General features: G+C 34.7%; 1 protein-coding gene across 1 annotated transcript; it reads right to left on the reverse strand.

The window, feature by feature from the left end:
• Positions 1 to 220: 220 nt before the first annotated feature.
• LOC121316449 (protein lin-28 homolog B-like) lies at positions 221 to 45,463 on the reverse strand. The gene is made up of 4 exons (XM_041251516.1): positions 45,355 to 45,463; positions 44,556 to 44,746; positions 12,715 to 12,899; positions 221 to 670 (listed from the first exon to the last, which is right to left on the reverse strand). Exons 1-4 carry the CDS (start codon positions 45,461 to 45,463, stop codon positions 316 to 318), a joined length of 840 nt encoding a protein of 279 aa, XP_041107450.1. The 3' UTR covers positions 221 to 315.
• Between the last annotated feature and the right edge of the window lie 26,626 nt (positions 45,464 to 72,089).

Genomic DNA, 72,089 nt, shown 5'->3' on the forward strand with positions numbered 1-72,089 from the left:
ATGGAAAGCACATAAGGATGGTGTGCTACATTGCAATTCCAATGACTTTTTCTTTTTAATGCCGGTAAAATTTAAACTCCCATTGAAATATGCACGTTGGACCACAATCTGTGTAGGACTGGTTAAGATTAAATAATAATAATAATAATAATAATAATAATAATAATAATAATAATAATAATAATAATATTCACAGTTTTTAAGACAGTAGTTTAAAAAGCAGAGCTGCTTCGAGTGAAATCACTTCCCGTCCTTTTACAAGTATGAGGTAGCTGCTGTATCCAAAAGCTTGAAAAAACTTTAACAACCGTTCATTCAAGTCTTTTTCCTTTTCTGGACAGAAGGCCCTTTCCTATTGGGGTCTTCCGGGGATGTTGAAGACTTGCTTGAGGAAACTTCTTGGGGGGAACGGCCTGACCACTCCACCGTCTCAGCCCTGCCCCCCTGAGCTTGCTGTGGGACCGAGCAGGTCCCTTCTCTCAGGGTGGAAGAGGTAGAAGGCTGCAGTTCTGCTTCCAGTGTTTCCCGAGAACCAGTGGGCAGCTGTAGTGTTCTGTGAGGGCAGTTTGCCACCATGTGCATGATGCTTTGACAGTAATGACACTTCTTTGGCTGAGGTGGTAGGTTACATTCCTTAGCATGGTGATCCAGACCACCACAGTTGTAGCATCTATTAGAAGAACAAGAAAATATGTATCAGGATATATATCTATATAATCAAAATTATGGCAGTTTCATACAGACACTAATTTGATGGCAAAAATATATGACCGATTATATAAGAAAATCTCAGGATTTTTGGAATCAACAGATGTTTATGTATAACACTGTGTTTTAAATATGATTTATTTAATACCACAAAATTTCACTAGATGGTGACAGAGCCCCAGAAATGTTACAGTACCACATGCATGTCCATTCAAAATGATGATCACACTGCCCTACATATTTCGATTTTCTCAATGTTTTTTGTCCATATATGAAACTTTGTCATAGCATGTTCATCTGCACAGTGTGTTCTACACATGTTTCCAATTTTGTTGCTAAAAACCTGTAAAGTCCAAGTCCAAATATCTCATATATTGGGAAGACCTAGGCACTTATTACAAGACATGTTATGCAGTTTGCTGCAGGAGCTGGTAATTAATTTAAACTTCAGAACTGAAATCTAGTTCTAAATAAAACAATAGATTTTAAAGCATCTTAACCAACATCAGGAAACACAAACTCAAATTCATCCACAAGCAAATGGAATGTTCCAAATAATAATAATAATATCACCACCAAACAGAAATTTGACAAATAAAATAATTACCCAATAAATGTACCTCGCTGGCTATAACACTAAAAGGAAAGAATAAAATGCTCAACTGTAAATGTAACATGCCCAAAACTGCTTCAGATTTTGTGAATTTTCCGCAACAATATTTTAGGAAAACAAGTGTGCTACAAAAATACAAGGAACAAGACAAAAACCCAGGTCAAAGATCTCAAACAACCAACTGAGGAACAGTACAATACAAAATACTGAATATCTTAAAATGTGTGTGTAGCATCTGGGTTCACACCAGGTTGCACCAAGAAATACAATTATTTGGTTACATTTTCATACAGAAAACTGGAGCCTCAATGTGATGTTATATTTTAAAAAAGTGAATTCTCTAACAAGTGGCCAATAGGTTTCACCAAATCTTTTATGCTGCATGCTGGATTTATGGACAAATACATTTAAAAATCAGTCACAATGCTATGCACTTCTATTCGATTTAGTGAACCACTACAATGTTTAGTTGGGTGACATTTTCAGAGCCATCAGATAATGTAATCAACCTGTATTTTTTTTAAACTAAATTAAAAACTGGAGAAAAAAATGTTAAGCAATAAAATACATAAACAAATGTCATCTTTTAGGAGGGACAGAATTGTGTTTCTTAAAGCAGCTGCCTGGGACAGCATGTTATTGATAGTATCACAATTCTAATGGCTTATTAACTTTCCATATATATCTCAAAACCAGAGACATGCAAAAATAATTGGGCATTTAAAATTATGGATAATCTGAAAAATAAACTGGCTAAAAACACAAAACACGCTGAGGGGCTGCGGCCTCTGAACTGTGGTCGCATATGTGGCTCTGAGGATGGCTCTAACAGGGTGGCTTTTAAATGCGAGTGTGGGTGTGTTTTAGCTCAGGGGAGGGGGGGGGGTATTTATTATGTTCTTCTAACTATTTTTTTCATTTCATGTCAATCACTCCCACCAGCAGCAAAGAGGATACCACCCCCCCTTCCAAAATGCTTTTATTCTCAGGGGATTTAAAGTGCAATGGAAATGGTCAACAACCAGCACATGGAGTCGCTCGTTTCAAGCCTTCAGTCTGGATGCGTACTGCCCTGTCCTCTTCTGAACTCAAATATGCTGCATTGGACTGCGGCAAACATATTCTTTGTTTTAAAAACCTTTTGACAAGAACACATTTTTGTTAAATACATTTAACAAAAATAAATAAATAAATAAAAATCTCTCAGCAGTTTACAAATAACCTTGATATGCAGGACATTATCTACATACCATATATTTAAATTAATAATCTAGCCAAGTAAATAGTTAGCTTTTTTTTTTTTTTTTTTAATAATATTTTGACTCAATATAAAAACTGCATAAAATGTTTTTTTCTGGAAATCAAAAAAAAAAAAATTTGTACATTTTGAATGGCTAATTAATGGTGTTCATCCGTTCCTCCTAATTTACCAACGAAATTTGTAACGAAAGCCAACACAAAGGAAATGAGGCCTTCATTCTAGTGGGGCCTCACATGTTTTCAAGGTATTGTAGCATGCAATGGCTCAAGAGATGACAAAATAACTACTGTGCACAGAAATACTGAAAACAAATTAGGAAACTACTGCATGAATTGGAAAAGGTTGTTATTCCTATTCGGCTATGCACCCAGATGTTGCAATAGGGTGTGTTTTTAGGAAATATGCAGCCAGTGACAGTTCATTTATCAAATTTAATGTAACCAAATATGTTTTAGAATATGTCTGAGTAAGTTCAAATGTGCATATGTTTAGCCAGAAAATATTGTTGATTATCATATTTGCACCTACAATAAATAATAATAATAATAATAATAATAATATAATAATAATAATAATAATAATAATAATAATAATAATAAATTATCAAATTAAATCTTCTGTTTAATAACATCCAGTTTAATTTTCCTTTCATAAAAAAATGGTGCTAAATTTGATGTAAAAAGCTTAAACCCAGGCCTATGCATTTTATTGTTAAAACTGTCTTAAACAAGCAACACATTTAATGCTAAGTATCATTTGGTGTAAACACACCAGTAAACACATATTAAAAATAAAAGCTTTGGACTCTCCATTTAAATATGGTGAACAAAACACACTGTTCTTTAAAATGGGATGACGGTCAAGATTTGTATGACAAAAACATGATTTCATTTATAATGGAAAGGTCCCATTTCAAGTGCCTGAATCTACAGTAGCTCACTTAAGTTTGGGGCCTTTTTCAAATTCTTTCAAATTGTATTTTCTATCATTATATCTGGTAAACAAAAAAAGGGCCCAATTTATATGTGAAACCAATTCTTTAAAATCAGAAGCATGTAGAAAACTTAAATCAATTTAAATGGAAGGATAAACTTCAAAAACAATGGAGTCACATAAGGAAAATGTTAAATGTGTACCATCTGCATTTAAAAGCAAACAAAAAGAGAAGTTCTACATGAGTAATCAAGAACCCTGCATGGGGTCAAGCATGGTGGCTTCTTAAAAATTTCAGCAAGGAGGGGGAAGGGCAGAGGAATTTAGGTTAAATCCCTGCTCCTGGAGGCTGGCTACCTATCCTTGCCAGCCCCCACCTCCTGTGCATTCACGCCAAAACTGGAAACATCTTTTAAAAAAAAAAAAATCACTGAAGTTGAGTGTCGAGTTTAGCACTGATAAATGTACACACACTTTCCTGGTAAACCATCATGAACAAAAAAAAAAAAAAACATGAACAAAAGGAAACAAAAAAGGCAGGTCGCACAGACAAAACTAAATATGGATGGAATCAAGCAGCTTAAAAATATGTGAATAAAACTCAAATTTCCAGGAGGTGGTTACCATAAGCTTAATTTTAAATACGTAGGTATTACTGTTGCAGCGCTATGTACGCATTTAAAACAATATTGAAAAATGAAAGTAGGGAATGAACAAAGCAACACAACAAAATAGCAACAAATAATGACGTGGCACTGTTACATTATAAAAGAAGATTAATTAAAAGCATTTAAAAACTATTACATTAAGCTACTAAAATGCAATAAGGAATTTCCAACTGAATCTGCTGCAAAACCCACTTCAATACAAATTCAGATTTTGCAAATATATTAAAACAATGTTTTTTTTTTTGATAATTTACAATCTTTAAAAACACAGAAAATATGCAACCCAATTCCAAACGGTATAAAGATGCATTGTTTAAATACAAATCTTTAAAATTGCAATGAACAGCTCATTTGTGATTTAATAGTTTCAATTCATATTTTTTCTAAACTACCTTTAAAACCATTTATTTTCAACAATTATTACTACTTAGATATTGCTCACGAAACCTATAAAAAAATTCTAAAAAAATACTAAAAATAAACTTTGTAAATTCAACTCAACTAAATCTTTATTTACATTTACAATTTACATTCTATGGTCTTCACTGCAATAACAAATACCACTATTCAAATCCAAAAATGTACAACCAGATTTACTAAAAACTTTTAATCCAGGAGAAAAGTTTGCACTGATTTTGAACTTAGTAAGACAACATACAATTCTCAACTCTGAAATGAACTCTCTGGAAAATCCATTTACTCCAAAATACACATTAACAGGTTTTCTTTAGAATATTAAAAACAAACCCAATAAACATTACAAAACCCTAATAATAATAATAATAATAATAATAATAATAATAATAAATAATAATTATTATTATTATTTTGGGGGTAAGTAGTCTCTAGTTTTGTACTGGTTTATGAAACTGAAGTGTTAATAAGCCTGGAGTTTATTTGTAAAATCATTAGTTTGGCTTGTGAAGACTTTAAAGAAAAAGTTTAGTTAAACTGTGTTATTTTATTTAGTGTAGAAGTAGACAGTCTACGTTATAACACAACATTATACTAACCCTAACCCTAATAAGGTCATAAAAAACAAACCTACAGCTGCAGCCAAAAGTATTTTAGGACAGACATAACATATAAAAAGTTTTTTTTAATTTTTTTTATTTATTTTTTTTTAAACCATGTAAAATCAAAGAAATTACAAAATGATACAAAAAAAAAAAAAGTGTCTACTGGAAGGCATAAAAGCACTAAAGTATTTCATGTTGGATTTTGAAATGTCACTTTTTAAAAATTGTCAGTTTTTCTTTTCAGTTTTTTTTTTTTTTTTTTACTGTATTTACAGTATAATCGTAAATCTCGAAAAACTACTCACTTCTAAATCTTTTGTAGTCATTTTTGTATTACTTTAGTATAAATACATGATAATTTGGATTCATATGTTGTTTTTTTCTGACTATTTGAACGAAAAGACACACATTTGCCTGTTTTCCCATGGGAAGTAGTGATATTTTGAAATATCACTGTCCTGGTCACAAAAGCAAAGTTTGTGGGGAATAATAGCCATTTTTTATACTTTTGAGGCATAAGCAATTAGGAAATAACACTTACTACCCAGGAACAAAAATTGTGTTACATAGTGTAATTGATGTAACATTATTCATCAGGTTTCAGTGGACTTTATGAAGCAACATTAGTTTATTCTATAGAGTGATGCAAAGCCTTTGGGAGGAGCTTTACTGACAATGATTTTCTGAGAACAGAATTGTGCCAAAATGAATAGAACTGACATTCCAAAATCACATTTTAAAAAGTTCATGCAGTTTTTTTTGCATGACATTTCAAAATAGTATATAAATAAAATGTTACTCAAAATATGGTTTTCAACAAAATGGCTTTACTTTTGCCCCTGATTGCTTTAGTTAATGAAACTTGTGAATATTGAACTTGTGAATATTGCATGGAAAGTTTAAAAGAGAATTTAAGGTCATACCTCGAAGTCATTACAGTCATTTTATGAACTGTAATTGCTATTTTCACTATGTAAACTTTATAAAACTACATAATAAAGATTAGCAGGCCAGCTTCAAGTCCAGGTCCTTTTTATTTTTTAAAAAGCTGATAAATGAAAAAATAAATAAATAAATGAATCATGAATCTCTCTCTCTGCGAGAATTATGTTATTTACATTGATAAGTCATCTCTCTCTCTCTAACAATGACAGTTTTAGCTAATGCATTCATAACCTACAAACTATTAAAACATGAGTAATAAATAAATATGTTGCATTACTTTTTGTAGGACTTTAACAAAAACAAAAAAATCTAACACTATGAACATAATTTGAATCTTATTTAACAATATAAATCAAAGAAACTTCAAAATGATATTGCAAGAGTCTACCGGAAACCCTACTACTAGTACACTATTTCATGTTAAATTTCGAAATGTCACATTTTACATTAAGTATCTGAAAAACTACAAAGCGGTATGTATGTTACAAAGCGGTACATGTAATTCAATATGTGTTAACGTTAACATTATTTACGTTTTCATTCGTCTGATAAGCAAAATGTGTTATACACGATATATATATATATATATATATATATTATATATATATATATATATATATATATATATTTTAAAGTTCAGTTTTCAAAAGACTTTGACGATTAAATGAACTTAACTACTGCATTAGTGCATCGTACAGACATTTTCTTATTTTCTGTGGTTTATAAATAAAATCCTTACTGGTCACACAATTAGCTAGTTCCGCTCCTTAATTGGAAAATAAGCAAAATTATTTGACAACTTTGATGTTTTGCTTCTGAAATGTGCAAGCTAATTTTTCCATTCCAGTTAGCATTTCAAGCTTTAAAAACTGCCTTAATCTCCTGGCCTCAGATGTTGACCTTGTAAAGAACAGGGGTCAGAAAAGACAGACCTCAAAAAGACTTGGACTTAATTCATGCCTGAAAGAATTCAGCTCCACAAAATAAAATACAATCTAATTCTAGACTGTGCCTACATGTGCAGCTTTTATGTAGCCAATTCTTTTTTCTTAACAGATCAAAAATGGATTGGACACCACTGAGCATATATACAATTCATTATCAGATGATAACCAACTTACTGAATGAGTTAGTTTAATATAATGCTTTTGTGCTCATAGAATCCTCTTTTCATTTTAAAAAGCTGAACTCTTGTTAAAAGACATTTTTTTTCTTCGTAAACTCATAACTCATTTTACTTCATTTGTTTAGAAAAATAATTCCCTAATAGACATCCTTGGAGAATTTAACCATTACCTCTAAACAGCAGTGCACAAAACAAGACAATCCTGTTTTGGGAACAGTCTTATTTTTCAGAATAAAAAAGCACAGAGATAGTGTCTAAGCCCAAATAATGCAGGGTTTGTTGAGGTTTATAAGTGTGCAATCAGTCAACCCACCAACATCTCCACTAATACATGTAGTCTACATCCTTCTATCCTGCCCTACCCCAACACAATGGAACAAAGCCTCCAGCCCCACCTGTGTGTGCTCCCAAGTCGCAAGGAAAGACAACCCAATGAAGGAACTCAGCCAAAATAATTCATCCATCTTAAAATCTGTCTAAGGGTACCTACCATGCTGCACATAAAAGTACATAACTGTTACAAAATGCTGTTGGTATTTGGAATAATAATTTCTCAATGTAAAATTTAAAAATCAAGATAAAACGTTTAACCCTCAAGAAACGAGACCTATCCTAAAGTTTCATTTTCTCCTCCTACATAAATGGTATATATTTTAAATCCAGTTGTCAAAGATCAGATTACGAGCTGATGTAAAGATAGGTGCAGTCCAAACAATTTTGGCAATTATTTTGCACTGCAGCCTTGTAATGCTGAAATTTGCATCTCGATTACCCACAATTCCATTACACTGATGAGCCCCAGTATGCAGTTGCTGTACTCTGATTTTATATATATACATACACACACACACCCATCCATCCATCCATCCATCCATATATATATATAATATATATATATATATATATATATATATATATATATACGTGACTCAGTTGTAGGTGGTTCGAATGATCGTCCAGCCCTGACATTTAGCCGAAAGTCAAATTCTCACCATTTTCATGATCATGTGCAAATAATGCCTAAGGGGAAATATTGTGGCTCATGTGAATAGAGAAAAAAAAAAAAAAAAAAAAAAAAAAACAGCCTAGAAGTTGCTCTGTGCATTGACTGATTCAGGGTTTGGGTTACCTTCAGTTCAGATAACCAAGATAAGGGCTTTGGTGGTTTTGGATCAGATGATAGACTCCGCAGTCTGACTGTTACTCTACAATCCATGTTTTTTCTTTATTTTTAGACAAGGCAAGAGCTTGCAACTCAGGCACGTGTTTTTACACACACACACACACACACACACACACACCACACACACACAGACAGACACACAAACCCCCCCCCCCCCCTCTCGTGCCTATAGAAAGTCTACACCCCCTTGAACTTTTTTTCACATTTTGTTGTGTCAGTGCCTCAGAGTTTCATGCATTTAAATAAGGACTTTTTCACTTATTTACACACCGTACTCCACACTGTTAAGGGGAAAAAAGGTTATATTGAGAAAAAGTTATTATTAAATACAAAGCTGAAAGATCAGAATTGGAGAAGTCTCCACCCCCTGAGTTAATAGTTTTTGGAAGCACCTTTGGCAGCAATTCAAGGCCTTTGATATTTTTTTTATACCCATCCCCTGATCTGTGCCTTTCAACAACTTTGTCCTGGAGTTATTTTGAAAGCGCCTTGGTGGTCATGGTTGAGTCTTTGCTTTGAAATGCAGTACCCAGAGCAGAGGGAACCTACAGGAACTGCTGAATTTATCCTGAAATCATGTGAATCACTACAATTTAACACAGGTGGAGGCCACTTGGTGTGTGATTTTGAAGGTGATTGGTTACAATTAGGTAATTACAATGGGGGGTGGACGGGACACACTTATCCAACCAAGCAATTTCAGTTTTTACTTTTAATTTCCTACAAATTTTGATAATATTTTTTTCACTTGGAAGTTGTGGGATAGGATGTGTAGATTTAAAAACAAAAACAAAAAAAAAACACTATTTTAATGCATCTTAATTCCAGGCTATAAGGCAACAAGATGTGAATTTTGAAAGCTGGTGTAGACTGTTGTATGTATGTGTATGTATGTGTATGTATATGTATGTATGTATATATATGTGTATATATATATATATATATGTATATTATATATATATGGAATATATATATATATATATATATATATATATATATATATATAATAGAGTATATATAGGTATAGAACTTAATACACACACAATACAACATATTAATATATATATATATATATATATATATATATATATATATATATATATATATATATATATATAGATATAGATAGATAGATAGATAGATAGATAGATAGATAGATAGATAGATAGATAGATAGATAGATACACACACAGTGCCATTCAAAAGCTTAAGTACACCTGCTTGAAACCAGGTTTTTCATGATTACACTAGGTAACACAATTTTTGTTCCTGGGTAGTAAGTGTTATTTCCTAATTGCTCATGCCTCAAAAGTATAGAAAATGGCTATTATTCCCCACAAACTTTGCTTTTGTGACCAGGACAGTGATATTTCAAAATATCACTACTTCCCATGGGAAAACAGGCAAATGTGTGTCTTTTCGTTCAAATAGTCAGAAAAAAACAACATATGAAACCAAATTATCATGTATTTATACTAAAGTAATACAAAAATGACTACAAAAGATTTAGAAGTGAGTAGTTTTTCGAGATTTACGATTATACTGTATTTACAAATGTGGTTTTTCATGATTTGATTTTGTACTGGACACTGCAGCTTTAAAGATTAAATGTTTGTTTTGTAAAAATATATAAAATGACAAAAAACAGTGGACAAAATGCAGCAGCTTTGAATTGTATTTCACCAGTCATTTAACATGTTAACGACTGGTGACTATGTGCTTTGCTCTACCTTTGAATTTTAAGCCTGTCTAAATTGTAAACTTAATCTAAATGTTAAAAACACTCTGCAATAATGCCTGTAACTTCGCCCCTGCCTGAACCAACGCCCCCTCCACATTTACTTTAATGATAACTTTACGCCCCCTGTGCGTTGACTCAGCAGAATCCGATATAGATAGGAAATTAGAGAGAGAATACATGTCTCCAGTCATCTGACCTAATGCGTTGAAGTAATTGGTTGCTGACTGAGACCTGTGAGTGGGTATAACACACTAGCCAATGCAAGAGAATTGCAGCGCAAAATATTAAATTGAAAATGAAAATTGTTCAGTCGATCCTGTAAAATCCCATCCAAAAAGCATAACACACTGCCTAGTGCGACTGAAAAATCAGGCAGTGTGTCTAGTGAGGGGAGTTAAGAGTACAGAAAGCGATAGGTGCTGTATGAGATTTGTGGAATACATCCACATCACAGCTGACACTGCTGGAGAGGCAAACTGAGAGCACAATCCATCATGAAGAAAGTGATGGGTTTGAATATTTAGGGTCTTCTCTGCCTTAACCTTCTCCCCAAAGGTTTTCCTGCCTGTCCTCAACAAGAGCCAAGTGTCACACCATCAGGAAGTGTACCACAGCAGCCATCCTGATGCCACTGACAGGTCTCAGCAGCTGTGTGGTTTTGTACAGCTCTTAATTACTTGCTTGTACAATGGTCTGCACCTTGTCAGAGGAGGTGCAACATTTTTGTAGTGTCAGCAATTGCCCAAGTGCAAGGGAAAATCCTTACATCTCATTATGTTTTTGCGCCTGCTTAGTATTCCAGATCCCTGCCCAACTCCATGCTCTTTTCTTTATTTGAATACATTTTGACAGAATTTAAAAAAAAACGGATTAATGATGGCAAAGTGCCAATTTGATAGCTTGTGCAGAACGCCAGGTGAAAAACTCTTTACATATGCCACATTTTTAGTGACCGCTAAAGTCCCACTTTACACTAGCTAAACACACTCTTTGGCAGCAATACAGGTGTTTTGCAGCTGCAAATCACTTTGCATGAACCTTTACATCAGCCCATAAGTGTAAATTTATTCCTGGTATGGGGTGCCTAAACTGAAAACTAATTTGCAGCAATGAAATCAAGACCAGTATTACTGTACTATTTTGAAAATGGTAGTTGAGACACATTACCAAAAAGGTGAACTAGTTCATGAAACCAAACTAGCACAGACAAAAGTTAAAGCATTAAAACACTTGGTCATCGCTAACCACCGACAGCCTCTTCAAACTCTAATATGAGAACTAAGGACGCTCAAAAAGCAGAGTGTGCTTTGTCAGGGCTTTGTAATAAACCACAAGTGTCTAGCCAAAACCTTTTAGCAAAAGCAACAGGAATGCAGATTTCTGTCTGATAAAACGGTCTGAATAACATTTTTGTAGTCCACCCCTCAAACAATAAAACCATATCTTTACAACTCTGAAAATATGAACTTCATATTCCTTCAAATTTAACACTCCCTCAAATTTAAAAAACACAGGCAGATCTAAATAATAAATAAATAAATAAATAAAAATAAAATATGCATTTACAAAGACACAACCTCAACTACGCATATGAGCCATTTATACAAGGGGATACTCAATTTTTTGCAATGAAATACTACAAACCCATCTATTAGGCATATTGGTAAAGCATATTGTATATTGGTAAATTAACATGCATGTAACAACAAAGAATCTCTCCAATCATCACCCTCTGAGTTGGAGGAGTCCAATCAATTTAAGACGACCAAACTCTTGTTCTTAGGTAGTGTAAATAAAATGTAGTGTATGTATTTTCTGACACACCTAGAATTCTAAAAACATATCTAATGTGAAAAGATTTCACATGCGATTTGAACTCACTGACATGGTACTAGTGCTATGTGAACTTAAATCTTAGAAGAGGAAGTGATATTTTTACTGTGCACCTGCAATACAGTATGCAAAATCATGAAGTGTACATACTAGCATTCATATTAAATGTACAGTTATGGCCAAAAGGTATTTCATCACCCTATAGAATTAACTAATTTTGCTTCACAAAGTAGAATGAAACCTGCTGTATAAAGCCATGTTAACATATTGAACTACATACCACTTTGTAGTTGTTTTCCATATACTTAAACAAAAAACTGACAAAAAATTGACATTTTAAAATCCATCATGAAATACAGTACTGCTATTATGGCTTCCGGCAGACGTTTGCTATATCATCATGTTTTTACTTTGATTACATGATAAATAAAATATCTCAAATATGTTCATATAGTGTTTTGCATTATTCTAAATCCTAAATTTCTAGGTGATGCAAAACATTTGGCCACAGCTGTGCATCAGAAACAAGCCTTTTCTTTCGGCATGACCCATCCTCCTACAGTACAGCCTGCTTCTCTCAGTGTTGAAGTTACGGGGGCATTGATAAGATTTAATCTGGGAGATTTTTGTTTAAATCAATATCAAAACATGAACTAGACCCCGAAGCAAAGCTGTCCTGCTTACCGATCTCCCTTTGTTTTTCTTTTTTGCACAGTCTTCCCTTTGAGTCGCCTCTCACTGCCCAGACAGGGGCTGCCTCCTGGCCCTGTAACCCATAACGATTCTAAGCCTTTGGAAGACTGTTTAAACGTGAACTCTACCGGCTCTCCTTCTACGAGGCTTCGGAATCCCTCCATGCAAAGCTTGCTCTGCAACACAAAATAAAACATTGGCATTTAGACCCAAATCGATTGCTGAACCAATGCAATGCTTTATGGCTGTGCTTGCTTTTTTAAATAAGCACTATTTCTGAATAGATTTTAGAAATATGTGGTGTTTTGATGGACTAAATAGCATTCATTATGAAGCCAATAGTTTCATAATGTTTTATTGCTGGGTTTACATCTTCAAGATGAGTTAAGCTTTTTTTTTTTTTTTTTTTTTTTTTTTTTTAATAAAAAGGCAATGATTTGCAATTACATTTTGGTAAAAAAAAGTAAAGGCCAAAAAACACCTAACTGTATTGCTCACGCACCTTTTTCGCTGAAATATCAACACTGATGTTCGATTATATCCATTAATGAAATATAATTAACCATGCGTGTTAAAAAGGATCATATCAGGTCCAAATTTATGAACGACTCCTCAATATGTTTCTGTATGTATTTATAAAAAAGAAAAAATTAAATGGGCCAGATACTAGTAAACAACCTTCCCATCACAAGTAGTCACAATTTCTAAATAACCAGCATTTTAGTCATTTACACCTGAAAACTGATCATTTATACCTTCACCTCATGTTAAACACTGAAGTGCTAATAAGAGGTAGGGTTAGACAAAATGTTTTGATGTGAGCTCCACTCAGTTCTATTCACAAAACTTGGGCTTACATAGATTTATAATGTAATAACATATTCAATACGTTTGTTGGTTTCCACAACAGAGCAAATGTCATGAATATAAACCTGTATTTAATTAAAATCAGAACAAAAAAACGACTTTGAATGAGGCATAACAAATACACAGGACATGCAGAAAGAAGACACACAGCATTTGGATACCTAGTTCAAGTAGGTATTTCATTACATTTGCAATTTATTTTCATCAAGTACAAGGACTAAAAAGCTGAAGGACAAATGCATTATGCACACGACTCAAAACGCCAATGTTATTAAAGCTGAACAGGCTACCTATGGAATAACAGCAGCAGGCTTGTGAACATGTACATTATGCACAAAGATAGCTACTTGTTATCTTGGCAACAAGCAAGCCCTTGAAATAGACAGCAGCTGTTGGAGATGCGGAGCCAAACAAGGCTAGAGGGAACCCTTCACCACCACCCATTACCATGCAGCTAGCCAGTTCGAATTCAAACCGGGTTAGTGGTGCCACCACAATCTTTCCTCTTGCAAAATCAGATTCATTTGCATTTGGTGGAGGAAAAAATAAATTAAAAAAAAAATAAATAAATTAAAAAATATGGTGAAATATGAAGATCCAGTTCAAAAGGTCAAGATTAAGGAAGCAAATCTACTTATTTAAATATTTTGTGTGTAACTGTGGCAAAGTGGTTGATTGTGTGCAGGTACAGAACAGACAGACAACAGACAGACAATTGTAATCCAGGTGAAAAGGTTTGTTTTATTGGTTTTTAAGTCCAGTGCCTGACACAAAACAAACAGTAAATAATAAATAGAGGCAAGTAATACAGCGGTGTGTACTGCTTAATTTATAATCCCTGTGTTGCCCCACAAATAATAATCCTGTTTTTATTATACACCCACACAATACAAATACACAGGTCTGTTAATGCATGAATTAGTGCTAGTGGTGAAAATACATGCGACAAGGGTGCAGTGCTGTCCGGTTTCGTGCTGGCCCCTGGCGACATCACCGGAACTGTGTTAACTGTCTGGCAACGTGCAAGACAAGACAAGATGAGACAATTACAAACAAACAAAAACATAACACTCAGTTTTCAATAACACTTTTACTGTTCTTCTGGCTTTCACTCATTACAAACCAATGCAAAGAAAGGAGGATTACGATTATCTGTCCCTCTCGCATGCTGTCACACATGACCCCTTAGTAAATGAATGCAGTTGCCTTTACAATCTGCGGCTGCTACATTGTTTACCTTCCAGGTCAATACGTTCATGCAACTGAGTCTCGCCTTACTCCAGATTGACTGACTTCCCGACCCAGGGAAAGAACTGTCAAGCCAGCACGTCCAAAAAACTTAGTACCCTCACACGTCAGGTGGGAGATTTACAACCAACGTTCTTTGTACTTCTGTCACAGTAACATTTTCAATAATAAAAATATATATATATTTTTTTTTAGAATGAAATTCAGGCAACAACTTTATTATACTTTGCTTGCAAGAAAAAAATAAACAGGTTATAAAAATCAGCAGCTTCCGTGGTAGTTTACTTTAAAACTTAGCAGCTATAATAAGTCAACTTTGCCACAACCTAAACAGGGATGGGAATCTTAAACGTTTAAAAACGTATAAACTCTAAAGAAGCGGTTAAACGTTTAATATGCTAGACATATAACCGGTCATGTGACAAACTACTACGATGCATTAACTGTAATAATTTATCATCAGTAGTCTGTCGTGTATCCGACTGCTCTAGTGCCACAGTAAAGGCGGCTATTATAGAAAGGCAGGGGTTTGGCAATTGCCTCCAAGTACCTTCTCTAATTGGTGCAATAGAAAGATTGACACTGGGGTGGGTTTTATTCTCTGTTAATCTGGCGCTTCATTGGTGCACTGTGTATGTTTATATCTGTAGTAGATGTGATAGGGTATCAATTCCACGGCTGGGTTAAATAACGTTAATGACAAGCATTTTTTCTGAGTTTGTTCTATATTTAAAAATGGCATCTCTAAAACAAAGGAAGCCATGTTTGGAAATATTTTGAGGAAATGGACGACAAAACCGTGGTATGTAATGGCAAACAAAATTTGCGTACCACAAAAACACAAGTTCAATGCTTCACCATTTGAAATGAAAACATTAAAAAATTACTGTGGATGGAGCTACTGATAGCAATAAAAAGCAAATATCCATAACATTTGCTCTAGATTTGGCCGAACAGGGAGTGATCACGTTATCCCCGATGAGGACAGTGCGCGTGAATCGTGAATGCAGCAGTTTTGAAATCAATGTAAGATTATCCCAGTACTGTGCTGACCCATGAAACAATAACAGCGAGGCTGGAAAAACTTAAAGAAAATCGTGCTGCAGCTGTTCATACAAAACTTTCAAAAGGGAGAAAACGTTGCAATTACCACAGACTCTTGGACCCCATTCCCCAGTCTTCCCATAGGGGGGAGGCTTTCTTCACTTGAAATTGATCTATAAGCTTGTGGACTGAACAGCTGATTATGTTTAGTACAGTTTGTATTTGTATGTTGGAACTACTGCACTAAAGTAAAGGACCCCTGAAACACAGTTCAAACAGGTAGGCCAAGCATCTCTTTTTACAATGCATTGTAAAGTTGTGTGGATACATGAATTTGAATACTTCAAGTTATTTATTAATACTTGGCCATATACAATTAACTGCAGAAGGCAAACATATTACTTATATTAATTAATATATTACTTGATTGTGTGTTAGTCTGACATTTAAAATAGGACTTGTGGCAATGTTTGGGAGGTTTATGTACTCTAGTACAGTATGCAGAGGAGGGTGGTGTTTGAGTCAAGTCTGTCTCGGAAATTGTAATGATCCAATACTTGTGCAATATATCTTAAACAAAAAACAAAATCATATATATATATTATATATATATATATATATATATATAGCATATATATATATATGATATATATATATATATATATATATATATATATATATATCACACCCCTACTATCATCGACTACAAACTTTTAAATCTCCGAGGCAGACTTTTTAATATCAGTCCCAGTCCTCTTTACAATTCCAAAATATTGTGCTATTTTATCCCTGGTAATTACCTTTTCTAGAAGTGAAAGTATTTCCAACTTTTTTCAATTGTAAGCACAACTCTCTTCCCTGTAGCCATTTTTCATTAGCGCTGTACAGTAGGTGATGTTTTAAATCCATACAAGTTACTTATAAAAACTAAAACAAACAAAAAAGTAGTAATAGGGTCCTTTTTTTGTTAAAATTGATCTTTAAGAAACACACTATTCTAAAAACATTAAAACTATCTGAAAATGTGTTCAATATGTACATAGAATATAGTTCTAATCTCCACTAGCAACTTTAAACATTTCAATACTTTGTGTACATGTTTTTTTTTTTTTTTATACTAAAACAGGAATGTCAGAATGTAATATAAAAGTGTGTGTGTAGGTTTAAATGCTGACACTGCGAAGCATTTAAACGTTCATAGCAATGCACCAGAAGCACATGCCCAAACCTAAATAAATATCCTTCACACATTAAGAGTAAATCATACAAAGCCACACAAAAATATAATTGTACCCATGAACTGAAAACACTAGGAAGATATCTAGTAGTACTAAAAATAAACCTTGGTAGCAACTTTGACAGAACCATTTGAGATGGGATGTTTGGATCAATTGTTACCAATGTTTCACTTTAGTATTATAAAATTATAGTAACAGTCCCTGACTTTCGTTAATTTAAATTACAATAAATAGGCCTAGAGATTGTTTTTTTAATGTTTTCAATTGGTTGAATCAGTCTCTAATCTAGCATGTACACTAGGGTGAAATCAGAACTTACTTTACCATATGCAAAACAAAAAGTATTTTAAGTATTTAATAAACAAATAATTCTGATCACGGTTTCAAAAACCACAATTCACATAAGGGGTCTACCTAAATCGCGATTTCGCGGAAATCGTTAAATTGAGGGATCATCGCAAAATTCACCTCTTTTACGGCCCTTGTACTATACGGACAAAGTACGCAGGAAAAAAAAAAAACAAACCTTGTTTAAATGAACTACTGCACAACACAAGAGATGCAAAACTACGTACTAAACGTCCACAAATAACATTTACAAAAAAATTCTCCAAAGCGGTTGACATTGTTGTTGTTTACTATTCAAATGACAACAAAGTTTGAATCAGCCTTATCAGTGCGTCTGCACTGCTTTTCTGTGCCCTGTATTGTCCAGCAGGGGGTGGGACAAAGTCAGTGCAGCATTTTCATTTAGGTTGCTAAGATCTAGTTAGAAATGTACGACAGCCACCTCGCTTCAACCTGCTGCTGACATTTTCGCAGTCTGAGTACTAGACCTGAACAGCCACGTTTTCTTTGTTTTCGCGAGGTACTAATAAAATAAACAATAATGGATGGGACAAATAACATGACAACGGACGTGCTGCATATACTGCCTTTGTTAAAGCTTGCCAGATGCCGTTGGGTAATCGAGTTCCACATCTGTATAATTTGGCACAGCTTTGTGTTAACTTCCAACCAATTGAGTGGATGCAGAACGCGCAGGCTCATGTATGGGTAAGTCAACTGCAAGGGGATGCTGCATGCTTGCTTTTAACAAATGACAGCACTCTGTTTTAGTAAGGAAGCAAGCACCACTATTTTTAGGCTTTATAGTGTTTTGAAATACTGTCTACTTAGGTTTATTTAATGTTTAAACAGGTCTGCGAAATGTCCGCGAAATCCAAATTTTATTCCGCAACCAACCCATGAAATATAGTAAATTTACCGTGATTTAAGTAGACCCCTACGTACAAGAGATATACAACAACCAAAGGGATCTGACACGCTCATAACTACATTTTGGGGTAGGAAAAAAAAATCGTGTTGATCTGTTCTAACTTTGAAATCAAAACCCATGCCTAGAGATTTCAACAATGCATTTATTTCATAGCTTCTGTCCAACCTTAGCAGCAACTACTGAACTAAACCCAAATAAAGACATCCCTACTGCAACATAAAATGTGACCGAAAACCAGACGTTAAGAATGAGAGCAACCAGTTAAGATGCATCAAATGCTTACAATAATAATAAAAAAGTAACATGCAAGTACAATGGAAAGACAATGCATATACATTAATTGTTCTTCTAAAAGACACCTGGAATCATTATGTTAGAGTTACCTGGATGGGTTATGAAGTTAAATATAAGACAGCATGTAATTATTATTTTAATCTAGATTCAAAAACTAATAAAACAAAAAACAGTGTCACAGAATTACACAAATCTCAAGCATACAAACCACAGATTTTTAAAATTTTTTGCCAAAATTTGCTGCTGGACCAACAGAAGAATAAAATGCATAATCATATAGGTTGGCTTTATGCCTCTCTAACAAGTCAATTATTGATAGCAAAATAATAATAAAAAAAAGATGCATAATTAATGAATGTACTATTTGAGAACCTGCCAAACAAATAACCACAGACATGCCAGGGATCATATACCAGTACAAAATATTGGATACATTAGCTGTATTTCTACACTGTAATACACAAAAGATGACAGAAGTGCTGAGCCCACCTATTGTGAGGGACTGCGATGGAAGGGATTTAAATGGATTTGGGAATCGATAAGGAATGTCTTGCCATTTGCGTGGTTTTCTGCTGACCCCAAACCCCAAGAGGGGAATATCATTTGCATTAAAATAACTCTGTGTGAAAATAAAGACAAACAAATTATGTGAAAGACATAACATACAACAAATACTTCATAGTTCAGTTTTCAGAAAGTTTAATACAAGTGAGAGAATTCATAGGCTTGGTTTACATGCAAATATAGAAAAAGCACACCTTTCTGTCACACAGTTTTGGTAGAGTACCTTTTGGTCAATTGGGGTTTACATACTTAGTATGGATATTGCAACAAGAATTGCATCTTATTGCCAAGGGACAGAAAGTCTAAGCCGATCAACAAACACAAAAATAACAACAAAAAAAAAAAAAGTGTAAAGGATACAATATATATTTCTATTTGGGCTGTCAATTAAATTGCAGTTAACTTCTGTCATTAACATACATTTTTTGGAAGATTAATTTTTTAAAAACACACTGAATAAGTGTAGTCCTTGTTTGAATATAAAATTAGTCACAGAACCTCATTATGTAGCAAAGCACTCAAACCAGAGGTGTCTTCAGGGATAAAAAAAAAAAGTGTGTGTGTGTCTGTGGGGGGGGGGGGGGGCACACTAGACTAATGTTGGACCAATAAACAAAATAGCTATATTAACTTGCTGATAACTCACAGAACAAAACTTTGCAAAAAAATTTATTTCTTGCCAAATAAAACAATTAAACCCTGGCATAATTCTCAACCACCTGGCTTAACAGCACTCTGCACGAACAGTACATGTTTTCTATTGCTGTTCTGCTGCTGGTCAAGCACGACAGGATCTGTAAGAAGTTGTATTTAAAATTTTACATAATGGGAATGCTCTTCATTTAAACTGTTATAATATCTGCAGGAATATATGTACTGATGTATATTCGTACCCAAACGACTTGCCTTATGGTATTTGTGCTAACTTAAAAAAAAAAATCGATTAACAGCCAGACTGACTTAATGAGCCTCTCTTTTTACTCTAGCAAATGATGTGTTGCACACTTAAAATATTTGAAGTCAAAGTTTGTGTTGAAAGAGTCATATTTCTAACACTAAAACAGTAAGGAGAAACACACACAAGTAAATACTGCGCTCCTGTTCCTGCTTCATCCAATGAGTGCTACAATGTGCACGTGTACTTCACTTTCACATGTGACCTTTTCAAATACAAAAACAGGATTATTTTAGATCTCCATTGACAACCAATTTAATTTCCAATCAATATTCTGCAAACACAGTAAACCAGATATTTTTTGGAATGTATAGCTAAAAAAAATGGTTTTTCGTTTGCCAGATATCCATGATGTAATTAAGAAATAGATGGCTTAATGTTAATTATAGTTTTAAAAAGGTAGTAGAGGACAGAAATAAACGTCGAAAAACTTTATATAGCTTACTAAAAAGTAGGTTATTTTGAAAAAAAAGTACAAAGTTTCACTTTATACAAATAAACAGATTACCACAGGCTTGTTTCTTAACGGTAAAACAAACATGGTCATCCAAACCCTTACATGCTTCTTTCTCTCACTGTTTAAATCTGAATAGACTAGTACTTGCGTCTCACAATGATATCAATTATTTTAAATTATAGAACTGCAAGGTATACAAAAGAAAACAAAACAACAATTACCTGATTAAATAAACTCTGGTGTGTATCCACTTTCTGTCCTGCAGATCAGTGCTGACAATTCAGTTTGGCCACAGCCAGCTAAGACACTTATGTTCCCTTCAGTTTTCCTTTCCTATAGCCATAGAAAATGTGTTCTAATTTAAATCAACCACCGTTTAAGAAATTAACACTATACTGAGGACATTAAGGCAGCATCATTTTTTCAGAGTAAAAAGTAAGGGGGCCAAACTATATACTGGCACCCGCCCCCCGTGTTGGAGTAGTGCAGAGGCCATGGCCCCCCCTGGTGGCAGTGCTCCTGACTCAAACTGAAGGACTTGAGTGGGACGTTTATTTATTTTTAGGACGATTCATGCTAAACATGCTTTCACTTCTCAAAATACCTCAGACATCAGCCATACAACAAATTCACGATCGTTGCATATTTTTAAAGCAACATTACTTATAAATTATGGAGGACGTAACCGTTACTCAGTGAATGTTTTGTTTTAAATGGAAAATTCCAAGTTAATATAAAACTGAATTTATTAATATACTGACTCCATTTAGCAGTTTTACCATTTACCAGAAATAGGAAAACAGGGTTTTTATGCTGGGTTTTTTGGATGACAAAAACAGTAATAAAACAAACTTAAAATGAGATATGTGATTAAAACCAAAGAAGTTTTTTTTTGTTTTTTTTTTTTAAATTGCTTGACAGTCTTAATTGCTCTACTTTAGTTATACTGTAAATTGTGCAAGGTTAGATCTCAAACTGGACCTTCAGTGCTGAAGTCCTCGCAAATATATGGTATGGCTTTTAATCTTGTTGTCAAGCAAAAACAACATTCTACCCACCTTTTTAAACCCATTTTAACTTAAACAAGGTAAAGGCAATCATCCAAATAAAGCTAACGGATAACGACATAGAACGTCTGTACAGCACTGAAACACCACATTTAAAAAAAAAAACCCAGCTGTACTGCTGAAAAATACAATAAACTCATTGAAAGCTAATCTATATATATATATATATATATATATATATATATATATATATATATATATATATATATATATATATATATAGATTGTGTTACACAATGTGTTTCGTTTTCAATCCACAATCCTTACTCAGAAGAGCTCGTAATCATCTTCACATAGCCTACCAACGTGTGGATGATGCAGCCTTTTGCACAGATTAAAAAAAAAAAAAAAAAAAAAAAAAAAAAAAAAAATTGCTGCATTAACCTACAGTACCAGGCAAAAGTTTGAGTACACTTGCTGGAAACTAGGTTTTTTTCATAACTGACAATGTTTTACGTCATATACGTTTCTGTAAATACTTGAAAATGAAAACACGTTACAATATACAAAACAAAACATAAGGAGTATCAAAGCAATGTTCAAGAATTGAAAATTACCACTCTTTGCCTTAATAACAGCCTCACAAACACAAGGCATTCGGTTAAAAAGTTTCAGCAGGAAATCGCCCGGCTTTCCAGCTGTTCTGCAGCAATTCCCAGAGATGTAGGGCACTTGTGCGTAGCTTTGCTTTGACTCTTCTGTCCAGTTCGTCCCATACAAGTTCTATGGGATTGAGGTCTGGTGACTGGGCAGGCCAGGTCATTAGATTGAGTTGTCTTTCACTTTCCTTTTTCACCAGATAGTTCTTGCACAACTTTGAGGTGCGTTTCAGGTCATTATCTTGCTGAAGAATGAAGGACTAACCAACTAGCTGTAATCCTGATGGAATGGCATGCCTCTGAAGTATGCTATGGTAGCCATGCTGGTTGAGCTTGCCATGGACTTGGTAAAGATCACCAAACTCTGTCACCAGCAAAGCAACCCCAAACCATGACACTGCCTCCTCCATGCTTGACAGTGGGAACCACACATGCAGAACTCATGCGCTCACCCTCTCTGCGTCTTGCAAATACTTGGCGGTTGGACCCAAATATTTCAAATTTTGACACATCAGTCCATAAGACCGACTTCCACTCCTCAGACGTCCAGTTTCTGTGTTTTTTGGCCCAGGCAAGTCTCTTCCTCCTATTCTGCATTCTTAACAATGGTTTCTTTGCAGCAATTCTTCCAGTTAGGCCAGCTTCACGCAATCTCCTCTGAACAGTTGATGTTGAAACATCTGTACTTCTAGTAGCATTTAGCTGAGCTTGTATTTCAGGGGAAGTTAATCGCCGGTTTCGCAGACTTGTGACTCGAATGAACCTGTTCTCCGATTCTGAGGTCACCCTTGGCCTGCCTGACCTTGTTCGGTCCTCATGAGTGCCAGTTTCTTCAAATCGTTTGATGGTCTTGGCCACAGCAGTTACAGACACTTGCAAAGTTCTTGCGATTTGTCTGAAAGATTGACCTTCATTTCTTAAAGTAATTAGTAATCGTGGACCCTCACCTCTTAATAATTGGTGACAAAAGGTTAATTAGGTAACATGCTAGTTAACTCAGAGAACGTCTAACAAAGACACTTTTATACTTAGGCCAGTGTCCTAACACCAAGTTATACACATTTCAGACTTTTAACTGACTTGGGCTTCAGACTGAAATGCCCTTGCTTTGGGTGACCATTTCATTGAAATTGACAAGACTTACATTTTCATTTTAAAATTAATTTTTTGAATGCAATTCACTTATGATTATCAGTTTATGTAAGTACATATATCATATAATGAAATATTAAGTGTTTATAAACAAGTTTATACAGTTAAAAGCATAGATAATCATGAAAATCCTTGTTTCAAACAGGTGTACTCAAACTTTTGATTGGTACTTGTCATATAAAATCAAAAGTAGACACAATGTGATAATTGAGAACTGATAATCATGCTTTGATAAAAAGCGTTACTGTAGCATTGCTTTATGTTTGCATGCTGCAGTGCAATCATGTCTTGTGATGCCAGCTGCAGTGTTTAAAATCAAAGTTATCAGTTTCTGTTCTTCAAGTGGCAGAAATGTGTTTATATGCTTTGTAGTATATTATAGTTCCACACCACGCAGCTTTACTTGTTCCCCATATAAAAAATGCATTTATGTATTTGTGTTGTTCCCCAGAACAAAATAATTTTCCAAAATAGTGTAAGCTCTGTGAAATAAAAGAAACCATGTATTTTAGAACACACAGTGTGTACTTATTAAAAGAGTAAGTAGTGGGGTCTGAAAAATATTGTTACAACTGCTTAAATAACGTACCTGTCATTTTTCTTCTTATTGTGAACATCAACAACTTTTTACACTTATAACTTTAAAAGTCTGTTTTAAAGCTGTAGTGCACTGGGGTTTGGATCTGTCCCCTAAAATCACTGCAAGAGCAATTAAAAAAAAAAAAAAAAAAACACACACACACACACGTGCTCTGGCTCTTCCATTCCATAGCACATCATGAATTGTCACTGCTGTGTGACCTGTTTGACAAGGTGGGAAATAATCCTTACACTTATCAATGCACTAGAGCAGACAGTTTGAGGAGCACTTTGAAGCTATAAGTGTAAAAAAATATGTCAGGACATTAATCAAATGACAGGTACAATACTTTATTTAAACAGTTGTTGCAACATGTGGGGACGTGGAACGCTATATTTTTTTTCGGAATCCTGCTCTTTGCTCTAGGCTATAAGTTCGTAAGATTCTACTTTGTGCTGTCTGAGTCTATACAAGAGTCTATAAAAAAAAAAGTTTCTGATACTGGTATATAACTATACAATATGCCCTGGGGGAATAATCTACTAGGTAGTCAAAACACCTCTCAGCCTGTGTTTAAGTGTAATGTCTATGGGTGTAAAAGATCCTAAAAAAGCCAAGTAAAAGCAATATTTATTCTGAACTTTCAATCCCTGTTAATATTTCCAATATTCCATCTACAATTGCTTATTTTAAATCAGTGCCTATACCTAAAGCCCTGAATGGATTAGCACCTAGCTATTTGCAGGAGCTACTTCCAAATCACACTCTTAGATCACAGGAAACAGAGCTGCTGGTTATTCCTAGGGTCAATAAAACTAACACGGGAGGGAGGGCTTTTTCTTTTAGAGCTCCTAAACTATGGAACGCTCTGCCTTCGTTCGTCAGGGAAGCTGGGTCAGTTACAATATTTAAGTCGAGACTGAAAACACACTTTTATAAAATGGCATTTTTATCTTAATGGGTTTTAATGTAACTTAACTACTTTATTATTATTTTTTTTAATCTTATTTGAATATGTTTTTATTTGTGGCAGATAATGTCTGGGAACTTATTTTAATGTATTGTGTTTTTTTTTTGTTTCGTACAGTGCTTTGTTATACTTCCTATGAAAAATGTTATATAAATGTAATAAATAAAAATAAAAAACAAAATGCCTTTTCCATTCATAAATCCTGGTTCACCTTCTACTGTGATAAATTAATCTGTTCTTGGTTTGCTTTAGCATATTATCATACTCCACCTATATATAGAAAACACAGCCTTTTGCTTGAACATCACATTTTTAAAAGCATGCAAATGCCTAGTGTATCACAAAAAGAAAATAAAGACTTGCCACACTTGAATGATTTGTTAAAACTCAGATGAATACTCTGACATAATGCAATACATACTGTATTCTTTAGGAAAAGTGACCTGTTCTCAAAGAAATGTGTGTGCCAATTCAAATACAATGGTTTGCATTGCATCTTTTACTTTTGCTAGCCAGTACTTGCTGGAGGCAGCCGTTTTGGTTTTGGGGTGGGGGATGGGGGGTTAACTTGGAAAGGAAAGGATTAAAAGGAGAATACAGATTCCTCCTGTCCATTAAAATTACTTTGAACAGAAGAGATAGAAGAATAAGTTTAAAGCACTACTGGATTTAGAAACTTGACAAAAAAAAAAAAACACTTTGCTTTGGGTCACGTTTCACAGCACAAAATCTGTGCCACAATATGCATCATATGAAGGGTACACCATTAACTGAATTGTGTGTGTGTGTGTGTAATAATGTAAGTAAATAAATAAACACACACACACACACACACACACACACACACACACACAGTGCTCCCTCGCTATAAGGCTCTCGGATATAACAATCCTACAGAATGCCCCCCCAGTTCCCTATACTAGTGATTTTTGCAATATATCGACAGTAAATACAGTTCCGGTATTGTTCAAACTGTAAACAATTCTCAGTCTAACTTCCGTTTCTGTCTCTCCCTTTTGATACAATATTTGAACTGAAGAAAAGCTGTGCTGGCACTTTAAACACAGACATTGTATTCAGCATTAGTTTTATAACTAAATAAATATTAGGCCTATTACATGGTTATCTTTCCTAATGTATTTACTTCGCTTCAGCCCCATTCTGGCAGCCAAACCCATTCCATCTTTCACTCTATCGACCCGCTCTCCTTCTCGCACTTGGTTTCCTTCTCTGTCGCTTCAAACTGAACTCCCGACCGCTGTTTAGCCAGGCTATTTATAGTTTAAAAACTGCTAATTAAAATGATCCACGAGTGGGAATGTTACCTTTTTGTGTGTGTGTGTAAATATACCATGGATTCCATGGTGCTTAATGCATGGTTAATTCACTGAAAGTTACATTTTTGATTCACTATATGTGCATTGAAGAGAAGGAGTTATTTTATTTAGTATTTTAGTCAGGTGTGTGCTGTGTTCCGCGGCGTCCCTCCCTCACGAGGGAGCACTGTATATGTATGTATGTATGTATGTATGTGTTTATTCAGTAACAAAAACTGTTATATGGTTGCAGTTCAAAATCACAAAAAAAGGTAGGGAAATCGGACATTAATGCACAGAACCTTAACTTGCCCCTTTTATGCCTATGCGTCACATCAGATATGATGTCATGCGATTGGATTGTTACAGCTCCAGTCAGAACTAAGCAGTTACCAAATCGTACACCTGCGCATGCGTAGCAGTCGTTTTTAAAAAGCACTTTTTCATATTACACATATTTTTCAACATCCCGACCCACAAAAGGCACTAAAGAGTACTTCCATGCAGTAACGTGCCAAATTTCAGTAGTAACCGAACACATACATAATTTATTTTTATATATATATATTATATACACACACACACACACACACACACACACACACAAATAATACACACACACTATATACACACACAGTGCCTATAGAAAGTCTAAACCCCCTTGAACTTTAACATTTTGTTGTGTCAGTGCTTCAGAGTTTCATGCATTTAAAGGAGGATTTTTTCCTCCACTTATCTACGCACCATACTCCGCACTGTTAAGGAGAAAATAGTTTTTATTGAGAAAAATAATAATAAAAATACAAAACTGAAAGTTCATAATTGGAGAAGTCTCCACCTCCCTGAGTTAGTACTTGGTGGAAGCACCTTTGGCAGCAATTACAGCTGTGAGTCTGCTGGGATAGGTCTCTACCAACTTTGCACACCTGGATTTGGCAATATTTGACCATTCTTTAAAAAACTGTTCAAGCTCTGTCACGTTCCTTGGGGAGCGTTGATGGACAACAATCTTCAAGCCATGCCGCAAATTTCCGATTGGATTTAGGTTGGGGTTCTGCCTGGGCCAATCAAGGACATTTACCCTTTTGTTCATTGGCTACTCCAGTCTAGCTTTGGGTGTGTGCATTGGGTAGTTGTATTGCTGAAAGGTGAACTTCCGTCCCAGTTTGAGCTTTCTTACAGAAAAGTCCTTGAGGAAAACCTGCACTTTGTTCCATTCATTTTGCCCTCTATCCTGACAAGTGCCCCAGCTCCTGCCAATGAGAAACATCCCCATAACATGATGCTGCCACCACCATGCTTCACAGTAGGGATGGTGTTCTTTGGGTGATGAGCTGTGTTGGGTTTGCGCCAAACATAACGCTTTGCATTTTGGCCAAAAAAGTTCCATTTTAGTTTTGTCAGACCATAAAACCACATGGCTACAGAATCTCCCAAATCTTTTTTTGCTTTCTTCAAAACAGGATTCAAGGTGGGCTTTGAGTAATGGCTTCCTTCTTGCCACCCTACCATACTGGAGTCCTTGGGATATTGCTGTCACATGACACTTTGACCAGTCTTGGCCATAAAAGCCTGTAGCTCATGCAAAGTTACCATTGGTCTTTTGAAAGCGCCTAGGTGCTCATGGTTGAGTCTTTGCTTTGAAATGCACTACCCAGCAGAGGGAACTTACAGGAAGTACTGAATTTATCCTGAAATCATGTGAATCACTACAATTTAACACAGGTGGAGGCCACTTAACTTGGTGTGTGATTTTGAAGGCAACTGGTTACACATGAGCTAATTTAGGATTGCTATTACAAGGGGGGGTGGACACTTATCCAACCAAGCTATTTCAATTTTTATTTAATTCATTTTCTACAGATTAAGAATATTTTTTTCACTTGGAAGTTGTAGGGTAGGATGTGTAGATAAATGAAAAAAAAAAAAAAAAAAACACACTATTTTAATTCCAGGCTCCGACAATCTGGAAGTTTCCCGAAAGGGGTGCAGACTTTCCCCCTATATCTATATATATATATATATATATATATATATATATATATATATATACACACACACATATATATAACACACATACACCACACATATACACACACATATATATATATATATATATATATATATATATATACACACACACACACTTATATACAGTACATACATTCATTCTTACATACATACGCACAATATCCTATTAAAAAAAAAAAAGAAAAAAAAAAAACACATAACATCTTTAATTTGCTTCAGTTTTTAAAATCTCAGGTAAACCGACACACCTTTTTGACCAAAACGCAATCCTGAGTTTTTGTACAAAATTGTCAGGCACTACTCAAACTGCAAGTCAGTTATTCACCCAAGCTTACAGGCTGTTGCAACAGTGGGTCAAGTGCAAACAAAGTTACAACAAAAATGTGACTTCCAGGAGTGAGTGGAAGCAATTTTGTCTTTGGTTGAAATACAGGGGGGAAATGAATGGTTTGAACTATAGTTATGTAAACATTATTAATTTGAATCTACCTGTATCACCCTGATTCTTCTAATAAAACCAGAGTCCCCATCCTGACACACAATACAGTAGCAGTATGCATCTCATACCACATGTTGACTACTTAAGCCACGCTGACAAGCTCCACTACCACCACCACACAGAACCATAATTAATCCTTTTAACAAAGTATTTTAAAAAAAAGGTAACAGCTCTTATGAGCTACAGAAAACATGCCAAAACATATTTCACAGAAATCAGGCCAGACTATGCAACACTCCTTTTGCGAGTATGGTGTGTTTTTTTTTTTTTTTTTTTTTTTTTATCAGTACGCCCAAACAAAACATGCTCTGTGAATGTGGGTGGCATTTAAACATATACAAATGCACCAACACTTTTCCCTGTGCTGGCATTAATTCAAATGATATACTGCAGTCACAGAAACAGAACATCTTTCTTAGCTGTGTGTTGGTTGCAACATCTTTTGAGAATAAGTTTAAAATCATATGACTTGTATTATCCATTTACCAGAACAGAGGGTATTTATAACTGAATCATGTCTAATAAATGTTCTTGAGGTCTACATATGTTGCTATTAAAAGTAATTGATAAATAGAAAAAAAAAAAATACTGTTTCCATTGCAGTGTTGTTCAGTACATTTCTGTGCATGAATTTAAAATTAGTGTAACAAGCTGAATGGGAAGCAGGTATAATTTGCATAAATGTTGCAGTTATGCAAACTTAAAATAGGTTTGACTAGCATTCTGAGAAACTGCATATTAAGGTACCTTAGTGTGCATACATAAACAGAATTATTAAATTAAATAAGCAAATCACCCACTTTGCACTGCCCTTCCCTTCACTTATTGGAGTTGGCTAGAGAGCATGGCAAAAACAGAGAAAGTTAGCTGCAAACGGGAGACCTAGGAAATATGTTGTTTTTTTTACAACTTGTACAAGAACATGATTTATCTAATGCCCTGTTTTACTAAACATTATTTGCCATTTGCAGCAAAACACATATTTCAATTGCAAAATCAAAATGTCATTAGACGCTGCAATCCAAGTTTGTCTTTTCCGTTTATTAGCCTAAAGAAAGGAAAAAGAGTATGCTTATTAAACTTAACATACTCATGAAAAAATAAAATAAAACCAACCACATGGAAAGGGTGAAATAGCAATTGTAAAGAAAGGAGGAAAGATAAAAGGTTTTGTAAACCCCCATCAGCACTAGTTGTAGTGTTCACATACCTAAATTTCCATTAGTGTTTATCAGGGTCTGTGAAACCATAGAAAAGAAAACGTTAGTTAAAAGAACTGTTTTATGATACTCTTAAAGTTCTTTGAAAATCTAGGCTGTGAAAACAAACAACCAAAAAAAGATAAAATGCAGGACATACACTACAGACCCAATTCATTTCATTTAACCTGGGAGAAGGGTTTGGCAAAATACCTTTGACAAAGTGAAAATGTACAGCAGCTTTTATTTTGATTTATTATGGTTGATATACTACTGGAATCCAAATAAAATGGCTCCACACTTTGATAAACTACTCCATAAATTCAAATTAATAGGTCTTCCCGGTCTTGACGAGAATATTGAACAAGAATTTCCTAACACTGCAAGCTAACCATTTCCCTATTTCCCCACAAGCTCTTAATTTGGCTAGGTCATGCAGTCATAGGTCAAAGGTTGTAATGTCAACTGAACCATGTGGACTGAGATCAGATTAGAAACAGGGACCATTCTTTCCAAGCCTCACACGCTTAGTTTTCAACAGCTATCTTTATCATTCCTGAAGCACATCTGACTCCATATTGCTCCCACCTCATTCCAAAAGCCAAGGTTCAACATGTAAAACCAGTTTTGAAAAACTGGATTTTCAAAATTCTCTCTCGCCTTTAAAAAAAATCAACAGTGTGACAACCAGCCAACATAAAACAGAATAAGCATGTAACTCACACCTGCAATGAAACTTGTAACTTTAAAATGAGAAGGGGGTGGGGGGGGTGGTGGAGAGAGAAACATTAAAATGGAGAAGAGACTACAAAAAAAAAACATTTTCCTGAGGCCTGCGGTGAAGAAGAGTTGTAACACCAGCTTTTTAAAATGGCATTCAAGTGCAATCTGGCAAACAAACTTAAAGTAGAAAAAGTTTCTTCAAATAAATCAGTTGACATGTACTTTGGTTGAATACTAACTAATGCTGTAGTAAAATGACATGTTTCTTGCTTGTGCAGCTTTGTTTTTTTTGTACAACCTTTTAAAAAGGTGCAAGTTTGTAATTTCCTTAAATTAAAAACAGCCACATTTTTAGGACATGACCTTTTAGTCAAATTGAGTATCTGGTTGGTTTCTTGGGCTCACAACTGCTCTTACTTTTGATAAATATATGCTAAGTATATTCAAAATGTGAGGATTCTTTTTTTTTTTTTTTTTTGTACAGACTAGTCTCGTTTTTAGACTTTAGTTACAATTTGAAAGTGCCACCCTTTTGATGTCCGGCATAATTTAGGTTCACACAGAGAGGTCAAGAGAGGGCATAACCAGGAAACTTGTGAAAAACAAAACAAAATGGAGGAAAGGCAAGGAGGAGGAGGCATCCAGAGAGATGAAGTGAAGCTAGCAGAAATGCCTACAGCATATTTTTGTTCAGCTCCAGTGAAGTATTTCCTTATCGCCAAAAAAGGATTTCATGAGGTCTTCTCAGGTCAAACGCAAAACCTTTTTTAAAAAAAAGATCAATACTAAAAGGGCTTTAGTATCTGTAAATTATGTGCTATTGTTAAATAAAGCAGCATATGCATTTAAAAAACATTCAAGGTTTCTTTGAGGGGAAAATACTCACAAAAACATAAATCTTTGACAATTTGTATGATCCATTTTCTAAAATCATAAAACTTGATGGTTTAGAATTGAAATGTTATCAATGCAAAATTGAAAACTTTCATTTGGATATTTTGGGAACATTTTTGAAAACTGAATCATCTGTCCCAGGCTTTTGCATTCATACATTTAAAAAAAAAAAAAAAGGTTGGTAAACATTACAGGTGTTCATAATTTATATCTTAAACATTTAAAGTTTCGCCAAGTGTTACATTTTGCCTAAACATTTAACCAAGTGTTTACATAGTAGTAAGTGTACAGTGCAATCCAATTTATTTCATACTCAATATTTCTTGTGTTATTTGTTTCATATAGAATGAAATGTGGTAGACATGTGTTTGTTATTTATAACAAATAAAATACCAGATAGAAGGTTTTTTCTGATTTGGTTACAAACATTCCAAATATATTAAGGTTTAAATGTTTAGGAAATTAAAGGGTATTAAAATACCATGTTAAGAGAAAAAAAAGCCCCCCCCCCCCAAAAAAAAAAAAACCATTAAAAAATAGAGAGCCAGGACCCATCAAACAGTTTTAGAAGTTGTTTATTTTCTTCATAGCATAAGGTAGGTCAATGAAAAATCTACCACTACAGATGGATTGTGCTTTTACTCCCTTGCATCTGATCTTTTTGCTCAAACATAAATCTTAATGTTCATGTTATGCAAATTGGTAGAACTAGGATAGCGAGTGGCTTTTGGCTTGACCATGTGGTGCGTTTAAACACAGGAAATGCTAAGTGGACGAAGCTGTCCAAATTTCCAGATGGATTCAACTCAACAGGATGTATATAAACCAGAATAAGAGAGCCACAAACAAAGCCTCATGCTCCTTGGTGATTTAGGCATTCTGACTGGTCACTTAAAAAAAAAAAAAAAAAAAAAAAAAAAAAAAAAAAAAAAACACTTTCGTACCTTTTCAAACATAGGTTTTGAAATAAAACCACTCTATTATGATGGGTTGTCAACAACCAAAACAGTCATAAAAATGTTTTGTCATAACAGCAATACATTTAACAAATCCAAAATTATAGTTCTGAAAGAATTCCCATCATTTTTATAAAAAAAGAAAAGCTACACTGTAAACAATTTTAAAATAAAACAAATCTCATGCAAATAATTGAACACATTTGAGTACTTCTACTTTACAGAGTAGTGTTTATTTTGGTGCATCTAAAAGTATATTCTAAAGCTATTAAAACACAAAAAGGGGTGTTTTTATTATTATTATTATACTACTATAAATGCTTGACACTACATTGCACACGCATTCATTTTTAAATGACGATGGGATACAAACTATATATTCTTTTCTCGTAAAATACTATAAGTCCTGTTCTCCCACAATAGAAGGAAAAGTAAATCAAGCAATTTTTCATTGACTACATGTACCTTATTTAAACACCCTTCAAAAGCTCTTATGCTCAAATATGCGACAAGCAGGTTGTAGACAAAGAGTAAGTAAAAAGAACAAATCATCTCCAACAATTGGGCTTTATCTTTTCAGCTTTAGAAGACTGACAGTAACCTGGTGATGGTATGATCAGCACAGTATAAAAATTTATATAATAATCTCCACAGTTTATTGATATTATCACACTCAATCAAAAATGGTTCCAACCCTATTTTCTACCACTTTAAAACTTTAAAAAATGAAGTTGATACATTTTAACATGACTGACAACCGCATCACTAAACTGTACTGCTAAACAAGAAAAAAAAAATGTACTGGTAATTTTAAATATATGCATGAAAGTATACTCACAAAAAAAACCCAAACTAATATATCAAAAATAAATAAATAGAAAGCAGAAGTTAATTGTTTTAAATGGGCACTTTTTAAAATGTCAACAACCAGCTTACTAAGCAAAATGTTTCATGTTAATGGTTTCTATACTGAAGCAATACTTTTTAACTGTTAAAGTACAGATATGCAAATTAAAAACCCATTTTACTGGTATGATTAGTAATACATGAGGCAGGAGTCAGGCCTGCAGAAAAGGGACTACTAGAATTACAAAAAAAAAAAAAAAGTGCTTGTGACTTGGTAGTAGAATAGGGGTTTCCCTCCGACTACTCTGAGAACCACCCTGCTGCGGTGAGGCCGAATCGATCGACCTCCAAAGGCCGGGAAGCGACGGATTTCCACAAGGGGAAACTAAGGAAGGATTTGAGGACAAACAAAAGGTCTCCCTGGCTTATGACACCGCGCACCCCCCCCCCCCGCACCGAGAAATTGCATAAATTAGAGGGGAAGAGGAACAGCCTTTATTAATAATATGAACAGCAGATTGATTATCACAAAAGATTAAGCTAGATTTTTTCAACGATGATAGGGAATACTTGAGTAAGGCTATGGATTTAAGCTCAGGAGGCCAGACATCCGAGAATCATAGATTAAGGAAAATTCCACCAAAACAGACAGAAGAAGCATCTTTATGGAGTAAGAAGTCACGTTTCAGCACTGTAAGAGAGAGGACCACATCCTAATGTCTTTCCGGGCTTCACTGTAATATTAATGCGAGACTTGAGATTTTCAGCTGTTTTAGAAAGAGCGAGAAGATGAGAAATAAATGTCCTACCTTGAGGAATGATGCAAACTGCAAAATTTAAAAAATGTCCCAGGAGTGAAAGAAGGTTCCCTTTAGAAATGGAATGGTTGATCTCAAAAGACTGAATGAGAGAGCGAATGTGTTCTAGTTTTTGGGAGGCAGTTGGGCTTCAAATCGAATAGTATCCAGAATTCCCAGAAACTCAAGAGTGTGAATTGGACCGATGGTTTTCTCCTCAGAGGGGGACTCAGTTCTAAGAGGGCTTCAGCTGGAGGGGCTGATGGAGGAGATAAGGAGAAAGTCATCCAATAAGTGCAGCAGAAAGGGAATACAATTAGTAGAGCAGAATCCAGCAGAGGGCTTCGGAGAGTGAATCAAAGATCTTAGGGCTGCTGCGGCATCGGAAAGTTAGTTTAGTAACAAAAGTAAAATTGCCCCTTCCAACAGATACCAAAAAGATGACAGAAGGGAGTATAGGCATGACTTTGAAGGTGTCGGAAATGACTGCTTTAGCTAACCAAGAACCCCATGCTGATATTTTAATGGAATGGATAGCATCAGATATGGTGATGTAATGAAGAGAAAATGGATCCTAGGGAATGAGAGAATTAATGCCACGGATAGAAGAGCCACAGGGGCAGAGGGGTTGATGATGAGACGCTTCTCATCTGAGTTTTTTCTTGTAGCTACTCCAATGCGGAATTGAGGGGCTGAAAATGGGCCCTCCATGAATCTCTTTGAGATCTCAGAATTGATAAAAGAATCAATGACTTCTGGTTCTTTTATAGAACATTGGAGGTTTTTACAAGTAATAGAGGAAGGAGGGTGGATTTTAAACAAGCAGAAAAACCACCAGCAAGGACAGAAATTAGCTAATTAACAAAAAAAATGATCGGGGGTGACACTGAAGAGCCGGAATGTTGACAGGGGTAGAAGCGATTAGTAATGATGGCTTTTAGGGGGGGAAGAGGGCAGATGGAACGTGAAAAAAAAATTGTGTTGTTGAGTAGGGGGAAGAATTGTTTGGGACTGATGAGGAGTGAAGAGGAGGCTGCGTTTGGACACAGAGGTAGAATGGAGGCACAAACTTTGCAAGAGTTAGCACGGAGACCATTGAAGAATCTATTAAAGAAATCATGATCGGGTTGACACCAATCAGTGTATTGTCCAATGCTAACCAAGTATCTGCTTTGGCTGAAAAGGCTTCAGGATACTCAAAAAACAGAAAACGTAAGCACAGATGATTCTCCAAGAGAGAGGTTTTTTTTTTTTTTTTTTTTTTTTTTTTTTTTTTTACGCAGCTGACGATCCCGAGAATTCAGTAACAGACATATCTCCAGTCATCTACGCTGTGATCCAGAAATTGAGGTTTCAATAAGAATTAACGTCTTTGCCTTCAATTGCGTCTCAGGTTGAGGAGAGAGAGAGAGAGAGAGAGAGAGAGAGTTGCGATGACCAACTGAAGTAAAGGTTCCTAAACCAGAGACTGTCGCTACAGTAAAAACTAGCAATTCACGAGTAGGTGTAGGCATGGCTGAAGCAGCGGGAGAGACGAACGCTGTTACCACTGATGAGGAAGTAATGGCTGCTGGTTCCAAGCGAGTGATCCTGCTATCCAGCACATCCAGGTGATCAGATACTGTAGAAACTGTGGTGGAAAGAGGATAAATGAGTTGCTTGATATCATTAAAAATCTGATAACACAAATCGGGGCAAGGATCAGATGAAATTGAAAACTGAGTGGTTATAGTTACAGAATCTGAGGTAAAGAAGCTTGCAATGCAGCACGGGTGGCACAAGAACCGACTAGTTTGGATCTCTCCCGAGCCACTTCAGGAGGAAAGATAGGTTCGGCCGACAGAGTTGCAACATGAAACAAATAAAAGCAGCCTGATCGCGCCCTGCTTCAAGGGCAATCCTTCTTTGAAAAGAGCTTTCCCGAGTTTGTCGATGGGCCAATCCTTGTAAAAAAGTTGCACTGGAGAATCATTCTGAGCTTTGATGCATTTAGAGCGGCGAAGAGGAGTGGCAGCGGGCACAGCTGGATAAGCAGGGATTGAAGCAGCAGCATTGTCAGATTAAGGAGAAGCAGGTTGGGCGGATTTCTTTTAAAGTTTTTTCAGTGGATTATTTGTTGAAGGAAGACAGCCATAAGGACAGAGAAATTCTTCATCAGAGTTAAATGACAACGAAAGCTGCCTCGGGTGAGTAGTCACTTTATACCAATTGAAAACAAAGGTTTGTTTTAAGATTGGGTCTGCTAGTCTGCATGGTAACTGCAAACTGAAAAGCAAGATGTGAATTAGGAAGCTGGCTACGGTTTAAATAGGGTGACCGACCGACAGGTAATTAAAGGTTGACTGACAGATATTTAGCAGGATGACACAGGAGGGGAGTCCCAGTTGTAGAATCCCAAAATACACCAAGTTTACAATAATTAAGTGGGGTGGGTGAAAAATCATAACCCACTACATTAACCCTTTCGCTGCTAGAGGTTTTCCCTGAATTTGGGACAAACATTTCAAAGTCAAATTGCTCACAGCTTTAAAAGGAAACACAGCGAAAACTTAAGTATTTGGGCATATCTGGTCAATTGATTGAGAAACTGCAGGTTAAATGTTGAGAGAGAGAGAGAGAGAGGGAGAGATAGATAGGATACAAATAAAACTTTGGGGCATATAAAAACTAGATACATACCGATTTCAAACTTTAGGACATTATTTTGATTGGAATAAAAAGTACTGCACATGACTGCCTTACATATATTTACTTTTTTTTGCCATTGTTCTCTATTTTCTGACCTTCTTGCACAAATTGTATCAAAGGAAGCTGAACAGCTGAAAAACTACATACATTCTGAAACTGTTGGTGGCGAGGATTACGATGGTATTAGACTCAAACATGGTCAACATGGAACCCCTCAATAAGGATTACCACCTGACAAGGCATATTTTATAGTTGCAAACATCAAAAAAGCAGAAAAACTGTCAATCTTTGTTCATCTTGAAAAAAGTGATTTTACAAAAACTAGAACATTTTATGCTTTGAAGGGCCACAAACGATATTTTAAAAATATATGCAAAAAAAAAAAAAAAAAAACACAACCACAAAACTTTATACTTACTCCCAATGTTGTGCCACAAAAGCTAGATGCTTGAACTGCAAATGTAGATTTCCATATTCTGCAGGGATACCAAACACATTAACTTTTACATGAGGTTCCTGGCTGCAATAAGCCTCAAAACAAGACACACGTGGCAGGCATTTTCCATGATAATTCTGCCGATGTCGGCACGTGGCACCTCCCCATATTTAGCACGGCAAAACTCCCTGCGGGCAGCAAAGTAACTAGGGACAACCATATCTTTTCTTAACCCCCCACAAACTATATAAGTCAGAGATGGGTAACACAACCACCCCTCCCTAAAATCTGTTACCCACAACCCCCTCTGAAATTTTCCAAAAATTACTTAGGTGATAGAAATGACAGAAGTATACATTTAGTCCCAAAATTGTGCCCCAAATGAAGCATGTATGAACAGTAAATGCAGATTTCCACATTCTGAAGGTCCTAAGGTGTGCAAGCACACCAAGCATGTATATTTAGCAAAATGCGTTCCTGTCTACCACCCCCCCCCCTGGACTTTTTCTATAATTTATGAGATTAGAGAACACTTTGGAAGAGATCTTAGACCTTAAAAGAAACTTAAAAGTAAACAAGATGAGAAACAATTCTTCACACTGCCTAAAAGTAATGCACAATCATTGCATGTTAACTTGAATGTCAGTGAAGCAAATGGCATTGTTTCAATGGGAGATGATCTTGCACTATTTAAGCAGTGTCGATAGGATATCAGGTATTTGGTTAGTTTTATAAAATTTAAAACAGCTGTTTCTCGCACAAAGAATAGAGTGAATCACACAAATGTCACAAAATACTACGTTTATCAAATTGTATTACACAGCATATTTTCAGCACTATGACAGTGAATAGTCAAAATATGCATCCCACCAGAAATCACTTATTTATGCTAAGCTTATCACATTCTTAAATCAACATATTTAATTGAAGCAATAGGTTAAATGTGCTTCCAGGAACACACCCATTTCATGACACATGAATGAAACATGAAGAAAATGAACACTACACATTTCCTTGTCATGTGTCATACACCACAGCATATGAATTTCATGGCTGATCCATTATACATTATGAATCACTCACACCCTAAATATATAGGACTCAAATAGGAAGTCACGTGCCCAGAACTGAGACTAGTTGTTTTCCCTTCCTTAAAATAAAAAGCAAAAAGCACAGTATTAGCCATTCAAGGGTGGAGCCAGCATGCCAGAAAATCTGAAATGGGCTGAGGCTAATCTTTACATTATAACCTCCTCAATACATCAAGTAGCACCTACATAATTGTAGCAAGATTTTTTTTTTTTTTTAAAGATAAGATTTTTGGGGCATCATTCACAAACCTGAACATTGCACTGAATGCAGAATGCCTTGTTTTTAAGTACCACCTCTGTATAGGCTTCAATCTATGCATAAAGAAGAATGAAGTTTTATATATATATATATATATATATATATATATATATATATATATATATATATATATATATATATATATATATGACACAAACACACGTAATTAAAAACATACTTAATTAGAAAAAATACATAAATCAAAAGTCTATATGCCAAATGACGCATTTACTGCAAGCACCAAATACTACATACAAGAAACAAAGAACTGGGCTTTCAAAAGGTTATTCTTTAAGCTTTCAGCTTGGGACACTGGTGCTATTAACACACATGGGTCATTATGGTCCAAGGAAGTGATAGGCAATGCATTTCCCTGACCCTTGCTTCCCGGGTTTGATCATGAGGGTTGCAACCTGAGCCAGACGGTGCAAATTCCAACTCCATTCATAATTCTTCAATGGAGTGGGGGAGGATCCTATTAAAGAGGCATGCGTGCAATTTTATCATCATATATGTGGATGTTCTAAATACATACATTTGTTAATACTTGCATCAGTAATCCCTTATTTCACAAAACTACACTGGTCAATGTGATCTTAAAAAAAGTACTACTTACATGCTCAAAACTTTTGTTTCAACTAGAATTATTCTGAAACACCCTTTTGTATTGTTAGATTCATTACACTTAGAGAATGCAACCTATTTACAGTGGGTAAATGCTGAAGTATGAATAACTGCTGCTTGTTCTATTGAGCACAACATCATCACTGTAACATACCATGGTAATAGTGCAGAATAGGGTTGTATATTATGCTACCATAAACGAGTATTTCTGTAGCCAGTCAAAGCCTAAGGGATAATATAGAGCAGTGGGAATGTAGTGGTCACAAAAGGCCATTGACCAACATCAAAACCATTTAAACATGTATGGAGTTCCATTTATTTTAAATACCATGCAGTATGGTCATGTCCCATATGCAGACAGAAGACCTCACCTTTTTTAAAGTATTCACAATGTATAGCTTAATATTCTACTGCTGTATCAAGCAGGTTGGTAAAACTACAAAATGGCTCGGTCTAAATGCCAACTATTAAACTGCTGATCATGTTTTTATGCAGACACAATGTTGCAATGAAGAACCACTGCAGATTAGAGGTATTACAAAAAAAAACAAAAAAAAAAACAAGTATTTAAAAGCAAAATGTACTGCATTCTGTAAAACACTGTGACTCCTCTGAAAGACGCTGGCCCAAATCAGTTGCTCAAAGAGGGATTCAACAGTTTAAAGGTGGTGGTTCGCATTTCATGAAAATGAATTAAAGGGTTTATCTTTGTAGTTTGCCATTAGTAAATTCTGTATCTCTTTCGTGTGCGGCTGGAAGCTGTGACACTAAACTAGCAGTAGGCGTCTTTCACCTTTAACTTGGTGATCAGAGATATATATGCAAAAAGAAAGACGGCATACTGCATTTATTATAAATTCCTTAAATTGATGAAATGCTAATTTTTGCATTAATGGGAAATACTTCCATTATAACCAAAATTTTCAAATGTGTTTTAGACATATGCAAAAGTTGACCATGACCCAATATCATCTACCCATGGCTGATGTTTATTTATTTGGAACCAAGCATTTGATTCCTGATTAAAAATGAGCCCTTTGGCAGATTTTTAAATAAATATAACAGAACACTGCAGAACCAGCTGCTGCACCATGCAACTTGGGCTTGTTCCTAATGCACAACAGCACAAAATACTTTAATTGTGACCAGTGAGCCTAACAGCCTAAACGATTGAGGGGTACATATTTTCTATACCAATATGAACCCGAGGAGGAAGAAAAGGCAGGGACGGTGCATCCGTTCAATAAAATGTGACCTGTTAGATACCCGAGTTTAACTATATATAGAAAGGATACTAACTATCTTTATTGTATGACCTACAACTTACCAAAAAGTAACACACCACAAACTATTGTTTTGTGTATTCTTAAATGTGTGCACAGTTAAACTGTTCCACTACCCACCTTTTGTAGCTGTAGTTGATCTTTATAAAATTGGTTATTTCCGTGAGGACCTGGTTTTTATCAAGATCCCTTTGAGCCATTTTACTTTTACCAATACATTTTTCCATGTGTCTTTCTTTGATAGTTTTAAATAGCGCTGCCAGTAAAACATCTGGAAATTACAATTTTAATCAAAATAGCAATTAAAACTCACAATTAAATTGTTACAGCTACCCAAAACACAGAAAAATCATTACAACAAAAAAATGACAGTGTACATCTGTGCTGTCAACTAAATTAAACTTAATTGCAAGGTTTTAATTGACAGTGATAACTACACAAACACAGTTTATGCATTTAATTATTTTTTCCTTTTAAGATTTTAAAAGCATATTTAGACTATTCTATATCTAAATAAATATTGCACCTAAACAACCAATGATTTAATTTTTTTTTTTTTTTAATTATTAAATAGTGCATGAAACTTACTACAGACAATTAATTACACAACACATTCAAATATTTCATAACTTAAATACAGGATGACAAGATCTTTAAAAAAGACAAACAATAAAATAGCTTCACTGGTAAAAGGAGGTAAAAAAAGTTCATAAATTCTTAAAAAAAATCTGACATGTTAGCATTCTGGAGGAAGTTCCAATTTAGTTTTGTACTGGGAGCACAGAAAACACACTTAAAACAAATAGCAAAGAAAAAACAAGGGATATTAATTGACAGAACAGGTTCCAAAGTCTCCTCAGTGTGAGAGACTTGGATTATTACTATTATTTTTATATGGCATCACAGAAAGAGGTAGGGAAATCATGATGATTCTCCAGACACAAAAGGAGCACCTGCTTTCATACTGCAAGTGCTTTCAGTATGTTCCAAAACTACATCAAGGTGAACAGCAGAACTGCCAAATAAGTTCTGCATGCTACTGAATACTATTTAACTTGGCTGAATAAACATGTTTATCACAACAGTCAATAAAAGCAAAAGAGGAGGCATGTAACCATTTAGGTGTAAAAGTCTCAAAGCAAACCTCACGCAAGTTTTTGTTTGAAGAAATATGGGATATGGGAATATGGGAAGATCATTGTTGTGGGTGTCTGCTTTAATATGCAACACACACACACAGTTAGTTACAACAAACCACTTAAATCAAGACCCAAATCTGCAATGAACATTCAAATCAAAATATTCCTGTTTCTTAAATTGGACTTTCATTATATAAAGTACCAGTAGGATATGTTAGCACCCATGCAGTATTTTGGGAAGAAGCATTTGAATACAGAACACTACAAAGCATTTTCTCTACAGTGTGAGCCTTGTTGTACATAAGATTATTTCATGATAGTGACAAATATATGTTAGTTATTCTTTCTATTATGTATTGATGTACTTTACAAAACAGAGAGGTGGAAAATATCTAATGCATACAATAATCACAATTTATCATTGATTTGTCAGTTACCCAGGTGTACATTATGTACTAGTATTAATCAACTTATATTTTAATACATATTGTACATGGATAGAACTATAAAAGGTTTTATTTTTTATCACTCCTATTTTTCAAAAGAGAAAACACCTAGAAAACAAACCACTATTTAAAGTCTTAAGCACTTGTTTTTCATCTGGAAAATTAAGAGAATTTAACACCAGGTCATTAAATAGCGTATAAAACAAATTGCCCAATTAAACAAATACATTATAACTGATGTCAATCGCTTATTATCCAATCTAAGACACCTCACATTGAAACAAGATAAATATATTAAACTAGAAACTGAGCCTTGGAACAGTCCACAGGCTCCAGCTGCACATGTTTCCAGCTTCAATCTGACAACTTTGCCAATGCAGGCTGTATATCTTTAAGCTATAGTTAGTAATGTTTATATAATAGTAAAAAGTAGTGATTCATTTCTTAGATAGAAAGATGACATACAAATACAGCACAAGTAAAGAAAATGTTTTGTTAATTCTGTTTTTATTTCATATTATGTAGACTAATTAATATTTTAATAGTAAAGAAAAAAAATAAAAATTCATTGTTACCACCCACACTTTTTTTGTAAATAGCATAGTGACTTCAACTTCACTATCTTTCAGTTATTTGTCTCACAGAAAATCTTATATGCCTATTATTTTTTGTTTGTTAACACTTTCTACCAAGGTATTCGCCTAAACATAGGAACATTGTTAACTTGCAGAGACATTGTCGGAAAATAATCACTCTTTTGAGTTGACATTTCCCCCAGTTGGCAGTATGAATCAGCATTATGTTATGCTGGCCTTACGTTTCAGAAGCTTCGAACTTGAATGCAAGGCTTCTTTTCAAAACTACAGTCTAAAAATTAAATCAGTGGTCTTGTTTGCCAAAACCATTTCCACTTTACCCTACACGTGTGCAGTTGTAACACCCACCTAGATCTGTATATAAACCCATTTAAAAACAAAAACAAGGTCTAGGGGTTCTCAATTTTTAAGCAAAACAAATACATTATTAGGTTATTTGTACCCAAGCTATGAATTCGGGATTGTTGTTTGGAAATAAAGAATAAAAGATCAACAAAATGAAGTATTGCTCAAATGTTTTGAGTAAAAAAAAGAAACCCATGTAAATTGTAACCAAAAAAGAAAACAAAAGTCTCCCTTGCCTTTGAGGATGCTGAACACACGTGTAACTGGAGTATGCGAATACAAACGGCGACAATTCTGCTCCCTGCATTTATCTATAAAATCGACTTTATGAGATCATAAACAACTTAAAGACCCAGCCAAGGTTCAAAGAAATAAAACCCGAGCAGGCAGGCTGTTAGCAATCGACTAGGATCGACTGTAAGGTCTTCAAAAGAAGCATGTTTTTCACCGTGTGCATCACCAAGTAAAAATCTCTTGGGAAACAAAGGTTCCAGTTAATATGGCTATATTCTGAAATCATGTTCTCACAAAACGGCATAACAAAATACAACGTGGTGACTATAAATTATAAAAACGATTAACGGATTCGCTTTAGCATTGCAAATGTAATTAACAATGTAGATTATTGCAATTGGGATAAGTAATGCAGAATGGTCATTCTTTAAAAATGCAAACAAAAAGATTAAGAAAACAATGCGTCCACATTGCAATCACGAGACATGTCTTTACCATGAGTGCATACATTGCATACAGGCAAAACAAGAAAATAAAAATAAATTGTTATTATTGCTAATTGTTCAAAGAACAAACGAGACCAACCAACTTGCGTTAAATGGATTCTGATATGTGGGCCTACAATTCCATTTTTATATTGCGTATCATAACTAATTCAATTTGCATGTAATCAACTAAATGTATACTTATTCCACTCCCGTTTGAAATCATGTAATTATGAGCAAGTAACATGTAAATCAGTATTCATATATAACAGTAATGATATTAAATATTGTATTTCAAACTTATATGTAGCATTTACCAACGATGTCTGCTCAACGTTGTGAGTGTTAAAAATATTCACTGTGTTTCATGTGTCAGAATCAAGCTTTCATAGAAATGGTATTGGGAGACTGACCGGTGTATCTTCCAAAATCTAAACAAGATCCACCTCTAACACACTTCATCACATGCAATGACAATGTTCTTAAACAGACAGCGTGCCTCCAACAACAAAAAGTCGTTTTACCAGCAGAATTCAGAATATCAGTTGTTTGTTTTGTTTTTTTAAGTAACTACTACGTCATTCAAGAAAGACAAATTGACAACTATAATTATAATGAACTGCTGCCTTACTTGGTGTACGAAGACGTCTACTGGGTTCTCTAGAGGGCTTCCCTCCAAACTGGTCATTGAAATAAATCCGAATCCCATCCGCACATTGAACCATTTACAACAGCCCGCTCCATAAAGAACCCGGGATTCTTCCTCTTCTTCCGGCTCTGGCAATTTCCCTTGGTCGTCTGCGCCACTTTTACCCGGCCCTCCTGATTAAAAAAAAATATGGTAAAAGAGTGTTCAGAATTACAAGTCTGTAACTTGCGTTATGTGTACACACACTAGCAACACACGTTCAAAGTTAAGGAAACGTTGTATCGATTAGTATCACTGTTAATGTTCGTGGTATAAGCTGTTACCCTCCATGCAAATCAAACATGGTTCACATTTTCGTACGATACTACTCGTATGGAACCGATCCCATTTCCACAATTAAACTAAAAAATGCTTACTTTCTTCTCAGTTGGCCACGATAAACAGAAAAACGCCGAAAATTCCACAGTGAGCCCTCCCCCGCCCTCTGCGCATGGACATGCACAGATTCGGTGTTATTTTCCAACATGCATATAAATGAATTAACTTTCTCAAACTTAAAGGGACAGGTGTACAGATCACCCACCCATACTAAAATGGTTCTTACACATACAACACCCCAAACAATAGAGCTTTGCCTATGTGAGTCAGTTGGGCGGCGGGTTAGCTCAGTGCCCTCTCTGCGATCTGGCAAAATAAGGCAGTAACAAATATAAAGACTGAAATATTACAAGAAAAAAAAAAAATATATATATATATATAATAACCTTCGGCCATGTTTCACCGCGTGCCCTCTGTTCCAAACTTCTGATATGAAAACTTTCTTTAAGGTAGGTGATTTTCCGCATCAATTTAACATCCCGATTTCCAGCGATCACAAATATAGCTCGCATGGTCTAGCGTGCTTTCGCTCTTCTGATTTTCTTTTCTCCTTCTCTCTGTCTGTGGCCCCCGTACTCACGTGACTTTGTCAATTACATGCTTTCTTACTACTAATTTCACTTCGGATCCAGGAAAGGAGAGGGGATCGGGGGAAGGGGTAAGAGCTGCGAGAGAGACACAGCCAATAACCATTTCATCTGACCCGTCACCAAAACAATCGCTGGAGGAACAAAAAGAAGAAGAAATAAATACATAAATAATCTCGCATAACCCTACAGCGAATTTGAACACTTCATATGATTAAACTGGGTAGACTGGAAGTACCAGTGACACTGCTACCAGTGACGTGTTTTCAGCGGTCCATCTCGAAACGCTGGTCAAACTGAACAACTTTTTTTTTTTTTTTTTTTAAATCAAAGTTGTTGTTTTTTATTACAATAATTAATTAAATAAAAAGCATGTACGTACATGGCATGCAGAATTAATCTCTTTTCCAGAAAAGTCTTTTTTTTTGATGCAAAAACGCTGCCATCTGCAGCTATTAGTCGATATCCTAGAGAAACCTTTTTTTCAAAAGTTTTTTAAACATCTACTGAAAAATAAAAACTATATATATATATATATATATATATATATATATATATATATATATAATATATATAGATTTGTTTTGTTGTCGTATTAGGTGTGCAACTTCACAAGTTGCATAATCCACACGTTTGAAGTGTTCAACACCAGCTATATTCGGGAAAGCGGGTTTGATTAATACTAGCTTCCAGGACCGTATGTTTAAAAAACTTTGCTTTTATACAGGTCTTTGACTGTAAATGCTGCATCTTACATTTTGTGAAGGTTAACAACTTACTTGTGTGAATAAAGATATTGCATAACGTAATGAATTAATAACGTTCTCTATATATATATATATTATATATATATATATATATATATATATATATATATATATATAATATATATATATATATATATATATGATAGATAACTAATTTTATATTCATGAGTTTAAGAATTGCTGCTCAGCATTAAAATATGTGTAATCTACAACGCATTAATAATACATTAGAGAATGTAGAACATACAGTGGAAAATACTTCAGAAATAGCATGAATTCCTTATATGGCGCCAACTTCCCTGACGGTGTGTAAAGGTCAGTTTTTTAGAAGGTGCTTCTTTCTGACTTATTACGTTTTTTTGGCATGGTGGTCGTTGTGGTCTCGACAGTTCCTGTCTGAAATATGCAGGTTGGATCTTCGATACAAAAGTGTAAAGACTACCCCCCCCCCCCCCCCCCAAGAAAACAAAAACAAAACCAAAAACAAAACACACAAGCCAAGCAGAAGCTCCATGCTGAAATTCCTTTGCATTCTTCAACCATAAATGTCCGACAGGCTATTTCAACAAAGGCACATTTCGAGGTCATCTACGCATCAAATACGCATGAATTATGGAAAAAATGGACAGTGTGTGTGTGTGTGTATATATATATATATGCATTTGTTTTATCGTTACAACCAGGAAATGATTAATATAACTTTCATAGGCTAAAACATATTATTTTATCCAACCACTTAATTTCAAACAAAAAAGCGCATTTGTTATACATGATCATTTAAAAATAAATAAAATAAAAGCAACGTGCAGGGTTTTAAACAAACAAACAGAAAACAATGAGTTGTATGTAGATTGGCATTGTATAACTGTAGAATATATTGTTTTATTTAATTACATTAACACTTATTCTGTGGAATTCTTGTTTTTAGGCTGGAGTTTTAAAGCCTCGCAGCACCATTCTAAATTAAGGCAAGGGTCAATGGATTGGTCTCCCGTGTCAGGTGTTATCGAGCTATTAGTATTTAAGTGGGGCATCGACTATTCGCTTTATGTTGACGATTGAGATTAAGAACACCACCAATGCAAGAACCTAAAAAAAAAAAAAAAAAAAAAAAAAAAAAAAGTTTACATTAGCCTAAACTCAAACTAAACTATCCACGAGAAAATATTAACTATATATAAAATATAAAATATCTGGGGGTGGGGTTCGTGAATTCTAAGTTAACACTTCAGCTCTATCACGTAGCTATACAAATTAAATAATAACAAAAACAATAAAATAGCTATAGCTTAACAAGACTGACATGAAAGCATCATCATGTTGGAACATATACATAAAGTAATGTTTTGAGTATACGAATTTTTTTTTTTTTTTTTTTTTTAAAGTACAGAATGAGGTATAACAGTCTATAAAACAGTCCGTACAGAATGAGGTATAACAGTCTATAAAACAGTCCTTCGTTTTCACGTGATAAATAAAAAAAAAAAAGTAGATATCCCGCGTTTTCGGGACACTATTTCCCCCTGCCTTTTTGGAAAAAATGCGCAAACGCGTTTCTTGAAGTAAGAAGCTTGACCCACCCCCACCTCGACACGCGATATTTAAATCCCTCAAACGTGTCTCATTATAAGTGACCTCTCATTTACTAACCCAGCAGTTGAATTATCCTTCCACAGATCACACGGCTCAAGCATCACTAATATAAACATCACTTTACTGAATATTTTAAGGACACATTTTCCACATTACGACTAACAACTAACAATACCTGTCCTTTTATGTCAATACTGACAGTTTTGTTTATAATAGTATATCTTTGGTTTATTTTCTATTCTCGTTTTAACTGCAAATTACCAATGCATAGAATAGCGGTAACCTATACTTTTCTCAAGACATTCCCTTAACGTTTATCAGTTCGCAATAGGCAAATAAGAATACTGAGAAAACTCTCAATTGACGTAATTCCATTAAATTTAATAAATAAGCCTGAAACGCATTTCTGTAAATATTAAGTGCACATTGTAGTTATGCATAATGCATTGCACAGGCTGCACGAACAATCTGCTATTGAGAACCGCAAACATTTATGAATGTACTTCGTAACCAAATGAATAAGATTTCACACAATCAAATGTTAAAGAATTAAACATATTGTGGCAACCCTTATTTGCCGATGGGTTTGACTACAGTTTTGAATGAGAAAGCGTATCAAATATTAACAAACCCTTCAAAAAGCGTTTTTCCTAAATTTTGTAAATAAAAATAAATTTTAAAAAGACCTAATCATTCAAAAGCAATGTTGAACCATAAAAACCATGGAATGTAAACATAACAAACTATGCAGAGTCGGTTTGAACAGTAGATCCTGGTTAATTTACCCTCTGACACACACAAATCAATTGTTCAGAAAAATCCATTGCCTCGCCCCACCCCCTCGTTTCCTCCTACAAGTAGACAACACTGCCAAATGTTTTCCACCTTTCTGTTTAAACGAGATTGTGTAAGAGTGGAGATGACCTATCACACTTACAAGTTTTAAGAACAATTCCACATCATGTGTACTTACAGATTCAGAAATTAACCTTCTCAACCACAGAATTATTTTCTTCTTCATATTACTTTTTTTTTTTATTTGTATTTTTGTGTTTGCTTTTTAAATTGCCATTGGTAATTATTAACATTTTTGATATACCAATTCTGGTATGTATTGCAAAAATTGGGGGGAAAAAAAAAACATTTAAAAAAATCAAAGTAAATGCTTTTTTTTTGTTATATTTCTGATGACAATAAAATAGACCTTCAAATAACTAATCCCTTTCACGAAATACCATTTAACAAATATTTGTAAATATCAGTTACGTTTGCTGTGCTGTTTGTTATCTAATGCTTTATTATCCGACTTCTCATTTATCCATACATTAAATGTTGCTGTATCTTTATAAATAATAAGCTAGAACTGAGATAAGATCCGCCCTGAATTAGTCCTAGTCATTTCAGTTGTGTGTTATTAAGCCAAGTGCCTGGAAGTGTTCTATTCCTAAACATCAGTCTTTATAAGTGATTATGTAAACACTGGTGTTTAGACCTTTGTAATATGAACGCATTGTTAAATGCTATGTTTTTTTTTTTTTTTTTCACACACCCTGAATATCACTGTTATTTTACCTACATTAGCATTATAAGAATCCCAGATTACTGATAATCAAAGTATGTGAAAACAGAACATCTCACAGTTTAACTTTAAGTATAAATTGATTATTTTAAAACCACCCATTTTAGCGGTGAAAGACACACACACACACACATCGAGAGATGAAACTAGTAAATAAAACAAAGTAAACAAAATTGTCATACAATCATTGATCTGTCAAATAATATTTAGTTAAATACAAGCGAGACACTGGGTTCGATAAGCTCTATTTGGACAGCGGCTGGTCAGGACTTCTCCGACTCGAGCTCAGGCTCAGCTCCCGCTCAGCTGTTCGAAGTTGCCAACGGTTATTTTTTTTTCCTGAGGTAAAGCATCTCTGGTCTGTCTGAGGTAAGTCATTCATCATAAGATAATATTCAATACATTTGATTATATTTAATATAATTTTATATGCAATAATAGAATACAACAAGTCTCGTTTATTTATTTATTTATTTATGGCAGAGTTTAGCTTGTTTTGGTTGTTATCCTCACAAAAGATACCATAGCCCTTGAGGGCAAGTTAACTAACGCAATTTGATTCCTTTGTTAAGAGATTTGTCCTGTTTTTTTTTTTTTTTTTTTTTTTTTTTTTGTTTGTTTCCCCCCAACCCCCTTCCCTCTACACCCTATACCCACTTTTCCCGCTCCCCCTTCCAGGTATTCCCATATTTTCCCAATATAAGGACTTAAACAGTAGTCACTTTAACCCTAGATAGTTTTCATTTTATTATTCAGTTAAAATGTAAGTTATTTATCTTTTTTAAGTACATGCAGTTACACACCAATTCAACTTTAATGTTTAAATGTATCATATTGAAAGAAAAAAGACGCCAACCAAGCTATATATAAAGCGTTATACGGACGTTTTCATAGCTTCAGCCCCACAGCCTCAACCAAGGCATTGTAGGCGTGGCCTATTTCCTGTCAGATTGCATTTTAACATTCAATTTCATAATCAATGGCTGGTTTATACTGAGCAATGGATTTACACTGTTGTTACGAACTTAACTTATCAACAGCGAAATGGCAGTTCAGTGTATCGTTTGCCCTGCGTGAACATTTATTATTATAAGAATAACATGATTTCTATGATTTGTGAGATCTCATTGGCATAATTTCTACAAGTCTTATAGTACAGCTATACCTTTGTATTATTATGGCTGTACTGCATTATAGTACCATAATAGGGAATTATAAATTGATTGTATAGGATACATATATAATACATTACCATTCTACTTTCACACTGATAGCATGATACCATCTTACCTTGTTCCAAAATCCAGTGGTACATGTAAGTACCATGGTGGGAACAAAGGGGAACTGAAAGTAATACTGGTACAGGAGGAGCCCTGGTTCCTCATTACCAAATTACTAGAGATTATTTTTAAATCCAAAATGTGTCAAACATTTGGCATAATAACACTCATATACTATTTTTTTGTTGTTGTTCTCATTTTTAACATCTATTTACTACTAATTGTTATTTCCAATGAAAGTTCTCTAATTAATTATATTTCTTTCTGTTTTTATGTAGGTGGCGGAATATTCGAAATGAAAGAAAACTAGTTTCACAAATACCGACATTATCAACCCTTAAACATAGTGTTTGACTGCAGGTTAGTAAACACTAAATCACACAGAACATGTTCTTATTAATTAATTCCTCATTTGAAATGAATACATTTTCACACATTTCGAATGGACATTTTTAAATGTTCCCTTTGTTGTTTTACAAGTAACACATTCAAGACATTTCGCTCTTATGTAATTAGAATTCATAAACATGACCCAAATTTTATAGTTCATTGTAATGTGGGCAACTGTGCATATTCTACTAGAAACTGGAACACTTATAGCAGCCACTTATCTAAGAAGCACAAAAATGTAGTATCACATTCCATTGATATTTGCAGATCTCCTCCACTTCCTTTCTTGTAGATAAACATGTTTCTTCCATAAGAAAAAAAAAATCCTTAATGATCTTAATAACAGAGGTATTGACACAGGTTTCATAAATGACATTTTTAAGCCAAACTTCTTAGAGGATTTGAGCAGCAATAAGAAAAGGCTGAAATACTACAGCAAAAACTTCAACTTTGTTAAGCCAATTCCTGTTCCATTACAAAGTTCAATTGTCACACCCAAGGGATGCCTTATTCAGAAAAAGCACACGGGGTACATCATCCCATTTGCTGAAAATCTTAAAGCCCTTCTTGAAATACCAGACATATGGAAATATGTAATGAAATCTCACCCGATTGAAAATGAAGTTATGCATGATGCATGTGATGGAGAATATGTTCAAAAGCACAAACTGTTCCAGAGAAATCCTTCAGCACTGCAAATTATATTGTACACTGATGACACTGAAATAGTGAATCCAGTTGGGTGCCATGTAAAGAAACATAAAATCACAGTGTTTTCAGTTTGGCCAATATGCCACCACAATACTGGTCAAAAATTGGCACTATTCAGCTGCTTGCCATAGCAAAATCAGTAGACTTAAAATCTGGACCTAAACCTTTATTAAAAGACTTTATCAATACGGTAAACACTTTGTCCAATGGACAAATTCCAATGACTATAAATGGCAGAGAGCACAATATTGAGGGATCTCTTAATTTTATTGCTGCAGACATACTAGCAGCTTACTGGTTAGGGGGGTTCAAAGGAAGTATGAGCTTTGCACTCAAGGCTTGTAGAACATGTATGACCTCAGGGCAAGACAGGCAAAGGAGGTTTTTGGAGTCAGATTTTAGTCTGAGGAATGATGATGAACACCTAGAAAGATGTGTTGCTCTTGATGACATGAGTCCAGCAGCTCGGCAATACTGGAGTAAGCTATGGGGCATTAATTCAAAGAGCTGTTTAACAGAACTGCATGACTTTTCTTTGTATAGTGGCCTGGTACATGACCCTATGCATGTGCTCCTGGAAGGTGTTGTACCTTATACATTGCAGATAACTTTATACTATTTCATTTATGTCAAAAAGTATTTTGAATTGTCATGGTTAAATTCTCAACTTAGGTCTTTTGCGTACAATTACCTAGAAGCAGGTAGTAAACCTGAAATAATCGAAAAAGCACATCTGAATGGTGAATGGAACACTGAAGCAAACTGCTGCTGGTATGATGACTTTAATTACAGTACTTCCAATAGTAATTGGCCAAAAAGTACCTGAGCAGGAACCAAAGTGGACACATTTTCTTAAGCTGATCCAAATAGTTTTTTTGGCAACAAATGCATCTTGTACCAGAGAAAGTGCAGGAACACTTAAGCAGCTGGTTTACTATCATAATACTATGTTTGCTAGGCTCTAGCCAAGGGCATCCATCATCCCTAAAATGCACTACCTTGTACACCTTCCCTCTGAAATGCTGCACTATGGCCAACTACATCACCATTGGTGCATGCGGTTTGAGGCAAAACACTCCTTTTTTAAAAGCAGGAAGTGGAAGTGTTTCAAAAATTTACCACTTAGCATGGCAAAGCAACACCAGTTGTACATGTGCTACAAGCAGTTGGGCTCAAGAGGAGAAAAAACTGAGAATTTTCTTGCAACAGAAAAAATAATAAAGGATGGAATAACGGCTGACTTTAGGACACTTTACCCTAATCTTACAGATCTGTATTGTAGGCAAACTGGTAGCAATGATCCCTTTGAAGTCTACAGCTGTAATGGCATTGTCATAGATGGCCATGAATACCTGACTGGATGTGGTCTAATATCTACATATGTTAATGATGTGCCTGAATTTTGCATTTTACAAGCTGCATTTGTTTGTTCTACTTTGTGGTGCAAATGACAGAGGTTATTTTCTTCAATTGCCACATTCTGTCTTACATGCTTAAGCCTACAAACATGACAATTGTTTCACATAGAGACTTGCGTTACAAATGGCAGCTCAGTTTGCACTGCTACAATGGCAAATTATGTGTCATGAACCGATTTGCTACTACATGTGAACATGTGGTATAAGATATAAAGTGGTTTTCGTTCAAAGAGACAAGCACACACAAGTTTATTTAACCTGCAGTCAAATGTCAAATATTTTAATTATTTAAAATTATATATTGCTTTTTTAATTAAACCTTATTGTTTTAGTGAACAATGCCACTATTTAAAGTGTGGGACTGCAGACGGCAAAAGAAGAAGCTGGTACTGACAGACACAATTCAGGAACTAATCGACAAAGGTAACCAAAACATTTATTTTAAAAGAAAAGCATGCCGACATGTAACATTTAAGTTTTTATAAACTTTTAAAATTAACCTAACAACCATTTATAAAAGCAAAAGCTCACATTACTTTTGTGCTGAGATTTATTGTCTTTGTTTTCTTATCTTTTTTTTCTGATTTTCAAAGCCTTGTTGAAACTGAATGTATCCAAGCCAATGAGAATTGTGCTCAATAGTGATGGAATGGAAGTTGACGATGACGCCATTTTAAGCCAGTTGGAGGGTGAAATTTTAATTTTGTTGAAGGAGGGAGATGTATGGACAGAACCAAAGTCAGACCCACAGGAAAATTTTATTGAAAAAATCCCTCCAAATGAAATGCAAACATGCGAGAGTGACAGAAACAGAAACTGTATTCATCACAAGTAGCATGTATAAAGGTAATTTTAAAATAATTGTCTAAAAAACAATTGATTCATAATTGATAGTTTAAAAAGCTTTAAAATAATAGGCATGACTAGTAATGAGCTATTTTTTTAACTATTATTTTTTTTTTAATCATAATGTCTTGAACTGTGGTGATCATTGTATTCTTTTTTTGTGTACGGGAGTAATCTAGAAGTTTGTATTGTGGGTTTTCTCTGGGTACTTCGGTTTCCTCCCACAGTCCAAAGACATGCTGTTTAAATTGCCCTGTGTGTGTATGCAAGTTTGTGTGTGTGTGTGGTGTCCTGCAATGGATTGGCATCCCGTCCAGGGTGTAGTCCTGCCTTGCATTGCCCCGTGTCTACCCTGTTAGACTCTGGCTCACCATGACCCTAAAGGAATAAGCAGTTATGATAATGGATGGATGGGAGTCATCTAAACAGTTCAATTATTTTATTGTTGTGATTTTTTAAATGTATTTTATTCACAGGCCAAAGCATAGATATGAATGTTCCACTTCCTCCATTAAGCAAGTATGTAAAAAGAAAATAAATCTGTCATGGTATGGTCAAAAATGATTGAGGAAAGTGCATGCTACTATCTAGGCCTATTTCCACACATTGGCCAAAGTGCAGAATACCGCAGCATTGGACACAAATTTTACCAGACCTATTCCACAATCAAGCAGGAAGGAAATGAACCGTGGGTCTGTGGACATTTGGCCTGAGTTATTTTGATATAGAGGAATTTTCCAATTAATTTTTTTAGTGCATTTTTAGTTACTCTCAAACTATTTTTTTGTATAAGTGTTTTCTGTGTACGTGCAGTCAATCTCTCTGGCAAAATCAGATACTCCAGCCCCCTGCTCTTCTCTTGACAGTGTTTTAATGTATTTCACAGTCTTTCTTCTGCAAATCCTTAAGAGCTTGCATTTGACATTTGAGATGGAGTGAGAAAAGAACATCTTCTGGAGATGAAACACCACTAAAAAAACAAAGGAGTTTCACTGTTGCAGTGGATCACTGCTCAAATGCAATAGTGATAAACAGTGATGACTATGAGAGAAATGTGTCTGAGCTATCCAAAGAATGAGCAAAACCACAGCCCAGTGAAAATCATATAAAAATGCTTTTAAAAGAGACACACAAAGGACGTCAAATGTGGTTGTCCACAGTCCCCAGTGGGGATATGAAAACAGTCATGGACAAGTTTCCTTGTTTTGAACAGGGAAAGTATGTAAGTATTGCACACAAATAAGAAAGCATATTGCAGCAATGGGTGGTTAAAAGCAGTGTGATAAACTGACATAGAAACATTAGATTGAGTTATCCATACGCATTTTGTGCATACTTCTTTCAGGTGATATATGACTTCATTTTAAGAATTGGAAAGAAGGATCTGAATGAATTCTCAAAAAAAAATCATACAGCTGCTTACTGCTGTTAAGGAGTTGATGAGGGAAGATCCCATTAATATGCAGGTAATCAATAATGTAACCTTTGGCAGCTTATTTATTCCATCTCGAAACCTTTTGCTATATCATGTCATTAACCTAATACATAATAAAAGATGCCTTAGTTGTGCTCTTGTTCCAGACTCTTCTACAGGGTTCTCAACAAGTTGCTGATACATTATGTGGAGGAGTGAGAAATGCCTAGAAAGGTGTTTTTCCTCCTAAAGTTTAAAAAAAAAGAAAACACCTAGTGAGAGAATTTATAACCTATAGTATCCATATTGTATACCAGACTCTTCAACTCCAGTTCTCGTGGGTCACAGTGTCTTCTAGCTTTTGTACAACAATCTCACTTGGTAAACTGGTATCGTAATGATTTGATAAACTTGAACAATGAAACACTTTTCCTCAGTCCTAATAATGTTTTACAGATATTGGACCTTCGATCAAGTTTCTTTAATGTCATCAATATGCAAAATATCCTAAAAAATGTTTCTTAAAATCTTAAATATTATTAAAATGACCAAATAATTAGATCAAGTATGCATTCAATTATTGAACTAATTATATATATATATATATATATATATATATATATATATATATATATATATATATATATATATATATATATATATATATATATATTGGTTGTTCTTTTTAGGGGGAAGACTTTCTTGAGCATTCAGTGACTTACACAATGCTATCGATATAAAGATTATCTGGATGTGGATTTTTTTATTTTATTTCTATCTTACAAGATTTAGAGAGAAGTGATTTATTATTTATATTAACACTGATTCTTAAAAATAGGTTTTATTGTGGTAGAGAATTAAAAGTGAAACTACAGTTACTAATGACTTTGATAGCATTTCGTATAGATGTACTCTAAAATATATGAAGCTCATTTTTAAAAGTTTTTCCTCAAACATTGTCTTACTCATGTTTGTAGAACATCCCTGACAATGAGGTTGAAAGCATGCAGCAACAACAAGAGGAACAGAACAGCACCACACTTACGGTTTTATTCTCTGAAGACAGGAGACTGAAGGAGGCAGTGGTAGTGGAGGACAGCGTTACCGTGTTCTGTCAGGCTGAGACCATACTAGATGCTGTAGCTGTCTTACTAGCAGTCTACTATGTTTTTGATTTCAGCTATCCAAAAATTTATTCCCAGTTTCTAGGACTCTTACAGACCTTCATTCTCAGTGATCCATATCTAGGTGACAAATAAAAAAAAATGTGTTCTTTCTTAAACTTAAATGAAATGAATATAGCTTCATTGAGAGAGTCATGCTGCAGATTTAAAAAAAAAAAAAAAAATTAAAAAGTATGTTTCAAGAGTAATCAGTTCAGTTGAAGTTTGTTTGCATAATTTCAAAATTCCAATTTAATTTAACTTGTACAATCATTAACAAAAGTATAACTACTTAAATGTGTTTGCTTATTTTTTTTTTTTAATTCATTAACAAAAGTATAACTACTTAAATGTGTTTACTTATTTTATTTTTTTTTTAATTCATTAAACTTGTGAATATGTATTCATAGTGTTTACTTGCCATAAAATCACTTGTTTTATATAAAATTAATTTATTAAAAACACAGAAACATTTTCGGGTTATTCAGTTTGTTGTAGTTTGTTTGCATATTGTAATTCAATCAATTTCAGCATGTATATACTGCCTAATGTATAATATATAATAACCAATGGTTGTATAACTGCCTAAAATGTATTTTTAATGTATATATTACACGAATATGTATGTGTTTTATATATTATGTGAATGTTTGTTTTATTTGCTGTTTAAACCAGTGTTTATAAAATACACATATATTGAAATAAACACCAAATTGTGTTTATTATCTGTTGCCCTCCTTAAACATGTTAGAGTGTTTAAAAGTTAAACACATGAAGGTTAAAAATATTCATACTTGAAGCGTTTACATTTTAAATACTTCCATGTGTTTAAATTATAATCTAAAGTTGAAACTGTTTTGCTTACGCCGTCACAAAAACGCGGCAACTTGCTCTTCGGAATAAAAACCTGGCGCATTCAAACTAGCCACCTGTGCTATTAGGTTATAGTATAACAGACCACCCCCCTCCCCTCCCTCCCTTAACCACGGGTGCACTCCGGTTTAGCGATGTGAGTTTAAAACAAGCAAAATGTTGTTGAGACGGATTTGTGCATTCGGTTTGAAAATATCTCCATACGTGTGACACCTGACTCATGCAGAGCAATGTCCTCGTAATAATGTGACCCACTGGTTTCTTCACAAGTCGTATGCATAACCATTTCTTAATGAAGGACAGCTGACGGGCACTAGGACAGCACCACAACCTCTGTAGCTACAAAATGTTAATCGGCAGGCAGACAATTACTTCTGTACACATTAGCAGCTGATAATGCCTGGGCAGCAGAAACATCTAAAAGGTGTTGAGTACAGTTTTATACTATTGACCTTTTCTTTATGTGGTCTGATGTGCTAGAGTACTATGGTTTAAAGGGAGATTTGAAACGGCCGTTTAATTGTAATGTCTTTTAGTCACTTTTACTGCTGTACAACTAGGCTATTTGGAAATGTAAACAGCTTGTATATGTATTATTGCAAATATAAAAACTGTATTTGCCGTTCACTGAGGAAGGAAAAAAGTTTTGTGGCAACAGAGGAGGAAACCCCTTGTTTGGGCGGTGACGTCAGACCTTGCATGGCACTCTGTTTGAGCTCCAACGCAAACAGTCCTGCGCAGAGCCAACGTGTATTGAAGTGATGCCTGCAACAAAGGTAAGCGATAACTTAAAAATATTACACAGACAGCAGGCCAATGTTTGTAAAAAGTGTAATGGATTAAGTAACCGTAATCAGTATTTACACAGACAACAACGACAAAAAGACCAACCGAGTCCCGTAGTACTCCGAGAACAGAGGATTATGTTTCCGAGATTCCATGGTGCTATTGTTTGGTTAAGTTTTTGGAATGGTTGCGAGGCCACCCAACATGAATTTGTTTAATGCAGCCTCAGAACATACGCAGTTACACAAAAAAGGGGTCCGAATCGCAAAATAGAAAACCATGTAGGCCTAATGCTAACAGTAAAAAAGTTGCAATATGTATATAATATATATTATATATATATATATATATATATATAATATATATATATATATATATATATATATATATTATATTATACATGTTTCTTAATTATTAGCTTGCTATTTTTGTTTCTACTTGCATTTTGTTGTAACAGTTCTTTACAATCCAAGCATTGCAATTGTGGGTAAAGTGTTTAAATCGCAGCCAATAAAATAAATAAATGACTGACCTGGTTGTGAATAGGCCGTGGGTGTGCTCATTGTCCTTAAAACCTGTAAATATAGAAGTGGCGAGTGAGACATAATGACAATCCTACCAGCATCACACCCACGTGACTGCCATCCTCAGCTCTCTAAGACTTTTTTTAAAACCTGATTTTGGCTTACCTTGGCAATTTGTAACAATTGAGTACCAGTAATCCGAAACCATCAGTTAGGCGAGGGAGGTACAGCCTGTGCAAATCAAGTGGCTACCTTGCTTGCGATTTCTTTTGTATTATTCTCAGATGTATTGTCAGTCGCTTTACAGACCAGTCTCGCAGATTAACAGTCACGCTGTAAGGTATTTTTGCATCAATTAATATTTAATTGCAATAATGTAACTTGATGTCAGTTGCCTGCTAACGCTAATCCCATGGTATATGCTCTATTCGAGGATATATGAATTTATTTTTAAAAGTTTTTAACCTTTTTGGATATGGGTTGAACAAATATTCCAAAGCTTTGACCCTTAACAAGGGAACGAGCATCTATACTGATCTTGAAATAGGCGTGACTTTGCTCGCACGAATCTCACCTGTAGCCCTTAACAATGCTTCACATATTCAAATGTGGCTATGATTGGGGATGTTGTTAAACTCGTGTTTCCTGAACACTTGCATTAACAGAATGAGTAATGAACACTGTGACAATCGAACTAAATTGATTAAGAACAAGTTAACTGATTATTTTCCCCATTTTTTTTTTAATAACTCCTTAAAAAAAAACATTTAAAACATAACCCTATTCATAAAGTATTAACTCATGACTGTCAAAGAAAGCCCGATCAAATACTTTTATATGAACCTCAAACTTGATTTATTTAAAAAAAAAAAAAAAAAAAAAAAAAAAAAAAAAAAAAAAACACAACTCAAAGATGATGCTTAAATGTATTGTTAAGGATATAAAGTATGTTTTGAAAAGTGAAGGTCACCAACTCATGAATTAAAACATTTTATTTAAGTCTGTACATAACCTTGCCACCCACTTACTGTTTTCATATAGGTTCCTGTACTGTTTACTATAAAATTTAAAAATTCAAAATTAAACTTGATAAACCTCCTGGTATTTGATTGTCTATTGTTTAATCCTAATTGCATACATTTTCTATAGTTGTAGCGTAATACAATCAAGATTAAAAAAAAAAAAAAAACCCACAAGATATCTTGGTCAAATTTTTTTATTATTATTTTAGTACTAAAGCTATTATATATTACATCCGTGACACTCTGCATTTGAATGTACTGTTTTTATTGTATTTTGAACAGGAATAAAATCTGCATTTTTATTAGGTAGTTCCCCTGGAACAGATAAGTACGTTGATATAAAAAGGTGAATATAAATCCTGTGCTTTCAATAAGAGGTTACAGTCAGGGCAGACAGTATAGTGTTGTGGCTCAGTGTCTTGGATCTCATGTTTCCTGTTGGCTATTTTTAAGGCTAAAATTAGAGTCCTTTGTGAATAGCCTGGTCTCATCTGAGCATCTTTCTTTCAAACAGCTACACACATTTATTGGCTAAATAATGTATGAGAGAAACGGTCCAGCAAGATGCGGACCGAGTGAACTCTTCTAAATATGAACAGACAGTTTTGTTTCAGCCAGAACAGTATCTGGCGGCAGTAAACCACAATTTCTCCCTCTACCAACCCGTCTTGCCAGGTTTGCTGTTATAGGTTAAAGTGAGGAGGCAAACCTGATATTAGGCCAAATAAGAAATGAGATAACATGTACCACTGAACTCTTTAACCTAACAATGCAGTTTGAATAGGACATGTAAACCAAGCTCTTACCTTCCATGTAAGACACCATCTGTTAGCAGTCTAACATCAAACTCCTAAGAATTCACTTACGGCTATTGCTCCTTATGTGCTTGATTTGGCTTTTACGTGTTTTTGTTTGTTTTACAATTTGTCTCCTTTATTACTATATCGCTACAGCTCCTCTGTTGTGCTGTGGTGTGGACCCTTGTTTTCTTGCTTAAAAATAGCTACATAATTTATAAAGAATGATAAAATATGCAAACACAGAGCAAGATACGTGGATTTTCAAATGGGTTTGAATTTTCCAGACAGGTACGAAGACCTGAAACTAATTGCAGGTATCCTGCCAGGGGCAGATTAACTCGCAGGCCTGCGGGGCTCATGCCCAGGGGCCCCCAGTAAAACTCACTGTAACCGGTGAATCAAAATATAGTACTAAATATTATTTTATATAATAATGGATGGGGTGGGGGTGTCCCCCTAATGTTTTAATAATGTCTTAATCTCTCTCTTTATATATATATATATATATGTGTGTGTGTGCATATATTCTTTTTTTTATAAAACCTGAGGTAAAAGGATCTCAGGAACAAACAATAGTGATATTTGACACCCATACTATTCTTTTGTGCCTAGTTATGTTTGTCATAGTAACAGATTAAGTTGTGTCACTTACGTAGTTTATTTTTTTTTACTCCCTTTTCTTAGAAAACACACAAACAACAAACATTTTGCAAGACTTGTACACTACTTTTAATCATGAATCCAAAAAAGAACAAGGTAAGGACAGCTGTAAATTTAAGTAACCCCTTACAATTTAAAGTCTGTACATATTGTATCACAACTAAAACACACTATGCTACCTGACGCACTTCATTATTTATTTCTTATACTAACTTTTTGATTCACAAATGAAGAAAAATTATATAAAAAGTGGTTTAAATGTTATCTATTTTTACCATTGCTTGCTTTGGAATCCACAAACATAAAAGCAAAATACCACAGGGCTACTGCAATAAAACCCTGATATCGACTTGGATTAGTAATAAAATAACACAAGCAATATGTCCACATTGGGTTATGAACAGCTGGACGGGGAGGGGGGGAATTTGGTTAAAGCTAAGACATACTAACTATTTCAGCAAAATTAATATCAACATCTGCAGTATCTGCAGAATAAATTATGCTAAAAGCAGTTTTTGTAAATGATAGCCTGGACTAAAAGTTGTTAAGTACTGTTTATCTTTGGACTTTTGGCTAGCCTACAGTGTAAGATTTTAAAATATGATTTGTCTGGATTCAAAACCTATTTAAAGTATATCCTGTTTTTATTTTAAATAAAATCTGTATTGATTGAATCCAGAACAAGTCCGATGTTTATTCACTATTGAAATACTACATTTTCCTTGAGTAAACCTAAGATATTTATTGTTTTTATGTTTTGAATGGATAACCCTTATGTCTACAACTCTGGTACAAAATAGTTCTTGGCAAATAAAAAATGTGTTGATCATAGTACAATCATTTATCACACTGTATAAAATGTATTATAAAAATTGTTCTTCATTCTGTGGAGTTGGGTTTTTACAAGATTATCAGTATACTTAAATTAGCAAATCAGTTTTTCCGTAAGGGATCAGAAACTTTTTTGCATTGTTAAAAGAATCTGTGTTCCCACTGCAAAATGGATACCATGGAAAAATACACAGGTATTGTCCTGTTTAAATCAATCCTTTGTTGCTGAGTGTGCCTTATCCACTAAAGATGTGTTAGGAACCCAGAACTGTGTTCAAAGTTATGCTGTAAACAAAGAAGCTTTGTCACAATTTGTAATTCTTGGGGTGGAGGGGGTGGGGGTGTACACTGGAAATGTTACTCAATTCACACTGACCACCCTTTTCCCTTTTTTAAAATGTCCCTTCTTCCTGACTCGTATCAGTCATTGATTCATTCTGAATACTTTAAACCCACCACAGATATCCCAGATATTGGACTGCCTGTGAAATTTAAAATGAGAATACAATTAGACGGCTTGTGTGTGGGATTTAAAGCTATATTACAGTTCGATATGGAGAAGTTTAAACACTTGTAAAATAAAAAAAGCCTAGATACACAAACCCCAGAAGAATGTGCCCGTGACCATAATAACTTAGTTGTGGAAGACATCAAAGCAAAGGAAAGAAGGTACAACTTAAGTGTGCAAGTAATGTCAAGTTACTATGCATATTGTGGCAAAAAAAAAACAGCCAAGCATTTTGTAAATTAACCGAAAACAACAATTTCATACAAATATATAAAACAAACGAAATTAAAATAAACCAAAACACAGAAGCCCTATGAATAATTGTAATGCTCTATACTTTTAGCAAACCCTATGAAATGCTAAATTGAAATCGCATGCCCTTTTCTAAGTGTGGTGCTTTTAGCAAACCCTATGAAATGCTAAATTGAAATCGCATGCCCTTTTCTAAGTGTGGTGTTTGAAATGTGTAATATGAATTAAATGATAGTTGCGTAATAAAATGGTATTTGCTTTTCTGTTCAATTGTTCTGGTTCACTGTGGTTTTGTTAACCAGTTTTCTGTGGATCCGTAGCACTGTATTAGTTATTTAACAATATATCTGCCCCGCACAGGAGTGTTCAATTTTTGAAAACTTTTTGTCCAAGTGACAAAATGCTAGATTATCTACTTGCCTCCTCCCCGTTGCACAAAACACACACAAAAAAAGAATATAACTTGTAGACTTTGGCTTTTATTGAACACAATAAATTAATTCGTGATTAACAAGAGTATATCTAGCCTTGTAGTTGCTTGGTTCACTAAATTCTTTACACAAAGTTCCCTGTGACCCCACCCCACCTCACCTGAACAAATTTATAACATACTTTACAAGCCAATGTGTTCCAACATTTCCTTAAATTGAAGTAGCTTATGCAATATTTGGAGTTATTCAAATATAAAAACAGCTTCTGTCTGGGCCCCCCCCCCAGTGAATTCCAACTCCTGATGTACAGGTGTTTTGTTCAAAGACATGCTTTTTCTTTTGTTTATTTCTATTATGTACCATTTTTCCTTCTCTTGCCCGATGGTGGCTAACTGGAATACCTCAGTAGCTGAGTGATCCTGGTTTCCTACACTTCTAATTAGTTGACCCTGTGGGTTTGCTACTTGCACCTACAACTATGTCATCACCCTATAGAATTAACACATTTTGCTTCATAAAGTCGAGTGAAACCTGCTGAATAATGTTATGTTCACATATTGAGTTGCATACCACTTTGCAGTTTTCCACAATCTGCTAAACTGACAAATTCTAACATGAAATACTGTACTATTATGGCTTCTGGTAGGTAACATTTTTGCAGTTTCTTTGATTACATGATGTTGAATTCTGATATATCTGAATTATGTTTATATAGGTATAGTTTATTTAATTCTCAATCCAAAAACATCTACGTGATGTAAAACTTTTGGCCACAGCTGTGTGTTTTTATAGTACCAAGTGAAATTGCAAAGACAAAGTTTTATTGTAGCTATTTAAAATATAATCTTTTATATTTTATTTATATTTATATCTTTTTTTTTGCTTTCTTTGGCACTTTTTTTCTTTTACAAAGAACTCAAATCTGCATAAAAATATAACACTTGTTTCTGGAAATTAAGTTCTCTCATTTGGGGGGAGATAGTCTAACAAGTGTTACTGAATCCTGATGGAAAGATCTCCATTATCTATAGTGTACATAAACAAGAGTATCAAACTTTAAAGAAAGCTACTCGCCAAAAGGCAAACTTGGATTACCAATTAATTGATGTTCGACAGTTATTTAGTGAAGCGCTAGTTTAGCTCAACTATTCCTTATTCGTTTTAATTATTGTCAAAATATATCCACGCAAATTACAGTAGTTTGACTTTGGATAAATGCAGTTTCTCAAATGAAATGCCTGCCATAGCTATTCATTCTGTATTTTAAACAAAGCATTCATTTTAGAGTCCTTTTTGGGATCACTGAAGAATGAAAATTGATTAATTTTCATGAAGCATCTATTTAACGTTATAAATTATGATTAAAAAGGGATTATGAATCCTGTATCAAGTACATTGGTTTACGATCATAACTTATAATTGTAGCATTCACTTATTTTTGTATTCCTCCTGGTGTATAAACATGGAAGAAATATATATTTTATTGTGTGTTTGCTGTCATTGGCTGGGTTTCCATTGAAAAAGGTGAGACTATTTTTCTCGTTATTTGGTAGTAACTTTCGGGTAGCATGGGTTTCCATGTAGAGTTCCAGTTTGTCCTTGCGTGACTACCGATATACAGCTTTCTTAAACTGTGTTTCCACAAAAGTTGTAATGGGAGGCACAAGCATAGTGTTACACACACACACACACACACACACACACACACACACACACACACTAAACATGTTTTACTACATATTTATTATAACCCTATTATACATATGTTTTCCTAGAGAGCCATAGCATCAGCAAAGCTGATCCTAGTCTACGAACTGAGCTAAAATACCAGCACTATCGGTTAATGATATACAAATTATCAAGTCAAAATGTTTAGTACAGTACATTTTGGTAGTAAATCTACAATAGGCTACCCCACTCGCCCACATTTCCCACTACAACTTCTAACAATAAATATCTGAATCCGAATTTCGCAGTGTAAGACTGTTGCCAGTATTGTGACTGTTTCTTTTCTTCTTGTTACTGAGGATCCAGTATACTGGTAGTCCATTCGAGTTCAACACATTTCTTGGTAGATGCTCCACCTTAGACTTTCTCGAACTTCGTTCTGGAAGTCTTGCATCAAGCTGATGTGAAGCCCTGTACTTGTCTTTCTGAACAAATCCGTGGAACCAACATTTGTTTCTTGTTTTTTTTCGTATTTTAAAACAAGTTTTGCTAAATGAATTAGGTTTAAGAGATTGTACTTTAGCTCTATAGGTTGGTAATCGCTCAAGCCTGGTGATGTCAGTAGCCCGTAGCACAGGTGAATTATTGCTAATTTAATACATTTTGGGGTACAAACTTGACTTTATTTTCCTTGGTTGGTACCCATGATAGATGCTAAGAGTAATGTACCTGAAATTTATGTTCACTGTTAAAATCCTGACAACTTTTTACACTTATTGTTGTCTGTTTCAAAGCTCTCTTTTCAAAATGGCAGCTTAAGCGCAGTGGTGTTTGAGATCTGTCCTCTAAATCAGGGGTTCTCAACTAGTGGTCTGTGGCCCCCTAGGGTGCCTTGAGGAGGTTTCAAGGGGTTATCCAAAAATAAACCAGTGTGTTATTTTTCTTGTGTGCTTATGATTCGCTGAAACCTATTAACTTCAGCATGTCCATAAGCATTTCAAGTTGAACTTCAAGTTCAACCGTAAGGGCTGAAGAACAGCGAGGAGGTGGCATGGATAAAAAAACATAAAGCTGTTACTAAAGAAATACGAAGACAGCTAGTTTGAATTTTGGTTTTGTTTGTATTGGAAGTAGAGCTATACCTTAACCGAAGTGTGTAATTTTGTGCACAAGTACTGTCCAATGAATGTTTGAAACCCTCCAAATTACAGAGACATTTAATTACCAAGCATGAAGTATATAAATAAAAAGCAACATTCATTTGTTGAGCGAAAGGCTAAGGAACTGCTTGGTACTAAAGCCATAATGAACTCCATATAGTGGCCCAGAAAATTGCTAAAGCAAAAAAAAAGTCTCATCCGATTGCTGCCATTGAAATTTGAAAGGGAATGTTTGGAGAGCAGAAGGCCAAGGGACTGGCAAACTCCCACCCTCTGCCTCAAAGTTGTTAGAAGAGCTCATTGACATTTCATCAGACAGCTCCCACAGAACCAAGTTCTGTGAAATGCGGCTGGAGACATTGTGCTGAATACAGCACTGCTTCTGCAACACTGAAAGCGCTGGTCCCATTAATACAATGTATGCAAAACCAAATTTTCAGCCATGGCATCGATGAAAACAAAGTACAGAGCCAGGATGAACATTGACCATGACATGCGTGTGTGCTTGGTGAAGATACCTCCACGTCGCTGTTTTGTCCTCCATTGTTGCTCAGCACCAGCAACAAATTTTGCATTGAGTAAGTTCAACAAAAATAATGATGTTTGTGTAATTTTATTTATATATTATCTTTACAGGGGGAGAGATCTAATCTCAGGATGGAAATAACTCTTCTTGCATAGCAGTTTGATCCATTCTTGTTTTTTTAGTAGTAGTTTAAGTTTAAGACAAACCTGAACTTGTTCACACTGGAGCTAACCAAGCTTGTTGTAAAACCTGGAATGGGTGAAACTGCTATGCAATAGGAGTTTCAAGTTTGTGTGTGTAAGTATATGGTGGGCCATGGAATTTTTATAGGGGGGCTCAGAAGCAAAAAGGTTAAGAACCTCTGCTCTAAATTTATTTAATTGAACAAATCTGCTAAATTAGACCTTTTTTAATTGCTCTCTGCTCATAAATAGTTTGCTAATTTCAAGTTTCTTATAAAAATGTCATAGCTAACTTGAAATCTGCAAATGTTCAAGACCTGAAAACAAGTAAAAAGGTCTAGTTAAGCAAATGGTTAGTTCAAGTGCTCTGGCTTTTCTGTTACACTATCAGTGCACTAGAGTGGGCATACTGAAAAGAGCTTTGAAACAGACTTTAAAGTTTTATAAGTGTAAAAAGGGGGGAGGGTTTAGGTCAGCCAGGGTGTCCTCGGCTCACCACGCACCAGCGACCCCTGTAGTCTGGCCAGGCGCCTGCAGGCTTGTCTGTAAGCTGGCCGGGAGCTGCGTTGTCCTCCGACGCTGTAGCTCCTGGGTGGCTGCATGGTGAATCTGCAGTGTGTAAAGAAGCGGTCACCTGACGGCACATGCTTCGGAGGACAGTTTGTGTTCATCTTCGTCGCTCCCAAGTCAGCGCAGGGGTGGTAGCGGTGAGCTGAGCCTAATTAATTGGCCACTTCAAATTGGGAGAAAAGAACAAAAAATAATTGGCAACGACTAAATTTAAATAAATAAATAAAAACAAATTTAGGATATGCTGTTCCATGTACTGATGAATCCACTATTTTGTTTTCTTGGATAACAAGCAGCACTTAATTTGTATATATATTAAACAAATCGCTGATCTCTAAGTTTTAAAATGTCCTTCCTCTTAATATCCTAATTCTATTTGCAACATTTGTACTCCATTAAGCCATTCACTAACTGCTTTGATAACATTCCAAGGTTTCCATTTGCAGAATCTACAGCTGCTAATTTACAGACAGAAAGAAACTGAAGGTACTTAACTGTTGTCTGATTTTCAAAAACTTGACACAGAGGGCACTATTTGTAATTTTCTAAACAGTGGCAGTATTTAGATCCACTGCTGTTTTAAACTGAATACATTGCTGGTCCTGTCAGTTTATTGTTTATTTTTTTGATAATTTGCTGTATGCTTGAGAGCCTGTTGGCGGTACAACTGACTATTGGGTAATAACTGTAGAAAGTCACTGATTTCTTCCAGGGGTTGTAGAATCAGGTATACACTTTTTAAAATGCATTAAATAAATAAATAAATAAATAAATGCATGCTTACCAGAATCTGGGTAATGAATCGGAAACAAATGTTTACTAGAATCACTGGGTAAAATGAATCGGAAACAAACAAAGCATTAAGATATGTGAGGTTTTTTTTTCTTCCTGGTAAAATTAGCATTTTATAAACTTGATGCATCTAATATGCCTGCAACACTTTTTTACAACCCTTTTTAAAAATAATGCATTTAATATTATCAGTAATAACATAATCCATTAGGAACTGAGAAATTTGTTCTGTTTCTGCCTGTACTATCTCCAGATTTGCTTAAAAAAAAAAAAAGCCTGCACAGAGGCTGATTTTGCCAATTACAAATGTTCTTCATTTCCTTCTAATAGGATGGTTTTATGTGATAAAGCCTCCAGCTGACTCACTGAGAACAAGCTCCACCAGAAAGAAGGCAGCAATGCTTCCAGATTAGCACACATCCAAAGACAGATTCTCACGAGCGTTAGTGTTAGGTTTGCGCTGTGCATACATTTAGGATAATCTATATGATTTAAATCCCTGAAAAAAATATAAGTAGTCAGACCTGTTTACCATGAAATGGTTGCTGCCATTACAATGTGTATCTTACATCATTTCACTTTGATTTATATCTGTATAGATCTACAATCTATTGTGCAATAACAATACCGGTAATATCTGTTGTTGGCAGAGAAAAAGCATTGCTTATTTTTTAATGTAGGAACACAGATCGCTGCTCTGTATAAACTATCCCCATAGGAACAAAGATGAAGACATCAATCAGTTTCCAGCTGTAAACCTTCTCATCAGTCCACTTTTGTGAAGACCAATCACCATTACTGGCCACCCTCTGCTGTATAATTAAGCCTTTGTTCATCTTGGGGAAAGCTGGTAACTGATTGCTTGAAATGAACTGCATGACCTTTCCCCTGGTGTTACCTCTCATCTTTAATTTGATCTTGTATATCCATCGTGTCCTGTATTTTTAGAGACAAGATTTCAGTAATATTCACTGTTTAAATTTTGGCAGCAAAAGTATCAATACTGTTAAAATACACAACTTGCTGTGGTGCACACATTAAGTGTGGTGTAGGCATTGAGACAACAGTAAGAAGGATTTAATTTATTTAAATAAATAAATAACTGCGGTACTGGAACCTAGTACTAAAACCCCCCAAACAAGTGACATTTCACTGAAGCATTTTTAGGGCCATTAGCCCTGTTTCAGTGTCCGGATAGGCACATTTTAAGATTTAATTATAATCAATTTGCTTTAAATAGGCAGCTGTCCTGGTATCAGCAATTTTCACTAAATCACTGCCCATCCTTTTTTTGAAGATTCAGTCCCCTCAATAGATTCCACTGATTAAGCACATCCTTCACTATAGCTGACTTGGCATTTAAATTAAGCGTTTGATGATCAATATTTCTCCTCTGTGGTTTTCTTTCGACTGTACATATAAGGTCAACCATTGTTAAGTTTATGCAAGTGAAACTATGGCAACATCACATAGCCTTTTGAAGTAGATGTCTAAAAGAGTTCAAGCACAGGAAGGTTTATTGATCCAGTAAAAACTACAAGTGTGGCTCAACACCTAAGGATCACAGCACACAGTTTGCTGATTATCATCCGTACCCATCAAATGTAAAAGATAAGACAAATGGATGCATAAATAACTTGCTATATAGCAGTTCTGATACTGAAATATCTGCAGAACGTCAATACAGACATTTACTAGGGTATAGTGTTTATCTATATAGCTGTCTTAATTCAGCACTCCGGTCAGCGACATCATACAGTCTTATGTCATAGGAGGGGCTTCCTATTTATTTTAAGGCCATTTTACTGTACATGTGTATCTTCACACTAGTGTATAGTGTATCATTTTGGCAATCCTATTCAATGAATTCAACTCGCTGCAAAAGGTACCTTTCGGAAGGAACAGAAAGGCACCCTTAAGTGCATACAGAATGTTTGGAGCTTTGATGCTGATTACACAGACCAAGTAATTGTGCAATATATAATTGTATATATATATATATATATATATATATATATATATATATATTATATATAGATATATATATATATATATATATATATATATATATAAGAATGAACATATTTATATATAATAACTACTTATATGATGACTTAGTGGATCTAGATATCCCTTGTAATTATATACCTTTACTGTTAAATGCATGTTTGATGCTGCATAAAACACACATCTCTATCTTTTGTTTGTGTGTGTATTTTTATATTTTATATATAATCTATAAACATGTTTGTGTATTTTCAAATGTAAATACAATATATTCAAGCAGTTCTACGTGTTTTGTGTCAGTTTGTTTTACTTGATATTTTAGAAATGGCTAAGTATATTATATTTAAAAATCTTTTTGATAGAAAATGAATGGCTTATGTAACATATACGTCAATGCAACAATCGCGCACGTTATTGAGAGAGAGAGAAAAAAAAAAACATATTTTGTAAATGCTTACGTGCAGCAGTCAACTAACATAACACTGGCCATATTACAATCGAAGTATATTTATCACGTTATATAAATACATAGCGGTTTTTAATTAAAATGCAAAATAAAAGCACTACAGCGATAAGGTCTGTAAAGGAATTATTATTAGATGGTTTGGTGTTATAAAATATAATTTTGAATAATAAAATTGCATATGATTTACAGCTTTATGTAAGAGTAATTTCCATACAGGAGGTTTTTTTTTTTTTTTCTCTAGATAAAACTGTAATTTAAACGAAGTCAAAATCGAACAGCACACTGATCCAATTTCAAAACATCCAGAAGGGAAAACATTGTTGCTAGCTTACAATTTTTGATGCCCAAAAAAACAACAAAAATTGTTTTAGTATAATAAACCAATAGTTTTCGCCAGTGAATTGCATTTTTGGCAACAGCAAAAAAAGCGCTTTACCGTATTTCAAATTGAATTGCGTAATTGACATTTAGATACGTACATCTTTAAAAATATTAATGATATTTTTAAGGTAGTATCACGTTCTTTTAACAAGATACGTTGTTAAAACTAATATATCAGTAGTAGTAATGTACAATACACAAGTTATATATAATTAGACTGGCATTATGTATAAGAACCAAGCAGCGCTGCTGTGAGTCTATGTCGATATGGATGCTGTATACACAACACGGGCAGTAGTTGACTGCAGCAACTGCCATATTCAATATTGGACAGAAAATATTTTAAAATGCACAATATTTCTCTACAGGGACGATCAAAATGGCGGTCTTACTGTTGATATACCTAGAATATAGAAACACATACACATTTTAGACAAAATGTAGTTTCAATAGGCCTACTTCAAAACAAAAGCAAAAACTAATTACAATTATTAAAACCTACTATTACGTGAAAAAGTATTTTATTGAACCTGTGCACCTCAATACACAGCACCAAGTTCTATCGGGACTGCCATATTACTGACCACATTCCACGTTTTCCAGAATTACAAGCGGTGTCGGTTCGCTACCAAGCTTATGCTGCTTTTAAATGCCATTAAAATGTTACGCATAAGAAAATGCAATTTGTCGTTTTGTATTAAATGCCGCCCCCTTGCGCTGAAGTACCGCAAACCCCACAGGCTGAACCGAGCTAAGTAAAATCAATAGCCTACAAAAATCCGTGTCACAAAGTTACATTTTCTAACCCAACATACCTATTTCAGTCACTGCCAGACCATGGTAAGCGACTACGAAGTACTGGAGACCATGGTAAGCGACTACTAAGTACTGGAGAGCCCATAGTAAGGGACACGGCTCTCTAACTCGTTGGTCTATTTTGTTTATGGTAAT

This window comes from Polyodon spathula, chromosome 5 (genome assembly GCF_017654505.1).
Source record: "Polyodon spathula isolate WHYD16114869_AA chromosome 5, ASM1765450v1, whole genome shotgun sequence".
Classification (NCBI taxonomy): Eukaryota; Metazoa; Chordata; class Actinopteri; order Acipenseriformes; family Polyodontidae; genus Polyodon; species Polyodon spathula.

Bases quoted from the DNA above. Each gene is read 5' to 3' on its own strand.
- LOC121316449 (XM_041251516.1), bottom strand. From the start codon at position 45,463: ATGCGAGCTATATTTGTGATCGCTGGAAATCGGGATGTTAAATTGATG. The intron at 12,900-44,555 runs GTAAGGCAGCAG...TTTGTGTTGCAG, and splicing joins TAGACGTCTTCGTACACCAA to AGCAAGCTTTGCATGGAGGG. The intron at 671-12,714 runs GTAAGCAGGACA...TTCTTCTAATAG, and splicing joins AGAAAAACAAAGGGAGATCG to ATGCTACAACTGTGGTGGTC.